The sequence below is a fragment of the Ranitomeya variabilis genome, chromosome 5 (assembly GCF_051348905.1).
Source record: "Ranitomeya variabilis isolate aRanVar5 chromosome 5, aRanVar5.hap1, whole genome shotgun sequence".
In the NCBI taxonomy this organism is placed as follows: domain Eukaryota; kingdom Metazoa; phylum Chordata; class Amphibia; order Anura; family Dendrobatidae; genus Ranitomeya; species Ranitomeya variabilis.
In genome coordinates this window covers 509,848,799-509,920,887 of record NC_135236.1, presented here as the reverse complement: position 1 = coordinate 509,920,887, position 72,089 = coordinate 509,848,799, and the positions used below count along the sequence as shown (strand labels likewise).

General features: G+C 42.3%; 1 protein-coding gene across 1 annotated transcript; it reads left to right on the top strand.

Annotated features, from left to right (window-relative positions):
- Positions 1-30,403: 30,403 nt before the first annotated feature.
- Positions 30,404-62,791, top strand: LOC143773786 (sulfate transporter-like). The gene is made up of 3 exons (XM_077261142.1): positions 30,404-30,457; positions 41,382-41,963; positions 61,110-62,791. Exons 1-3 carry the CDS (start codon positions 30,449-30,451, stop codon positions 62,709-62,711), a joined length of 2,193 nt encoding a protein of 730 aa, XP_077117257.1. The 5' UTR covers positions 30,404-30,448; the 3' UTR covers positions 62,712-62,791.
- Positions 62,792-72,089: the final 9,298 nt, after the last annotated feature.

Below are 72,089 nucleotides of genomic sequence, written 5' to 3'. Positions count from 1 at the left end.
CAGGTGTTCCGCCCGCCTACTGGGGGGCTGCATATATGTGAGCAGTACATGGCGTATGCTAACAGAGGTATTATGTCGAATTTCCCTTTATAAAGGGATGTGTGGGAAAGATTTTTGAATTAGCAGCATATACAGTATATATATATATATATATATATATATATATATATATATGTATGTATATATATATATATATATATATATGTATATATAGCATGTTTCATTACTCATATTATTATTTTGTGCAAAGCTGAAACCTGAAGAAGTGTGTGGAGCATATTAATGCATTGATGTTCCACAATGTCCAAATGCAGACTCAAAAATCAACATCAGGCTCCCAGATACACACTTAAAGAGACCGTGAGAAAGAGCAACAGAATAACAAAAATTATAATAGAATATATAGAGATTGACAGTAGAAGTTTGACCACTGCACAATGTACAAAGGTTTCCAAAAATTACCCAAAGGATCTGTATCATACACGCTGAAAGAGACAAAGATGGGAACCTCACAATAAATTTTGCAGTTATTATAATTGCTAGATATATGGAGTATAAATTTCAACTTTGCACAATGTACAAAGGTTTCCAAAAATTACCCAAAGGGGTCTTTATCATACTTGATGAAAGAGAATGTGATGGGGACTAGGGTTGAGCGAAACGGGTCGATCATTTTCAAAAGTCGCCGACTTTTGGCTAAGTCGGCGTCTCATGAAACCCGATCCGACCCCTGTGCTTGTCGGCCATGCGGTACGCGACTTTCGCGCCAAAGTCGCGTTTCAATGACGCGAAAAGCGCCATTTCTCAGCCAATGAAGGTGAACGCAGAGTGTGGGCAGCGTGATGACATAGATCCTGGTCCCCACCATCTTAGAGAAGGGCATTGCAGTGATTGGCTTGCTGTCTGCGGCGTCACAGGGGCTATAAAGGGGCGTTCCCGCCGACCGCCATCTTACTGCTGCTGATCTGAGCTTAGGGACAGGTTGCTGCCGCTTCATCAGAAGCAGGGAGAGCGTTAGGCAGGGTCCACTAACCACCAAACCGCTTGTGCTGCAGCGATTTCCACTGTCCAACACCACCTTCGGTGTGCAGGGACTGTGGAAGCTATTTTTTTTTTTTTTTCCCCTCAGCGCTGTAGCTCATTGGGCTGCCCTAGAAGGCTCCGTGATAGCTGTATTGCTGTGTGTACGCCACTGTGGAAACCAACTGCTTTTTTCAAAGCACATATCCTCTTGTTCCTTCCTTTCTGCACAGCTATCTTTTCTGTTTTTCCACACTTTTTATTTAATTTGTGCATCAGTCCACTCCTATTGCTGCCTGCCATACCTGGCTTACATTACTGCAGGGAGATAGTAATTGTAGGACAGTTTTTTTTTTTTTTTTTTTTTTTTTTTTTGTGGGAGATTAAGATTGGCATTTCTGCTACAGTGCCATCCCTGTGTGTGCCATCTCTCACTGAGTGGGCCATAGAAAGCCTATTTATTTTTTCCGTGATTTGTGTTCTAAAATCTACCTCAACACAAAAACAGTACATCAATCAGTGGGAGAAAAATATTGGCCTCAGTCAGGGCTTGTGTGCCACTGCTGTGTGTGCTATCTCTCATTCAGTGGGCTATAGCAAGCCTATTTTTTTTTTTTTTTTTTAATATTATTTGGTTTCTAATTCTCCCTGAAAAAAAAAAAAAAAACCTAAAAAAACAGTGGGAGAATAATATTGCCCTTTCAGCTTGTGTGCCAGTCTTGACTCCTGGGTGTGCCACCTCTCTCCCTCTCATTCAGTGGGCCATAGAAAGCCTATTTATTTTTTTTTTTAAATATTATTGGGTTTCTAAAGTCTCCCTGAAAAAACAAAAAATACATAAAAAAACAGTGGGAGAGTAATATTGCCCTTTCAGCTTGTGTGCCAGTCTTGACTCCTGGGTGTGCCACCTCTCTCCCTTTCATTCAGTGGGCCATAGAAAGCCTATTTATTTTTTCCGTGATTTGTGTTCTAAAATCTACCTCAACACAAAAACACTACATCAATCAGTGGGAGAAAAATATTGGCCTCAGTCAGGGCTTGTGTGCCACTGCTGTGTGTGCTATCTCTCATTCAGTGGGCTATAGCAAGCCTATTTTTTTTTTTTTTTTTTTTTTTAATATTATTTGGTTTCTAAAGTCTCCCTGAAAAAAAAAAAAAAACATAAAAAAACAGTGGGAGAGTAATATTGCCCTTTCAGCTTGTGTGCCAGTCTTGACTCCTGGGTGTGCCACCTCTCTCCCTTTCATTCAGTGGGCCATAGAAAGCCTATTTATTTTTTGGTTTTTTTAATATTATTTGGTTTCTAAAGTCTCCCTGAAAATAAAAAAAAAAAATACATAAAAAAACAGTGGGAGAGTAATATTGCCATTTCAGCTTGTGTGCCAGTCTTGACTCCTGGGTGTGCCACCTCTGTCCCTCTCATTCAGTGGGCCATAGAAAGCCTTGTTTTTTTTTTTTTTTTTAAATATTATTTGGTTTCTAAAGTCTCCCTGAAAATAAAAAAAAAATACATAAAAAAACAGTGGGAGAGTAATATTGCCATTTCAGCTTGTGTGCCAGTCTTGACTCCTGGGTGTGCCACCTCTCTCTCTAATTGTGGGCCATAGAAAGCCTTTTTATTTTTTTCCTTCATTTGTGTTTTAAAATCAACCTCAACACAAAAACACTACATCAATCAGTGGGAGAAAAATATTGGCCTCAGTCAGGGCTTGTGTGCCACTCCTGTGCGTGCCATCTCTCATTCAGTGGGCCATAGAAAGCCTTGTTTTTTTGTTTTTTTTTTAAATATTATTTGGTTTCTAAAGTCTCACAGAGAAAAAAAAAAAAATAAATTAGGTGGGAGATTAATATTGACATTAGTGCTTGAGTGACAGTCCTGCGTGTGTGTCATCTCTGTGATTTGGTGTCACAGAAAACAGAGTGTGTAACATTGTGCCTGATTTTCCTTGTGGTCTCACCAACCTGTTAAGGGATATTGAAATCATACTGAAGTTATAGCTCACCGTGTAAGTTGTTTGACAGCAACAAATAAAGTTAGTTTGGTTACGATTTTTAAACAATGAGGAAGTCTGGTGCAAGAGGTCGTCGTGGGCGTTCATTGTCAGCTGGTAATGATGGTAGTGGTAGTGGAGCATCAGGTGGTCGTGGGGATAAAAATATTCCACCTAAGTCTGGAGCTGTGGAGCCAGTTTCGTCGTCAGGCTACACAAGGCCTCGAACGCTCTCTTTTCTGGGAGTAGGAAAACCGCTTTTAAAGGCTGAGCAGCAACAGCAAGTTTTGGCTTACATTGCAGACTCAGCCTCTAGCTCTTTTGCCTCCTCTTCCGAAACTGGTAAATGTAAAAGCAGCGCGTCGCTTGTGGATGTTCACGGTCAGGGACAAGTCGCTTCCTTGTCCTCCTCAGCAAAAACTACAACAAGAGAGAAGGATGCAGCAGGCGACACAACGGGTCACTCCATGGAGCTCTTTACACATACCGTCCCTGGCTTAGAAAGTGAAACATTTAACAGGCCATGCCCATTACAAGTAGATTCTGACATGGAGTGCACTGATGCACAGCCACAGCCAGAGTACTATGCTGCTCCTTTGACTCAGACCACCACATTGCCGTCTCAGGGTACAGATCCACAATCAGACCCTGATGAGACTATGTTGCCCCGCCACGAACGCTATACCACCGACCGACACAGTGACACAGACGAAGTTGCACACGAGCTCGAAGAGGAGGTAATAGATGACCCAGTTATTGACCCCGATTGGCAGCCATTGGGGGAACAGGGTGCAGGCGGCAGTAGTTCAGAAGCGGAGGTGGAGGAGGGGCCGCAGCAGGCATCAACATCGCAACAGGTTCCATCTGCCGGGCCCGTATCTGGCCCAAAACGCGTGTCAAAGCCAAAACCTGTTGGAGGACAGCGTGGCCATCCGGTTAAAGCTCAGTCTGCAATCCCTGAAAAGGGATCCGAGTCTAGGAAGAGTGCAGTCTGGCATTTTTTTAAACAACATCCAACTGATCAGCGCAAAGTCATCTGTCAAAAATGTTCAACTAGCTTAAGCAGAGGTCAGAATCTGAAAAGTCTAAATACTAGTTGCATGCATAGACACTTAACCACCATGCATTTTCAAGCCTGGACTAACTACCAAACGTCCCTTAAGGTTGTAGCACCCTCGGCCAATGAAGCTAGTCAGCAACGCAACATCCCTTCCGTCACTGTAAGGCCACCATTTTCCGCACCACCGGCAGTATCTGTGCAGGTTTCTTTGCCAGCCAAAAGCAGTCAGGGTAAGGGAATCACCAGTTTAGTAGGAGGAAATATTGCATCTAGGGCACCGGCGGAAACAATACCGTCTCCAACCGTCTCTCAGTCTGCCATGTACACCGGCACACCCGAAAGTTCCACGATCTCCTGCTCTCCAGTCCAGCTCACCCTACATGAGACTCTGGTTAGAAAAAGGAAGTACTTATCCTCGCATCCGCGTACACAGGGTTTTAACGCCCACATAGCTAGACTAATCTCGTTAGAGATGATGCCCTACCGTTTAGTTGAAAGCGAAGCTTTTAAAGCCCTGATGGAGTACGCTGAACCACGATACGAGCTACCTAGTCGACACTTTTTTTCCAGAAAAGCCATCCCAGCCCTGCACCAGCATGTTAAACAGCGCATCGTCCATGCACTTAGGCAATCTGTGAGTACAAAGGTGCACCTGACTACAGATGCATGGACCAGTAGGCATGGCCAGGGACGTTATGTGTCCATCACGGCACACTGGGTGAATGTGGTGGATGCAGGGTCCACAGGCGACATCAATTTAGGGACAGTTGTGCCTAGCCCACGGTCTAGGAAACAGTTGGCTGTAGGCGTTCGCACCCCCTCCTCCTCCTCCTCGTCCTCCTGCAGAAGCTACAGCTCTTCCACAGAACGCAGTCGGCCAACCACTCCATCGGCAGATGACACTGTTGCACACCAGTTGTCCCATTATGGGCCAGCTACTGCCAAGCGTCAGCAGGCTGTATTGGCTATGAAGTGTTTGGGCGACAACAGACACACCGCGGAAGTTCTGTCCGAGTTCTTGCAACAAGAAACGCAGTCGTGGCTGGGCACAGTAGATCTTGAGGCAGGCAAGGTAGTGAGTGATAACGGAAGGAATTTCATGGCTGCCATCTCCCTTTCCCAACTGAAACACATTCCTTGCCTGGCTCACACCTTAAACCTGGTGGTGCAGTGCTTATTGAAAACTTATCCTGGGTTCTCCGACCTGCTCCTCAAAGTGCGTGCACTTTGCTCACATATCCGACGTTCGCCTGTACACGCCAGCCGTATGCAGACCTATCAGCGGTCTTTGAACCTTCCCCAGCATCGCCTAATCATAGACGTTGCAACAAGGTGGAACTCAACACTGCACATGCTTCAGAGACTGTGCGAACAGAGGCGTGCTGTTATTTATTTGTGGGAGGATACACGGGCAGGCAGTAGGATGGCAGACATGGAGTTGTCAGGTGTGCAGTGGTCGAAGATACAAGACATGTGTCAAGTCCTTCAGTGTTTTGAGGAATGCACACGGCTGGTTAGTGCAGACAACGCCGTAATAAGCATGAGCATCCCCCTAATGCGTCTGCTGATGCAAAGTTTGACGCACATAAAGGAGCAGGCGTCTGCACCAGAGGAAGAGGGAAGCCTTGATGACAGTCAGCCATTGTCTGGTCAGGGCAGTGTACAGGACGAGGTAGCGGGCGAAGAGGAGGTGGAGGACGAGGAGGATGATGGGGATGAGTATATTTTTAATGCGGAAACTTTCACGGGGGCACAGGAAATTGGTTGCGTGTCACGGCCGGGTTCTGGTTTTTTGAGGGACACAAGTGACGTAGATTTGCCTGCAACTGCCCCTCAACCAATCACAACCGGAGATTTGACAACTGGAACTTTGGCCCACATGGCGGATTATGCCTTACGTATCCTAAAAAGGGACACACGCATTACGAAAATGATGAACGATGACGATTACTGGTTGGCCTGCCTCCTTGATCCACGCTATAAAGGCAAATTGCAAAATATTATGCCACATGAGAACTTGGAACTAATATTAGCAACCAAACAATCAACTCTTGTTGACCGTTTGCTTCAGGCATTCCCAGCACACAGCGCACGTGATCGTTCTCACACAAGCTCCAGGGGGCAGCAGACTAGGAGTGTTAGGGGTGCACACATCAGAAGTGGCGTTGGACAGAGGGGTTTTCTGACCAGGTTGTGGAGTGATTTTGCTATGACCGCAGACAGGACAGGTACTGCTGCATCAATTGAAAGTGACAGGAGACAACATTTGTCCAGTATGGTTACTAACTATTTTTCATCCCTTATCGATGTTCTCCCTCAACCGTCATTCCCATTTGATTACTGGGCCTCCAAATTAGACACCTGGCCAGAATTGGCAGAATATGCATTGCAGGAGCTTGCTTGCCCGGCAGCAAGTGTCCTATCAGAAAGAGTATTCAGTGCTGCAGGTTCAATATTAACCGAAAAAAGGACTCGTCTGGCTACCCAAAATGTTGACGATCTAACATTCATTAAAATGAACCACAACTGGATTTCGAAATCTTTTGCCCCACCTTGCCCGGCCGACACCTAGCTTTCCTATGAAAAGCTCTTGCCTGTGAATTACTTTTCTAATGTCTAATTTGCTGCAGCTGATTGTACAGCATACGACATGTTTACACCTCCCTAAATGGCAAAACTCCCCACACGGGGCCGTGGTATCGCGACTTGGCGCAAGCACCCGTGAGACTGCTGTTTGTCTGAAGAGGTGGGTGTGCTCGCTTTTGGTTGACGGCATTGCTACTGGGTCCCTCATAGTACAATGTAGTGTCTGGCGGTGGTGGTGCGCACCCAACGTCAGACACACCGTTGTAACATGAGGGGCCCTGGGGCGGTCCCGCCGGCCTCAAGAGAGTTCCCCCCTACCCCAGCTCAAAATGTGCTCTACCACGTGCAAAATTATGTCGCACAGCTCCACCAATCTTTAGTCTATTCGCTGACATCATTCAATGTCTGGCACTGACAATACAAATTTGTAGACATCTATGATGCAACTTAAAGTAGTCTGTGTCTGTGTCCTATATTGGCACCATTAAATAGTTACTGCCAAATTACAATGTCAGAAACTCAGTAGATGAGCCCACCCCTGTACCTAAGTATGCCACCTTTTTTTTTTGTTTTGGTTGTTTTGCGAGACATTAACATCTATTTATATTTTGGGAGTACTGGGACAGACACTCCTTGCACTACTCCTCCACTCACCACCAAGCTGCCTGTGTATCCATGTAACCGCTGTAAAACTGCCATGAGCCTATTGTTTGTTATTTTAGGCCTTTGATAGCCTGTCTGCGGTCCCTACTTTAAATACTCCTCCACTGACCACCAAGCTGCCTGCCCGTGTATCCATGTAACCGCTGTGAAACTGCCATGAGCCTATTGTTTGTTATGTTAGGCCTTTGATAGCCTGTCTGCGGTCCCTACTTTAAATACTCCTCCACTGACCAGACCACTGCTGCCCGTGTACCCCTGGAACCAATTATAAAGTGCCTACAGCCAGCCCATTTTCTTATGTTAGGCCTTTGAAGCCTGTCTGCGGTCCCTACTTTAAATACTCCTCCACTGACCAGACCACTGCTGCCCGTGTACCCCTGGAACCAATTATAAAGTGCCTACAGCCAGCCCATTTTCTTATGTTAGGCCTTTGAAGCCTGTCTGCGGTCCCTACTTTAAATACTCCTCCACTCACCACCACCAAGCTGCCTGCCCGTGTATCCATGTAACCGCTGTGAAACTGCCATGAGCCTATTGTTTGTTATTTTAGGCCTTTGATAGCCTGTCTGCGGTCCCTACTTTAAATACTCCTCCACTCACCACCAAGCTGCCTGCCCGTGTATCCATGTAACCGCTGTGAAACTGCCATCATGAGCCTATTGTTTGTTATGTTAGGCCTTTGATAGCCTGTCTGCGGTCCCTACTTTAAATACTCCTCCACTGACCAGACCACTGCTGCCCGTGTACCCCTGGAACCAATTATAAAGTGCCTACAGCCAGCCCATTTTCTTATGTTAGGCCTTTGATAGCCTGTCTGCGGTCCCTACTTTAAATACTCCTCCACTCACCACCAAGCTGCCTGCCCGTGTATCCATGTAACCGCTGTGAAACTGCCATCATGAGCCTATTGTTTGTTATGTTAGGCCTTTGATAGCCTGTCTGCGGTCCCTACTTTAAATACTCCTCCACTGACCAGACCACTGCTGCCCGTGTACCCCTGGAACCAATTATAAAGTGCCTACAGCCAGCCCATTTTCTTATGTTAGGCCTTTGAAGCCTGTCTGCGGTCCCTACTTTAAATACTCCTCCACTGACCAGACCACTGCTGCCCGTGTACCCCTGGAACCAATTATAAAGTGCCTACAGCCAGCCCATTTTCTTATGTTAGGCCTTTGAAGCCTGTCTGCGGTCCCTACTTTAAATACTCCTCCACTCACCACCACCAAGCTGCCTGCCCGTGTATCCATGTAACCGCTGTGAAACTGCCATGAGCCTATTGTTTGTTATTTTAGGCCTTTGATAGCCTGTCTGCGGTCCCTACTTTAAATACTCCTCCACTCACCACCAAGCTGCCTGCCCGTGTATCCATGTAACCGCTGTGAAACTGCCATCATGAGCCTATTGTTTGTTATGTTAGGCCTTTGATAGCCTGTCTGCGGTCCCTACTTTAAATACTCCTCCACTGACCAGACCACTGCTGCCCGTGTACCCCTGGAACCAATTATAAAGTGCCTACAGCCAGCCCATTTTCTTATGTTAGGCCTTTGAAGCCTGTCTGCGGTCCCTACTTTAAATACTCCTCCACTGACCAGACCACTGCTGCCCGTGTACCCCTGGAACCAATTATAAAGTGCCTACAGCCAGCCCATTTTCTTATGTTAGGCCTTTGAAGCCTGTCTGCGGTCCCTACTTTAAATACTCCTCCACTCACCACCACCAAGCTGCCTGCCCGTGTATCCATGTAACCGCTGTGAAACTGCCATGAGCCTATTGTTTGTTATTTTAGGCCTTTGATAGCCTGTCTGCGGTCCCTACTTTAAATACTCCTCCACTGACCAGACCACTGCTGCCCGTGTACCCCTGGAACCAATTATAAAGTGCCTACAGCCAGCCCATTTTCTTATGTTAGGCCTTTGATAGCCTGTCTGCGGTCCCTACTTTAAATACTCCTCCACTCACCACCAAGCTGCCTGCCCGTGTATCCATGTAACCGCTGTGAAACTGCCATCATGAGCCTATTGTTTGTTATGTTAGGCCTTTGATAGCCTGTCTGCGGTCCCTACTTTAAATACTCCTCCACTGACCAGACCACTGCTGCCCGTGTACCCCTGGAACCAATTATAAAGTGCCTACAGCCAGCCCATTTTCTTATGTTAGGCCTTTGAAGCCTGTCTGCGGTCCCTACTTTAAATACTCCTCCACTGACCAGACCACTGCTGCCCGTGTACCCCTGGAACCAATTATAAAGTGCCTACAGCCAGCCCATTTTCTTATGTTAGGCCTTTGAAGCCTGTCTGCGGTCCCTACTTTAAATACTCCTCCACTCACCACCACCAAGCTGCCTGCCCGTGTATCCATGTAACCGCTGTGAAACTGCCATGAGCCTATTGTTTGTTATTTTAGGCCTTTGATAGCCTGTCTGCGGTCCCTACTTTAAATACTCCTCCACTCACCACCAAGCTGCCTGCCCGTGTATCCATGTAACCGCTGTGAAACTGCCATCATAAGCCTATTGTTTGTTATGTTAGGCCTTTGATAGCCTGTCTGCGGTCCCTACTTTAAATACTCCTCCACTGACCAGACCACTGCTGCCCGTGTACCCCTGGAACCAATTATAAAGTGCCTACAGCCAGCCCATTTTCTTATGTTAGGCCTTTGATAGCCTGTCTGCGGTCCCTACTTTAAATACTCCTCCACTCACCACCAAGCTGCCTGCCCGTGTATCCATGTAACCGCTGTGAAACTGCCATCATGAGCCTATTGTTTGTTATGTTAGGCCTTTGATAGCCTGTCTGCGGTCCCTACTTTAAATACTCCTCCACTGACCAGACCACTGCTGCCCGTGTACCCCTGGAACCAATTATAAAGTGCCTACAGCCAGCCCATTTTCTTATGTTAGGCCTTTGAAGCCTGTCTGCGGTCCCTACTTTAAATACTCCTCCACTCACCACCACCAAGCTGCCTGCCCGTGTATCCATGTAACCGCTGTGAAACTGCCATGAGCCTATTGTTTGTTATTTTAGGCCTTTGATAGCCTGTGTGCGGTCCCTACTTTAAATACTCCTCCACTCACCACCAAGCTGCCTGCCCGTGTATCCATGTAACCGCTGTGAAACTGCCATGAGCCTATTGTTTGTTATTTTAGGCCTTTGATAGCCTGTGTGCGGTCCCTACTTTAAATACTCCTCCACTCACCACCAAGCTGCCTGCCCGTGTATCCATGTAACCGCTGTGAAACTGCCATGAGCCTATTGTTTGTTATGTTAGGCCTTTGATAGCCTGTCTGCGGTCCCTACTTTAAATACTCCTCCACTGACCAGACCACTGCTGCCCGTGTACCCCTGGAACCAATTATAAAGTGCCTACAGCCAGCCCATTTTCTTATGTTAGGCCTTTGAAGCCTGTCTGCGGTCCCTACTTTAAATACTCCTCCACTGACCAGACCACTGCTGCCCGTGTACCCCTGGAACCAATTATAAAGTGCCTACAGCCAGCCCATTTTCTTATGTTAGGCCTTTGAAGCCTGTCTGCGGTCCCTACTTTAAATACTCCTCCACTCACCACCACCAAGCTGCCTGCCCGTCTATCCATGTAACCGCTGTAAAACTGCAATGAGCCTATTGTTTGTTATTTTAGGCCTTTGATAGCCTGTCTGCGGCCCCTACTTGCAATACTCCTCCACTGACCACAATGCTGCCTGGAGTGCCTGCCTGTGTATCCATGTAACCGATGTAAAACTGCCATGACTGCCTACTGTTTGTTATTTTAGGCCTTTGATAGCCTGTCTGCAGCCCCTACTTGCAATACTCCTCCACTGACCACACCAATGCTGCCCGTGTACCCCTGGAACCTATTTAAAAGTTCATAGAGCCTAGTTATATATTTTATTTACTATTAATAAGGCCATGATGGACTACGCTGTACCACGCTACAAGCTAACCAGTCGACACTTCTTTTGCGAGAAAAGCCATCCCAACCCTCCACCAGCATGTAGAAGACCGCATTGTCCATGCACTCTGGCAATCTGTGAGTACAAAGGTGCACCTGACAACAGACGCATGGACCTGTAGGCATGGCCACGGAAGATTACGTGTCCATTACGGCGCAATGGGTTAATGTGGTGGATGCATGGTCCACAGGGGACAGCCTACTAAGTCTGTCTGCAGTCCCTAATTCAAATTGTGCTCCACTGTCTAAATCGGAACTGCCACCTTCTGGCTTTCGGCCTATAGTATCAGAAATTAAACTGCATTTGGCCTTCAACTTTGGTTAGGGCCTACTAACGGCTTCTGCCCCTCCCTGGTGTTGCCCTCAACTAAATAAAGCTGAGCTTCAACCTTCTGCTCCAAATTACCATTTTGAAAAATGCAATAGGCTTTTCAGGCCTACTAAAGGAGTCTGTCTGTGTGCCCCTCCCTGGTGTTGTCCTCAACTAAATAAAGCTGAGCTTCAACCTTCCGGCTCTCATTATGTGGTTTTAAAAAAAAAAAAGGTGGTTAGGGCCTACTAACGGCTTCTGCCCCTCCCTGGTGTTGTCCTCAACTAAATAAAGCTGAGCTTCAACCTTCCGGCTCTCATTATGTGGTTTTAAAAAAAAAAAAGGTGGTTAGGGCCTACTAACGGCTTCTGCCCCTCCCTGGTGTTGTCCTCAACTAAATAAAGCTGAGCTTCAACCTTCCGGCTCTCATTATGTGGTTTTAAAAAAAAAAAAGGTGGTTAGGGCCTACTAACGGCTTCTGCCCCTCCCTGGTGTTGTCCTCAACTAAATAAAGCTGAGCTTCAACCTTCCGGCTCTCATTATGTGGTTTTAAAAAAAAAAAAGGTGGTTAGGGCCTACTAACGGCTTCTGCCCCTCCCTGGTGTTGTCCTCAACTAAATAAAGCTGAGCTTCAACCTTCCGGCTCTCATTATGTGGTTTTAAAAAAAAAAATGGTGGTTAGGGCCTACTAACGGCTTCTGCCCCTCCCTGGTGTTGTCCTCAACTAAATAAAGCTGAGCTTCAACCTTCCGGCTCTCATTATGTGGTTTTAAAAAAAAAAAAGGTGGTTAGGGCCTACTAACGGCTTCTGCCCCTCCCTGGTGTTGTCCTCAACTAAATAAAGCTGAGCTTCAACCTTCCGGCTCTCATTATGTGGTTTTAAAAAAAAAAATGGTGGTTAGGGCCTACTAACGGCTTCTGCCCCTCCCTGGTGTTGTCCTCAACTAAATAAAGCTGAGCTTCAACCTTCCGGCTCTCATTATGTGGTTTTAAAAAAAAAAATGGTGGTTAGGGCCTACTAACGGCTTCTGCCCCTCCCTGGTGTTGTCCTCAACTAAATAAAGCTGAGCTTCAACCTTCCGGCTCTCATTATGTGGTTTTAAAAAAAAAAAAGGTGGTTAGGGCCTACTAACGGCTTCTGCCCCTCCCTGGTGTTGTCCTCAACTAAATAAAGCTGAGCTTCAACCTTCCGGCTCTCATTATGTGGTTTTAAAAAAAAAAAAGGTGGTTAGGGCCTACTAACGGCTTCTGCCCCTCCCTGGTGTTGTCCTCAACTAAATAAAGCTGAGCTTCAACCTTCCGGCTCTCATTATGTGGTTTTAAAAAAAAAAAAGGTGGTTAGGGCCTACTAACGGCTTCTGCCCCTCCCTGGTGTTGTCCTCAACTAAATAAAGCTGAGCTTCAACCTTCCGGCTCTCATTATGTGGTTTTAAAAAAAAAAATGGTGGTTAGGGCCTACTAACGGCTTCTGCCCCTCCCTGGTGTTGTCCTCAACTAAATAAAGCTGAGCTTCAACCTTCCGGCTCTCATTATGTGGTTTTAAAAAAAAAAAAGGTGGTTAGGGCCTACTAACGGCTTCTGCCCCTCCCTGGTGTTGTCCTCAACTAAATAAAGCTGAGCTTCAACCTTCCGGCTCTCATTATGTGGTTTTAAAAAAAAAAATGGTGGTTAGGGCCTACTAACGGCTTCTGCCCCTCCCTGGTGTTGTCCTCAACTAAATAAAGCTGAGCTTCAACCTTCCGGCTCTCATTATGTGGTTTTAAAAAAAAAAATGGTGGTTAGGGCCTACTAACGGCTTCTGCCCCTCCCTGGTGTTGTCCTCAACTAAATAAAGCTGAGCTTCAACCTTCCGGCTCTCATTATGTGGTTTTAAAAAAAAAAAAGGTGGTTAGGGCCTACTAACGGCTTCTGCCCCTCCCTGGTGTTGTCCTCAACTAAATAAAGCTGAGCTTCAACCTTCCGGCTCTCATTATGTGGTTTTAAAAAAAAAAAAGGTGGTTAGGGCCTACTAACGGCTTCTGCCCCTCCCTGGTGTTGTCCTCAACTAAATAAAGCTGAGCTTCAACCTTCCGGCTCTCATTATGTGGTTTTAAAAAAAAAAAATGGTGGTTAGGGCCTACTAACGGCTTCTGCCCCTCCCTGGTGTTGTCCTCAACTAAATAAAGCTGAGCTTCAACCTTCCGGCTCTCATTAAGTGGTTTTAAAAAAAAAATGGTGGTTAGGGCCTACTAACGGCTTCTGCCCCTCCCTGGTGTTGCCCTCAACTAAATAAAGCTGAGCTTCAACCTTCTGCTCCAAATTACCATTTTAAAAAATGCAATAGGCTTTTCCGGCCTACTAAAGGTGTCTGCCCCTCCCTGGTGTTGTCCTCAACTGAACAAAGCTGAGCTTCCACATTCTGGCTTTCGCCCTATACTATCAGATATTAAACTGCATTTGGCCTACTAGTGTGGTTAGGCCCTTGAAACAGTGTCTGCTGCTCTTGGGTTTGCTACTCCACTGAACAAAGCAATGCCGCCTGTTTAGTCCTGTTACCAATTTTGAACTGCATGTAGCCTACTTTATTCTTTGGCCCTATATCTGTTTCCTCCTCATCCTGCCCATTGCCCAGCCACTGCTAAATGAGTCTGCTGGTACATTGACCGAGACCACTACATTCCCCTTGTACTCTACACAGCCAGAATCTGTCCCTGCTGAAAGTAAGGTTCCCCTTCCCGCATGTTATACCACCTTACACAGGGACAAAGAGGAAGGTGCAGATGAAAGTGCAGGTTCCTTCATCAGGTGGGGGGGCATACTCGTTGGCGACGTCACTGGCACAGGGCCCCTCAGAGTACGCAAAAGTGTCGCTGCTGGTGGGAGGCGCCCCCGCCATGCAAACACACCGCCGTACTTTGAGGGGCCCTGTGCCAGTGGCAATGCGAACGAGTGGGCCCCCCCCCTGCTTGCTCAGGATCACAGCACTTGCAACTTTTAAATAATTACCTTTCCCTGCAACACCGCCGTGACGTAGTCCGCATTTCCTGGGCCCACGAAAAACTTGAGCCGGCCCTACTCCCCCCACAACTTTTGCCAAATGACCCCCAATTCCCTATGCCCAACTATTATTATAAAGTTAATTAAGATTGACAAGCTTCAGAAACAAGAATGGATGTTTTTGGCATTAAAATGGGCACTGTAGGTGTTTTCCTGGCCTCCACTCACTGCCGACTATGCTTCCCCATTGACTTGCATTGGGTTTCGTGTTTCGGTCGATCCCCGACTTTTAGCGATAATCGGCCGACTGCACTCGACTCGACTCTGGACAAAATCGGGTTTCCCAAAACCCTACTCGATCTTAAAAAAATGAAAGTCGCTCAACCCTAATGGGGACCTCAAAATTAATTTTGCAGTGATTATAATTGCTAGAGATAGGGAGTACAAGTGTCACCATAGCACAATGTATGAAGATTTCCAAAAATTACCCAAGGGGTCTGTATCATACACGCTGAAAGAGATCATGATGAGGACCTCACAATACATTTTTCAGTTGCTGGAGATAGGGAGTAGGACTACAAGTTTCACAATTGTACAATGCACAAAGATTTCCAAAAATTACACAAGGGGTCTGTATCATACACCACGAAAGAAATAATGATGGGGACCTCACAATAAATTTTGCAGCTTGTATAATTGCTAGACATATGGAGTAGAAGTTTCACCAATGCACAATGTACAAAGGTTTCCAAAAATTACCCAAAGGGGTCTTTATCATACATGATGAATACACCGTTATGGGGACCTGACAAAAAGTTTTGCAGAAATAATTGCTATACATATGGGGTACAAGTTTCACCATTGCACAATGTAGAAAGGTTTCCAAAAATGATCCAAGGGGTCTGTATCATACGTGATGAAAGAGAATGTGAAGGGGATCTCGCAATTAATTTTGCAGTTATTATAATTGCTAGAGATAGTGAGTACAAGTTTCACCATTGCACAATGTACAAAGGTTTCTAAAAATTACCCAAGGGGTCTGTATCATACACGCTGAAAGAGATCATGATGGGGACCTCACAATAAATTTTGCAGTTTTTATAATTGCTAGATATAGGGAGTACAAGTTTCACCATTGCAAAATGTACAAAGAGTTCCCAAAATTGGGGCAGCTCCCATCACTGTTTTTTTTCTCGGCCATCTCATGCTGCGATTTGAATCGTATATCAGCCAAGACTCGCCAATGCAAGTCTATGGGTGAGAGAAAAACTCGCACACCACACAGACCATCAGTGTGACTTGCGAGAAATACGCACTGGTGTCTTTTGAAAACCTGGCAATTCATGTTCGGTGTACGGTAAAATCACACTGACAGGCTACAATAGAATAAACAGATATAAGCACATAGTATAGGTGTATGTATATAGTTATATGAAAAAGTTTGGGCACCCGTATTAATCTTAAGCTTAATCTTTTATAAAAATAGTTTTTTTTTGCATCAGCTATTTCAGTTTCATATATCTAATAACTGTTGGACACAGTAATGTTTCTGCCTTGAAATGAGGTTTATTGCAGCAGAAAATGTGCAATCTGCATTCAAACAAAATTTGACAGGTGCATAAAAATGGGCAATTCACCAGAAAAGTGACATTAATATTTAGTAGATCCTCCTTTTGCAAAAACAACAGCCTCTAGTCACCTCCTGTAGCTTTTAATGAGTTCCTGGATCCTGGATGAAGGTATTTTTGACCATTCCTCTTTACAAAACAATTCCAGTTCAGTTAAGTTTGATGGTCGCCGAGCATGGACAGCCCTCTTCAAATGATCCCACAGATGTTCAATGATATTCAGGTCTGGGGACTGGGATGGCCATTCCAGAACAGTGTAATTGTTCCTCTGCATGAATGCCTGAGTAGATTTGGAGCGGTGTTTTGGATCATTGTCTTGCTGAAAGATCCATCCCCTGCGTAACTTCAACTTTGTCACTGATTCATGAACATTATTGTCAAGAATCTGCTGATACTGAGAGGAATCCAATGCGTCCCTCAACTTTAACAAGATTCCCGGTGCCGGCATTGGCCACACAGCCCCAAAGCATAATGGAACCTCCACCAAATTTTACTGTGGGTAGCAAGTGTTTTTCTTGGAATTCTGTGTTTTTTGCCGCCATGCATAACACTTTTTTGTATGACCAAACAACTCAATCTTGGTTTCATCAGTTCGCAGGACCTTCTTCCAAAAAGAAATTGGCTTCTCCAAATGTGCTTTTGCATACCTCAGCCGACTCTGTTTGGTGGCGTGCTTGCAGAAACGGCTTCTTTCGCATCACTCTCCCATACAGCTTCTCCTTGGGCAAAGTGCATTGTATAGTTGACCAATGCACAGTGACACCATCTGCAGCAAGTTGAGGCTGCAGCTCTCTGGAGGTGGTCTGAGGGTTGTCCTTGACTGATCTCACCATTCTTCTTCTCTGCCTTTCTGATGTTTTTCTTGGCCTGCCACTTCTGGCCTTAACAAGAACTGTACCTGTGTTCTTCCATTTCCTTACTATGTTCCTCACAGTGGAAATTGACAGGTGAAATCTCTGAGACAGCTTTTTGTATCCTTCCCCTGAACAACTATGTTGAATAATCTTTGTTTTCAGATCATTTGGCAGTTGTTTTGAGGAGCCCATGATGCCACTCTTCAGAGGAGATTCAAACAGGAGAACAACCTGCAAGTGGCCACTTTAAGTAGCTTTTCTCATGATTGCATACACCTGGCTATGAAGTTCAAAGCTCAATGAGGTTACAAAACAAAAAAAAAAGTGCTTTAGTAAGTCAGTAAAAAGTAGGTAGGAGTATTTTAAACAAGAAAATGATAAGGGTGCCCATACTTATGCACCTGTCAAATTTTGTTTGAATGCAGATTGCACATTTTCTGTTAGTACAATAAACCTCATTTCAAGGCAGAAACATTACTGTGTCCAACAGTTATTAGATATATGAAACTGAAATAGCTGTTGCAAAAAAAACAATTTTTATAAAACATTAAGCTTAAGATTAATACGGGTGCCCAAACTTTTTCATATAACCGTATATACAACATATATATATATATATATATATATATATATATATGTCAGTGACACACACACATATATACATATCGATATATATATCTTTATATTTCACAGAGAGAAAAATGGCAGAATAGCTGTTGATTCATTTGTCGACTTCAGTAAAATCATTGCAGAAACAGACAGGATAGGAGACATGGTTTACATACATATAGTAAACCCATGCAGAACAGTTAGATTTATAGATGTCAGTGACTAATATTGTTAGTAGTATGTGAGTGTAAAATTTGGGACCTGTATGTATTTAATAAAATAATGTTTTCTTTTCAAATAATTTTTATTGTATCTTTTGAAATTTAGTATTAACATGCAAAGATAGTCATATAATCAGCTCTCAAGGGAATAAGGGTAAGGAGAGGGAGGGAGGTAAGGGAAATGGGACTGGGAAAAGGTAAGTACAACTTTGTGGACACGCTGTCCAGACATAACAGAATTTGATAGTTATTAACAATTTTAACAGATTAACATATTTTATCCTCACAGGTATGCGGTAACCACCATCTTTCCTTTTAATGCGATAAGTTGGAGTCTACCTCAACCCACTTCTTCCATTTCCTATCATATTTCTTATAATAATTGTTTGCTATTGCGAAGTTTTCTTCATATGTTTTATGTAGGTTAATTTGGTCTATAATTTTGGTAAAGGCCGGTAAGATCGGATTTTTCCAATGGAAGGCTATAATTTGTTTAACTACGAGACAGATATGAATTATAATAGATCTCACATTTGTGTCCGTGCTTTCCCAGTTCAATGACAACAAGGCCATTGCAGGGGTGACTACAGTGTTGTCTGTTAATAGTTTATTGATTAATTTTATGGCCTGTCTCCATAAGGGTTTCACCCGGGGGCATGTCCAAAACACATGTAGCAAACTTCCGTGTTCTCCACATTCTCTCCAGCACAATGGAGATCCTCCTGACGGTAGATGAGAAAGGCGAGCCAGAGTATAGTACCATCTTGTTATTATTTTATAGTAGGCCTCTTTCAATGTCATGCAGATGTTTGAGGCGTAAGTAAAGTGGATCGCATTTTCCCACTGTTCTGGAGTGAACGTTGTATTCAGATCCCTTTCCCATTTTGTCATGTGAGATAACTTATTAAATTGTGTATCATTGTTAAATTTTAAATTTTTGTTTTACAGAGCTGAAGCTGAGCTAAAATAATGTTTTCATGGAAATAAAGGGCGAGGGCTCCTGCACAATTTTCTGCGCCAGAGAGGGACTGAGTGCCAGGGACTGCCAGTGACTGAGGGCAGATATTAATAGCCTAGAAAGGGACCATGGTTATTGCCCCCTGGCTAAAACATCTGCCCCCAGCCACCTCAGAAAAATTCTGGCACTTAGCCTCTCTCTTCCCACTGCCCTGTAGCGGTGGCATATGGGGTAATAAAGGGTTAATGTCACCTTTGTATTGTAAGGTAATAATAAACCTGGTTTAGTAATGGAGAGATGTCAATAAGACACCTATCCATTACTAATCCGAAAGTTTGCAAAGGGTTAAATAAACACACACACAGGCAGATTAAAGTATTCTAATAAAATGAAAGACACACAGTTTTGCCATCTTTATTGTTATGCTAATCCAAGCGATGCCCTCGATCTCCTGTAATAAATAAAAAATAAGAAACCAACAATATACCCATACCTATCCGGTGTTAAGTCCCACGCCGTAATCCATATCTGGGGGATATTATTATTTATTATTATAGCGCCATTTATTCCATTTACATTTGAGGTGGGGTATACATAATAAAAAAAAAGTACAATTATCTTAAACAATACAAGTCACGACTGGTACAGTAGAAGAGCGAACCCTGCCCGTGAGGGCTCACAATCTACAAGGGATAAGTGAGGATACAATAGGTGAGGGTAGAGCTGGATTGTGCAGCGGTTTGGTCGATCGGTGGTTACTGCAGGTTGTAGGCTTGTCGGAAGAGGTAGGTCTTCAGGTTCTTTTTGAAGGTTTCGATGGTAGGCGAGAGTCTGACATGTTGTGGTAGAGAGTTCCAGAGTAGGGGTGATGCACGAGAGAAATCTTGTATGCGATTGTGGGAAGTGGAGATAAGAGGGGAGTAGAGAAGGAGATCATGTGAGGATCGGAGGTTGCATGCAGGTAAATACCGGGAGAAGAGGTCACAGATATATGGAGACACGTTATGGATGGCTTTGTAAGGCATGGTTAGGGTTTTGTACTGAAGTCTCTGGGCAATTGGGAGCCAGTGAGGGGATTGACAGAGAGGAGAGTCGAGGGAATAGCGGGGGGACAGGTCAGGTGGATTAGTTAGGCAGCAGAGTTTAGAATAGATTGGAGGGGTGCAAGAGTGTTCAAGGGGATGCTACAGAGCAGGAGGTTGCAGTAGTCAAGGCGGGAGATGATGAGGGCAATACGACCATCCCAGCTGTAAACCACTGAGGAATGAATGAGAAGCTGCAGGCGGCAGCATCACTGACGTCAGCGCGGCCTCACAGCCTGACCCACGGTGAACTCTTGAGTGTGGGAAAATGACAGTCCATTTTCCCATGCTGCTGAGTTCATCATAGCTGGGATGGTTGCATTAGCACCGCTCCCGGTTGCAAACTATATATCCCCCAGATATGGATTATGGTGTGTGACTGAACGCCGGACAGGTATGGGTTAGTGTTGAGCGATACCTTCCGATACTCAAAGGTATCGGTATCGGATGGTATCGGCCGATATCCAAAAAATATCGGATATCGCCGATACCGATACCCGATACCAATGCAAGTCAATGGGACACAAGTATCGGAAGGTATCCTGGATGGTTCCCAGGGTCTGAAGGAGAGGAAACTCTCCTTCAGGCCCTGGGATCCATATTCATGTAAAAAATAAAGAATTAAAATAAAAAATATGGATATACTCACCCCTCCGGCGGCCCCTGGACCTTACCGATGTAACCGGCAGCCTCCGTTCCTAAGAATGAGGAGTTTAGGACCCTCAATGACGTCGCGGCTTGTGATTGGTCGCGTGACCGCTCATGTGACCGCTCACGCGACCAATCACAAGCCGCGACATCATTGCAGGTCCTAAACTCCTCATTCTTAGGAACGGAGGCTGCCGGTTACATCGGTAAGGTCCAGGGGGCGCCGGAGGGGTGAGTATATCCATATTTTTTATTTTAATTCTTTATTTTTTACATGAATATGGATCCCAGGGCTTGAAGGAGAGTCTCCTCTCCTCCAGACCCTGGGAACCATACACTGGGAACTTCCGATTCCGATTTCCGATATCACAAAAATATCGGAACTCGGTATCGGAATTCATATACCGCAAATATCGGCCGATACCCGATACTTGCGGTATCGGAATGCTCAACACTAGTATGGGTATATTTTTGGTAGGATTGTCCCGATCAGTGTCACCTTGTCAAGGTGGGATGTCTTTTATGCTATTTTTGATCAAAAACAGTATTACTAAGAACTCCGTGTTATTTAAATGCACTTTTGCTTTTTACTTATTTAGTTACAGCAGGGTTTTTGCTCATTTTGTTGCTTGTAGGTTTTGTAATATACCAGACCTGTCTGTCGTTCTGTCCCATGCCGTAATCCAAGTCTGGGGAATTAATAGTTTTCAACCTGGATGATACCAAGATGTGACCGTCCAGGCTGAGAACCACTGGTGAATGAGCTGCTGGGAATGCAGCCTCAGTGACTAGCGGTGACATTATCAAGGTTACCTCCGGTCACTGATGCTTTGTTCCCAGAAGGCATGAACTGCTGGGACCTCAGCACCATGGGAAAAAGTCAGTGATGAGGTCGCGGAAGTTCAAGCTCAGTGACTTCACAGCAGATCATTGCGAGAATTTCTCACCGTGATGTGCTGTGAAGAATCTATAGAATAGATATATACACATAGAATACATATATATATATATATATATATATATACAGTATGTATATATATATATATATATATATATATATATATATATATATATCACATAGCTAGATAGAATAAAAGATTAATAAAGGAGTCTATGTCCAAGAAAAAGAAAAAAGTAATACCCGCACTGCTGCCTTTTGCGATCATCTATCAGCGTGCCCTATGCTGCTGTTCCAGTACCAATACCAACTACTCCACATTCGGGCGCTTCGGGTGCATAACCAAAAAGTGCATCAAATCCAGAAAGAAAAAGGAAAAAATGGTTTGCACTCACCAAGCCCGATAAAAAAAATTAGTCTTTATTAGGACATGTGCGATATGGACAGGGAGATCATGTTGACCACAGGATGACAGCTGTTTCGTGCACACCGCGCTTCCACATTTCCCGATGATCTGTGGAAGCACGGTGTGCGTGAAACAGCTGTCATCCTGTGGTCAACATGATCTCCCTGTCCATATCGCACATGTCCTAATAAAGACTAATTTGTTTCATCAGGCTTGGTGAGTGCAAACCGTTATATTCTTTTTCTTTCTGAATAAAGGAGTCTATGTCTGTCAATTAAAGGACTTTTTTCTGGGTGCCTGTGTTTTCATACAATGTGAATATGGGGTAAGTAATTGGGGCGTTTTATTGATGCCTGTCCATTACTAACCTTGGGGCTTAATGTCAACTGACAATACAAAGGTAACATCAACCACCAAATTATCACCCCACTTGCCAAGGCTAAGTGCCAGAATTGGCGCATCTTGTGGATGCACCTTTTCTGGGGCAGCTAAGAGCTGATGTTTTTAGACTGAGGGGGCCAGTATCCATGGCCCCTTCCCAGGCTATTATTATCAGTCCACAGCTGTCTGCATAGCCTTTGCTGGTTATTAATTATAGGGGGACCCTACTTAATTTTTTTAGGATCCCCCATTTTAATAGCCAGTAAAGGCTAAACATACAGTTGTGAGCTGATATTAATAGCCTAGGAAGCTCCATGGGTATTACCTCTTTCCCAGGCTATAAACATCAACCCCCCACTGCTAGTTACGAAAATCATGCGGAAGCTATTTTTTTCAGAAAAATAATCTTTTATTAACACCTTTCTGACATTGGACGTATTATCCCGTCAAGGTGGGGTGGGCCCTTATGACCATCGACGGGATAGTACGTCCAGCGCGATCGGCGGCGCTCACGGGGGGCGATGTGATCACGTTGCTCCGAGGGTCTCCTACCTACTTCCTCGCTGCAGGTCCCAGATCCAAGATGGCCGCGGCATCCGGGTCCTGCAGGGAGGGAGGTGGCTTACCGAGCGCCTGCTCAGAGCAGGCGCTTGGTAAGCCTCCAGTGCTGTAAGTCAGATCGGTGATCTGACAGAGTGCTATGCAAACTGTCAGATCATCGATCTGTGATGTCCCCCCCTGGGACACAGTAAAAAAGTAAAAAAAAAAATTTTCCACATGTGTAAAAAAAAATAAATTCCTAAATAAAGGAAAAAATATATATATATTTTTCCCATAAATACATTTCTTTATCTAAATAAAAAAACAAACAAACAATAAAAGTACACATATTTAGTATTGCAGCGTCCGTAACGACCCCACCTATAAAACTACATCACTAGTTAACCCCTTCAGTGAACACCGTAGGGGAAAAAAAAAACGAAGCAAAAAATAACGCTTTATTATCATACCGCCGAACAAAAAGTGGAATAACACGCGATCAAAAAGACGGATATAAATAACCATGATACCGCTGAAAACGTCATCTTGTCCCGCAAAAAATGAGCTGCCATACAGCATCATCTAAAAATAAAAAAGGTATAGTCCTCAGAATAAACCGATGCCAAAATAATTATTTATTCTATAAAATAGTTTTTATCGTATAAAAGCGCCAAATCATAAAAAAAGATATAAATGAGATATTGCTGTAATATTACTGACCCGAAGAAAAAAACTGCTTGATCCATTTTACAAACGTGGAACGGTATAAGCTCCTCCTCCAAAAGAAATTCATGAATAGCTGGTTTTTGGTCATTCTGCCTCACAAAAATCAGAATAAAATGCGATCAAAAACTGTCACGTGTCCGAAAATGTTACCAATAAAAACATAAACTCGTCCCGCAAAAAACAAGACCTCACATGACTCTGTGGACCAAAATATGGAAAATTTATAGGTCTCAAAATGTGGAGACGCAAAAACTTTTTTGCTATAAAAAGCGTCTTTTAGTGTGTGACAGCTTCCAATCATAAAAATCTGCTATAAAAAATGCTATAAGAGTATATCAAACCCCCCTTCATCATGCCCTTAGTTAGGTAAAAATAATAAAATTAAAAAAATGTATTTATTTCCAATTTCCCATTAGGGTTAGGGCTAGGGTTAGGGTTAGGGCTAGGGTTAGGGTTAGGGCTAGGGTTAGGGCTAGGGTTAGGGCTAGGGTTGGAGCTAAAGTTAGGGTTAGGGTTGGGGTTAGGGCTAAAGTTAGGGTTAGGGTTTGGATTACATTTACAGTTGGGATTAGGGTTGGGATTAGAGTTAGGGGTGTGTCAGGGTTAGGGGTGTGGTTAGGGTTACCATTGGGATTAGGGTTAGAGATGTGTTTGAGTTAGGGTTTCAGTTAGAATTGGGGGTTTCCACTGTTTAGGCACATCAGGGGCTCTCCAAACGCGACATGGCGTCCGTTCTCAATTTCAGCCAATTCTGCATTGAAAAAGTAAAACAGTGCTCCTTCCCTTCCGAGCTTTCCCGTGCGCCCAAACAGGGGTTTACCCCAACATATGGGGCATCAGCGTACTCAGAACAAATTGGACAACAACTTTTGGGGTCCAAGTTCTCTTGTTACCCTTGGGAAAATATAAATTTGGGGGGCTAAAAATAATTTTTGTGGAAAAAAAAATATTTTTTATTTTCACGTCTCTGCGTTATAAACTGTAGTGAAACACTTGGGGATTCAAAGTTCTCACAACACATCTAGATAAGTTCCTTGGGAGGTCTAGCTTCCAATACGGGGTCACTTGTGGGGTTTCTACTGTTTGGGTACATCAGGGGCTCTGCAAATGCAGCGTGATGACTGCAGACCAAACCATCTAAGTCTGCATTCCAAATGGCGCTCCTTCCCTTCCGAGCTCTGCCTTGCACCCAAACAGTGGTTCCCTCCCACATAATGGGTATCAGCATACTCAGGAAAAATTGGAAAACATCAGGGGCTCTGCAAATGCAGCATGATGCCTGCAGACCAAACTGTTATGACCCCAATGGCAGAGGGTCTCAGGAATAATGCTAAGTCAGAAAATACAGAAAACCAGCTCATAGGGCAGTGGTAACTGGGCTGACCATATAACTAATCCTAGCACCACAAATACCAGCAGCCGGGGAACGTTCCTACGTTGATCCTAGACGTCTCGCGCCAGCCGGAGAGCTAACTACCCCTAGAAGGGAAAAGAAAGACCTTTCTTGCCTCCAGAGGAAATACCCCAAAAAGTTGGATAGAAGCCCCCCACAAATAATAACGGTGAGGTAAGAGGAAAAGACAAACATAAGAATGAGCTAGGAATTTAGCAAAGAGAGGCCCACTAGCTAATAGCAGAATATAGAAAGATAACTTATATGGTCAGCAAAAAATCCTATCAAAAATATCCACACTGGAAATTCAAGAACCCCCGAACCGTCTAACGGCCCGGGGGGAGAACACCAGCCCCCTAGAGCTTCCAGCAAGGTCAGGAATCACATTTAGTACAAGCTGGACAAAAATGATAGCAAACAAATAACCCAAAAAACAAAGAAGCAAGACTTAGCTTAATTTAGCACGAACCAGGACCAGCAAACAGGAGCAAACAGAATGTGTCTGATAACACCGATGCCAGGCACTGGACTAAGGTTCCAGGAGGTTATATAGCAACACCCCTGAAGTAACGACCCAGCTGGGTGCAAACAGAGGGAAGGAAATCCCAGAGTCATATCACTAGTAACCACTAGAGGGAGCCAAAAAAGTCTAATTCACAACACCAAACCATCTAAGTCTACATTCCAAATGGCGCTCCTTCCCTTCCGAGCTCTGCCTTACACCCAAACAGTGGTTCCCTCCGACATAATGGGTATCAGCATACTCAGGAAAAATTGGAAAACATCTTTTGGGGTCCAATTTCTCCTGTTACCCTTGAAAAAATACAAAACTGGGGGCTAAAATATAATTTTTGTGTGAAAAAAAATATTTTTTATTTTCACGGCTCTGCGTTATAAACTGTAGTGAAACACTTGGGGGTTCAAAGTTCTCTCAACACATTTAGATAAGTTCCTTGGGAGGTCTAGTTTCCAATATGGGGTCACTTGTGGGGGGTTTCTACTGTTTGGGTACATCAGGGGCTCTGCAAATGCAGCGTGATGCCTGCAGACCAATCCATCTAAGTCTGCATTCCAAATGGCGCTCCTTCCCTCCCGAGCTCTGCCATGTGCCCAAACAGTGGTCCCCCCCCACATATGGGGTATCAGCGTACTCAGGACAAATTGGACAACAACTTTTGGGGTCCAATTTATCCTGTTACCATTGTTAAAATACAAATTGGGGGCTAAAAAATCATTTTTGTGAAAAAAAAAAGAATTTTTATTTTCACGGCTCTGCGTTATAAACTGTAGTGAAACACTTGGGGGATCAAAGCTCTCAAAACACATCTAGATAAGTTCCTTAGGGGGTCTACTTTCCAAAATGGTGTCACTTGTGGGAAGGTTTAATGTTTAGGCACATCAGGGGCTCTCCAAACGCGACATGGCGTCCCATCTTAATTCCAGTCAATTTTGCATTGAAAAGTCAAATGGCGCTCCTTCCCCTCCGAGCTCTGCCATGCGCCCAAACAGTCGTTTACCCCCAAATATGGGGTATCAGCGTACTCAGGACAAATTGCACAACAACTTTTGTCATCTAATTTCTTCTTTTACCCTTGGGAAAATAAAAAATTGGGGGCAAAAAGATAAGTTTTGTGAAAAAATATGATTTTTTATTTTTATAGCTCTGCATAATAAACTTCTGTGAAGCACTTGTTGGGTCAAAGTGCTCACCACACATCTAGATAAGTTCCTTAGGGGGTCTACTTTCCAAAATGGTGTCACTTTTGGGGGGTTTCAATGTTTAGGCACATCAGGGGCTCTCCAAATGTAACATGGCATTCCATCTCTATTCCAGTCAATTTTGCATTGAAAAGTCAAATGGCGCTCCTTCCCTTCCAAGCTCTGCGGTGCGCCCAAACAGTGGTTTACCCCCACATATCGGGTATCAGCGTACTCATCTCAAATTGTCCAACAACTTTTGGGGTCCATTTTCTCCTGTTACCCTTGGTAAAATAAAACAAATTGGAGCTGAAATAAATTTTGTGTAAAAAAAATGTAAATGTTAATTTTTATTTAAATATTCCAAAAATTCCTGTGAAACACCTGAAGGGTTAATAAATTTCTTGAATGTGGTTTTGAGCACCTTGAGGGGTGCAGTTTTTAGAATGGTGTCACACTTGGGTATTTTCTATCATATAGACCCCTCAAAATGACTTCAAATGAGATGTGGTCCCTAAAAAAAATGGTGTTGTAAAAATGAGAAATTGCTGGTCAACTTTTAACCCTTATAACTCCCTAACAAAAATAATTTTGGTTCCAAAATTGTGCTAATGTAAAGTAGACATGTGGGAAATGTTACCTATTAAGTATTTTGTGTGACATATCTCTGTGATTTAAGGGCATAAAAATTCAAATTTGAAAAATTGCGAAATTTTCAAAATTTTCGCCAAATTTCCATTTTTTTCACAAATAAACGCAAGTTATATCGAAGAAATTTTACCACTATCATGAAGTACAATATGTCATGAGAAAACAATGTCAGAATCGCCAAGATCTGTTGAAGCGTTCCAGAGTTATAACCTCATAAAGGGACAGTGGTCAGAATTGTAAAAATTGGCCCGGTCATTAACGTGCAAACCACCCTTGGGGGTGAAGGGGTTAATTTAATACATGTACAGTAAGCTGCACACACACTGTACTAAATGTATTTGTCACAGACATCTGTATCTCTACCTATTTTATATGTATTTCCTGTATATAATCCATCTCTTCTATCCTGTTGGCTCCTGCAGTGATTTTACTGTTATATGTACAGTATTATCTATATCTATATATATAATTGTCTAAGGGTTTTTCCGTCTGTCTGTCTGTCTGTCTGTCTTTCTGTCTGTCTGTCTTTCTGTCTGTCTGTCTGTCCTGGAAATCCCGCGTCTCTGATTGGTTGAGGCCGTCAGGCCTCGACCAATCAGCGACGGGCACAGTATCGACGTAGATGTCATAATGGTTGCCATGGCGACGATGATGTCATAAAGGTTGCCTCGACCAATCAGCGACGGGCACAGTCTGCTGCTAATTCTGGAATCATCATTGTCCATATACTACGGGGACATGCATATTCTAGAATACCCGATGCGTTAGAATCGGGCCACAGTCTAGTATATATATAATTGTCTAAGGGTTTTTCCGTCTGTCTGTCTGTCTGTCTGTCTGTCCTGGAAATCCCGCATCTCTGATTGGTCGAGGCCTGGCAGCAGCGACGGGCACAATATCGAGGTAGATGTCATAATGGTTGCCATGGCGACGATGATGTCATAAAGGTTGCCTCGACCAATCAGCGACGGGCACAGTCTGCCGCTAATTCTGGAATCATCATTGTCCATATACTATGGGGACATGCATATTCTAGAATACCCGATGCGTTAGAATCGGGCCACAGTCTAGTATATATATAATTGTCTAAGGGTTTTTCCGTCTGTCTGTCTGTCTGTCTGTCTGTCCTGGAAATCCCGCGTCTCTGATTGGTCGAGGCCTGGCAGCAGCGACGGGCACAGTATCGAGGTAGATGTCATAATGGTTGCCATGGCGACGATGATGTCATAAAGGTTGCCTCGACCAATCAGCGACGGGCACAGTCTGCCGCTAATTCTGGAATCATCATTGTCCATATACTACGGGGACATGCATATTCTAGAATACCCGATGCATTAGAATCGGGCCAAAGTCTAGTATATATATAATTGTCTAAGGGTTTTTCCGTCTGTCTGTCTGTCTGTCTGTCTGTCCTGGAAATCCCGCGTCTCTGATTGGTCGAGGCCTGGCAGCAGCGACGGGCACAGTATCGACGTAGATGTCATAATGGTTGCCATGGCAACGATGATGTCATAAAGGTTGCCTCGACCAATCAGCGACGGGCACAGTCTGCCGCGAATTCTGGAATCATCATTGTCCATATACAATGGGGACATGCATATTCTAGAATACCCGATGCGTTAGAATCGGGCCACAGTCTAGTATATATATATGTGTGTGTGTGTGTGTCACTGACATCTATATAGCTGTGTATTCTATGTGTATATATTTATTCTAACTATTCTATTCTAACCTGTCACTATGTTATTTTACTGAACACGGCACATGAATTGCTGGCATTTATTCTATCTTTTACCAAATGTTACTGACTTTTTCCGATTATAAGAAAAATGCTCGTGTTACCGATCATGAATCCGAATGTACCTGTATTGCATTCCAAACATATTCGCTCATCTCTAATGTTGAGCACAGTGATGCTCCATTGAGTAGCGAGTAGTGACTGGCATGCTCGCTTATCTCTGCTGTGAATAAGGTCTGTGCAGGACTGGGTTCCAAACATGGACACACAGCTAGTGGGAAGCTTTTTTAAATACAATACCCAGTTCAAAGAAGGGAGGCCAGGGCCACACCATTACCTGCACTAAATTCATAAACCTAAAACTAAACTGAAAAAAGTAACTGGAGTACAAGTTATTATGTATGCAAAATAGGGTCAGGTTCACACTGGTCATTTAACAGACAAAACCCAAGACAGAAACAAAATTAACAAATTCCCTGCTGTAAGTAAATAAGTAACAGCAATAGTACATATAAATAACATAGGGTACTTATTAAACACAGTTTTTAATTAAAGAAAAAGCATAAAAGCCATCCCACCAACGACAAGGTGTACCCAAATTTGAGATGGTCCTAACCACTATTATTAAAACCTTACCATGCATCGTAACAACGTCCTGTGTGAATAAGGGCTGAGCAGGACTGGGGCCACGTTTTCTTTTTTATCAAAAATGGTGTTTACTAAGGACCCAATGTTATTCATATGCATTATTGCTTTTTCTTATTTACTTACAGCAGGGTATTTGGTTTCTGTCTTGGATTTTATATGCTCAGAAGGAGTGTCGGCTGACGCTCCTTTTCCTCTTTTCTGTAGCTGAGTATAGGTAGGGGTCACCCCATGGACCCACTGCATACACCCCTTTCCAACCTGCATCATACATGTACGGCAGATATTGTGACGAGGTTAAATCCTTCATAAAAACCTTTGAGGTTAAAAATTAGATTACCTGAGATAACCGGTTTTTATGCTTTTGTTTAATATAAATTTTAATAACATATAAATAAATGTTTCAGAATTTAATGACCCATCTGATGCAGTGTGATGATGCAGTACGTATGCAAGCTTAATTGCAATTACAGAGGGATAGTAATTATGCTGTTTAAATACAACACAACATGTGAAAATCAGTATTATGCCACCTGTAATCGAATAATAAAAATTTCTTGGCATAGGTTATGTTAATGCCTTGCAGCATAACACACCTAAAAATCCACCTTTTGTTTTTACTTTTTATTTCACAAGTTGTTTTGGAAAATTACAGAGAACTCCATATTTGTTTTCACTGAAGTAATAATTTCCCATCCACCATATCATCCAGGATATATATATCTATCTATCTTTCGCTGTAAAGTTATTTAAATGAGACCAATGACTGTGTAAGCAGATCAGCTGAGAACAACCAAATTTTAGCAAGTTGACCAACGATGGCTCAGGTTTGACATTTTGTTGGCACATAATTAGATTTTTTTGAAGAATAATGTTTTTCTTTCTGTTGATGTTTTTATAATACTACAAGCACACCATTATATCAATAGTTTTCTGTTGAGATTTATTTATGGCCTTAAATGCAAAAGCTTTTCATTTTAATTGAGAACATGGTTTGGTGGCATGTCTCGTGATATAAAGTAGCTTATGAGAAATGGCAATATCAATTATTTAATTTACTTATCTGAAATGTCTGCTCTACACACACCAACACTGATGTGCTTGTTCTAGGTAATGAATATTATCAATTTTTTATTTGTACTTTTAATAACAGTATAATTTATGGACTTGAATATATTGGTTATAATTGGGTTAAGAAGTAGTACTCAATGTCAAGCAGTAACAGCAAAAGCAACAAAAACTTTGTATGCTTTTAATGAGGGATAAAAACGACTCAGGATACAAATGTAATATTACTCAACTACAAAGACCACATTGCAAATATGAGATTTACTTTTAAAAAGGATATAGGAGAGCTAAAGATGGTTTAATAAGTTACGGACCAAGACAGTTTTGGCCATCAAAGCCAACTTCCAATTTTGAATTCTGAAATGTGTCACTTTATGTGGTAATAACTTTGAAAGGCTTCAAAGTAACCAAGTAACTTGGAGGTTTTTTTATGAGACAAATTGTATTATATCTCAGTGTTAAATTTGGGTCAATATCACTTGTGTTTATTTTTATGAAAACAGCTGAAAATGTAACAATAATTTGAAAAACAATCAAAAATATCAAAAAATATCAACTCACAAACTTTGAATGTTTATGCTATGAATCGATGTGGTCATACCATTAAAAAAGCTAACACCCTATATTTATCATACTTTACGTCAACATCATTTTTCAAATGTCAATATGTTTAGTTAATATAGTAGAAGGGCAAAAGAATTGGTAGCAATTTAACATTTTTTCAAGAAAATTTACAAAATCTATATTTTTTGCTGACCTATTGAGAATTGAAGTGACTTTGAGGGGCCTATTTATGGTGAAAACCATGAAAGTGATCACATCAATTAATGCAAAGTGGAAAAAAATGTAAAAATACATTTTTTTTTATAAGTTTAGGCTCAGGTAAATAAAATGTTACATTAGTATCACTAAAAAGCTATATTATCTGCAAATGTTATATTTTTAAAAGGGGTAGTAGATGAAAATGGACCCAGCAAATTGTTACTCATTTTGTTACACAAGGATACCTAAAATGTGTGAGAAGCTACTATTTGGTCCCACAACAAAATTTTGAAGTAAGGAGCACAACTTGACTTTTAGAATGCAGATTTTGCTGTAATAGTTTATTTGCAGAGCTCAAAGAGAACCCATTTTGCAAATTTCACAATTTTGTGAATTTAACTACAAGTACAGTGACTAATTTGTTCTCACAAGTGTTTTCCACAAAAAAGTGTGGAGCATAAAATGCAGTGTGAACATTCAAAATATGCCACTTTAGTTCCCAATATATTGTGTCCAGCTTAGGCTACGTTCACATTTGCGTTCGGCGCTGCAGCGTCGCCGCATGCGTCATGCACCCCTATATTTAACATGGGGGCGCATGGACATGCGTTGCATTTGCGTTTTGTGACACATGCGTCGCTGTGGTGCATGCGTCAGAGCACAGAGGACGCAGCAAGTTGCAGTTTTTTCTGCGCCCAAAACCATGCAAAAGTGGACACGTGTCACAAAACGCTGCGTTGTGCATGCGTTCACATTTGCATTGTGCGTTGCGTCGCCGACGCTGCGGCGCACAACGCAAATGTGAACGTAGCCTTATGCTTTTGGAGGCATGCACCTCGTAAATTCTAAAATGGGTTCCTACTACGCCTTTGCCATACACATGGGCGCTAGCTAAAGTTTATTTAGACACATTATGCGTTTCTGAATTATGGCATTTGATTGAATTTAGGAACACAGATTTTGCTGGGTTGGTTTTTGGGGTAAGCCATGTCACTTTTCCAAAGCCTATGAGCTAGCAGAACCCTCTTATTTTTACATTTACAAGCTCTTGCTTTTTTTGGGATGAGTTGATGTTTGTAGTGGTACAATTTTGCAGTACTTGACACTTATTGGTCGCTTTTTATTCAGATTTTTCAGATGACGAATAAATAAAAGCCAGCAAATCAGGAATTGCTTTTTATTTTTCACACAGTTCACCGTGCGGTACAAGTGATAAGACAGCTTTGTTCTTTAGGTCGATATGAATGATGACATGATATATGTATATAGCTTATTTATGTTTTACAACTTTTACACACTTTCTTTATGAAAAATATTTTGCTTTAATATTGCCTTATACTGGCGCCCATAACTATTTTTTATATTTCTGCCAACAGAGCTATATGAGGGCTTCTTTTTTCCTTGCAAGATTTAGTTTTTATTTTTTTTTATACCACTTAATTTTAAATACAACTTTTTGGTATCTTTTTATTCTATTTTTTCTGTTTCAGTATGGTTTTTATACTTATTTATTTTTTTGCAAAGTTAACCATACAAGATAAAGTGATAGTTTTATAGTTTCCAGATGAGGCTTATATTTACTGTATTTTATTAATTTCTATTTTTACAAAAAAACCTCTGTTTTTAGTGGTGAAAATTTTTTCCACGATTCTCTTTTTACATTTACTGTGTTTTATTTTTTCAAATTTTATTGAAATCTTTACTTTTTTTTTCTAATTGGTTCATCTGTTGGACTTCAATATGTTATACTCGTGTTGCTGCTCTTCTACACTGCAGTACATATATACAGTATATATATGATGTTACACTGTGTTGGGGTTGAGTTCCCACCTCTGCACAGGGGGAATCTCAGGTCATCTCCGCTGCGGTCTCCGATTCTTCTTCTGCCGCAGTGGAGCCTGCTCAGCGGAGATGTCGGTCCCAGCATCTTGCGCAGTCTCACTCTGTGCAAATAGTTACTGCTGTTTTTCCAGCTTCTGCCACTGAAGCCAGTGCTGGGCAGCGACGAGCAGATACTTTTGGGACTAAGTCCTGCTTTTCCTCTTCTGAGCATGCCCAGGGCAAGATCTCCCATTGGAGATCGAGGGTCACATGCTCAGATAAACTGCAGCAGATCCCATTGGTCATCCAGGAAGGTCCTGAAGGTGCTCAACTTCTGTGGCAGCCTCCCATTGGTCCTTCTGGGAAGGTCCTGTACATGCTGCAGCTATAAAAGGTTTGCATGACCGCACGGCCATGCGCTAGTGTACATTTGTATACATGTGTGTGTTGATGAGTGCAAGTCGTTCTTAAATATCCCATCCCTATTGTATGACTGTTCGCGTATGGTGTATGGCTGCTATCTAGCGCCCGGCTGAACTGTCAGCACTTATACACACAACAGCGTCTACTGCTGTGACCGCCAGTAAGGCGCCACGCACCATTAGAGCGCTTTCTTAGATCAAGCCTGGGTGGTTGGTGGCGTCCGCCAGTACAGCACAGCTCGCACTCTTGTGCTCAAAATATTGCAGTTTATTTCTTACACCCAGTAGCGGTGTCGAGCACAAGTAGTCTAGACGGACTCAAATCCCGAGTCTTGGGACTGAGTTCGGTGACTCCTTGCTTGCGCTCTTTGTGCGGTACCGCAGCCCCGTGACTTAACAGAGTTCGCTTCCACTGCCATATAGCGCTGCCATTTGCTAGCGGCAGGTTCTCTCCTGCACGGTGGACCCTGGATTGCGAATGCACCTGATAACAGAACACTAGCGCCAGGGTCTGACTAGTAAATGGCGGACGATCAGCGTCTACAGCGGTACATCCAGCAGCTGGAGGGTAGGTTGGCAGCTCTAGAGCGTACAACCTCAGCTGTGGATGTCACTGCAGTCGCTGTTCAGGCTGCAAGTGTAGCTGCAGCCAGTCTGTCCGCTGCCACCCCTGCTCTGACTATTTCCTGTCTCCCACTTCCAGACAAGTTTGCTGGTGACAGTAAGCTATGTCGGGGATTCGTGAGTCAGTGCTCCATACATCTTGAGCTCATGTCTGCACGTTTTCCTACGGAATGGGCGAAAGTGGGATTTATTTTCTCTCTTTTGTCGGGCAGGGCATTGGAGTGGACAACGCCGCTTTGGGAGCGTGATGATCATGTGGTGAAGAGTGCTCCTCTCTTATTGGACGCTCTGAGGCAGGTCTTTTTGGGACCCCGTGTCACCCACGATACCACGCCCCAATTGTTGGCAGTAACTCAGGGTTCGTCCATGGTCAGCCAGTTTGCCGTCCAATTCCAGACTCTAGCCTCTGAGCTAGAATGGCCAGATAAAGTTCTTATTCCAGTGTTCTGGAAAGGACTGGAAGACCATGTGATGGACGCCTTGGCCACCAGGGAGATTCCCGCCTCACTGGAGGAGCTCATTTCTATATCTACCCACATCGACCTCTGTTTTAACGAGCGGAGGTTAGAGCGGACCCAGTGTAGGCAGAGGTTTCGGCTGGCTCCCACCTTTGCCAGACCTCTAGAATCTCCTGTTCTGGCATCTGACTCCCATGAGGCCATGGAGGTTTCTCGAGGGGAACCTAAGTCTCAGACTGCTCGAGTACCCGTGGTTTGTAGAAATTGCCAACAACAAGGACATTATGCCAATAAATGTCCACGGCGGTCGGGTAAACGATCGCGTCTAGTAACCATTGGAGGGGGTTCACTAGACACAGCAGCGTTTTCCTCCAAGCTGTCCTTCAAAGGGTCAATCATGTTAGGCTCATCCTCTCTAACTATCGAGCTTTGTGTGGATTCTGGGGCAGAGGGAAATTTCATGTCCTCTGCTTTTGCTCTGCGCCACGCAATACCTCTGGTGATGCTCGCAAAGCCAGTAACTGTTAGAGTAGTGAATGGGTCGACACTCCCTTTACAGATCACACACCAGACTGTCCCTTTCACATTGTCCATGTCCCCTTCCCACCAGGAGATTATTTCCCTTCTTGTCCTTCCCGAGGGAATGGATGAGATTCTGCTGGGAATACCCTGGCTCTGTTTCCACTCCCCACATATTGAGTGGACCTCTGGGATGATATTGGGTTGGAGTGAGTCTTGTAAGGGCAGATGTGTGAGAGAGTGCGTACAGGTTTCCACTACCGAGATACCCACAGATCTTTCATCCCTTCCCAAGTGCTATTGGTGCTATGCAGACGTCTTCTCCAAAAAGGCTACAGAGACCCTTCCGCCTCATCGCCCCTATGACTGTCCTATTGATCTCATGCCTGGAGCTGAACCTCCTCAGGGATGGGTCTATCCTCTCTCTCTCCCTGAGATGGAGACTATGTCTCAATACATCCAGGAGAATTTGGCAAGAGGGTTCATTAGGAAGTCAGTGTCACCTGCAGGGGTGGGGTTCTTCTTCGTGCAGAAAAAGAATGGGGAATTATGTCCATGCATCGATTACAGGGGTCTTAACGCCATCACTATTAAAAATAAGTACCCGTTGCCCCTGATTTCTGAGCTCTTTGACAGGCTAAGGGGAGCAAGGGCATTCACCAAATTAGATCTGCGGGGCGCTTATAACCTGATTTGCATCCCTGAGGGGGACGAATGGAAGATGGCTTTTAATACCAGGGATGGGCACAATGAGTATCTGGTGATGCCCTTCGGGATCTGTAATGCCCCAGCCGTTTTCCAAGACTTTGTCAACGATATCTTCCCGGATATGCTCTCCACCTCGGTCATAGTCTATCTGGATGATATTCTCATCTTCTCTCCAGATATTGACTCCCACCGGAGAGATGTTGGCCGGGTCTTTGACCTCTTACGGGCTAATTCCCTCTATGCAAAGTTGGAGAAGTGTATGTTTGAGCAGGAGTCTTTACCTTTCCTGGGCTATTTCATCTCCGTCCAGGGACTGGCTATGGATCCTGCCAAACTACAGGCTGTGATGGACTGGCAAGAACCCCATTCTCTTAAAGTGGTGCAGCGCTTTATGTGGTTCATTAATTACTATCGCCAGTTCATTCCCCACTTCTCAACTTTGGTAGCCCTCACCAAGAAGGGAGCAAATCCCAAATTGTGGTCTGAGGAGGTCTCCAAGGCTTTCACTTCTATTAAGTCTCATTTTGCTAGCACTCCCATCCTACATCGTCCCGATGTTGATAAGCCATTCATAATGGAGGTGGATGCCTCATCCGTTGGTGCTGGATCAGTCCTCTTCCAAAAGGATGCTCAAGGTCAGAAGCATCATTGCTTCTTCTTCTTCTTCTTCTCCAAGACTTTCACACCAGTGGAGAGGAATTATTCCATTGGGGATAGGGAGTTGCTAGCAATGAAGTTGGCCTTCTCGGAGTGGAGACATCTTTTGGAGGGAGCTTGCTTTCCCTTCCAAGTCTTCACAGACAACAAAAATTTGGTTTATTTATGTACAGCTCAGCGGCTGAATTCTCGTCAGGCCAGATGGTCCTTGTTCTTCTCCCGGTTCCACTTCATTCTCCATTATCTCGCTGGGGAGAAGAACATTCGTGCTGATGCCCTCACTCCGTTGTGTCATCTGAGGAGGAGGAAGGGGAGCCTCGGCTTATTGTCCCTTCTAAGAGCCTGAGAACCGTAGCTCCAGTTTTGCTAGAGTCTGTGCCTCCAGGCAAGACTTTTGTACCCATTAATTTGCGACTGGAGGTTCTCTCTTGGGCTCATTCGTCCAGAGCGGGTGGACACTTTGGGCAAAGAGGACATCTGAGCTGCTGGCGAGAATGTACTGGTGGCCACATAAGGTCCGTGACGTCAGAGACCATATTCCGGCGTGTGTCTTTCTCGCCAAAAATAAGTCTCCTCGACAATGGCCACCTGGGTTATTGTATCCCCTGCTGGTGGCAGTCAGGCCCTGGGAGATGGTCAAGATGGACTTTGAGGTGGGTTTGCCCAAGTCTCGTGGCTGTACCATAATTTGGGTTATCACCAATCATTTCTCTAAAATAGTACACTTGGTGCCGCTTCCATGGCTACCTTCTGCACGGGCCTTGGCAGCGTTGTTTATAAAACACATATTCTGCCTACACGGTATGCTGGACAAAATTGTCAATGACCGGGGTCCCCAGTTTGCGTCTTGGTTTTGGAGAGAGCTTTGTCATCTTCTCAGCAGTGAGTTAAATTTCTCTTCTGCATATCATCCCGAGACAAATGGGTTGGTAGAGAGGGCCAACCAGACCTTGGTCACATATCTGCGACATTTTGTTTCAGCCAGGCAGGATGACTGGGCATTTTTGCTATCATGGGCAGAGTTTGCGCTGAACAACGTTGTAGCCTACTTCACTGGACAGACTCCATTCCTCCTTAACTATGGTCAGCATCCGCGGGTACCTGTGCCCATGCCCGTGTCTTCTGCCGACTCCAGGGTGGCACACTGGGCTGTGGAGGCACGGGACATTTGGGACCGCACTCAGGATGCCATTCGGGCCTCCAAGGAGAGAATGAGGATGTCTTCCGATGCACATCGGCGCCCTGCTCCAACCTTTGCTCCTGTCGATTTAGTGTGGCTCTCCGCCCGTAACATCAGGCTGCGAGTTGAGTCCACTAAGTTTGCACCTCGCTACTTGGGTCCTTTCAAGGTCCTCGAACAGGTTAACCCTGTGGTCTACCATTTAGCCCTTCCGCCACGCCTGGGTACCACCGACACCTTTCATGTGTCCCTTTTGAAGCCCGTATACATGTCACGGTTTTCCGAGTCATCTGCCGGGACATCGGGTTCGTCTACGGACGATTACGAGGTGAATGCTATTTTGGGGTGCAAGGTGGTATGTGGCAAAAAATTTTATTTGGTGGACTGGAAGGGTTGTGGTCCTGAGGACAGGTCCTGGGAGCCTGCTGAGCACATTCGGGCTCCACAGCTAATTGCTGCCTTCGAGCGTAGCGAGGTCCAAGAGGGGTCCCTGGGGGGGTAATGTTAGGGGTTGAGTTCCCGCCTCTGCACAGGGGGAATCTCGGGTCATCTCCTCTGCAGTCTCCCATTCTTCTCCTGCCGCAGTGGAGTCTGCTCAGCGGAGATGTCGGTCCCAGCGTCTTCCTCAGTCTCACTCTGCACAAAGGGTTACTGCTGCTTTTCCAGCTTCTGCCATTGAAGCCAGTGCTGGGCAGCGGGGAGCAGACGCTTTTGGGACTAAGTCCTGCTTTTCCTCTTCTGAGCATGCCCAGGGCAAGATCTCCCATTGGAGATCGAGGGTCACATGCTCAGATACTGCAGCAGATCCCATTGGTCCTCCAGGAAGGTCCTGAAGGTGCTCAACTTCTGTGGCAGCCTCCCATTGGTCCTTCTGGGAAGGTCCTGTACATGCTGCAGCTATAAAAGGTTTGCGTGACTGCACGGCCATGCGCTAGTGTACATTTGTATACGTGTGTGTGTTGATGAGTGCAAGTCGTTCTTAACCCTCCGTCAGGGGCAATATGTTTCATAACGAGTTTAGGGGCATTGCGCCTGTCCAGCACAGGCTAGAAAATTGGCTAATTTCAATGCTCTAAAAGTGATCAGTTACCTTAATAGGAATGTAATAAATGACAATACACATAATCAGGTGGAAACAAAATGTTTAATAACCAGAAAAGTAATATGTTTCTATGTCTTGAGCATCCTCCTCACTCTCTCCATCTTGATCTGTATCAGACACATCTGGACATTCTTCCACATCATCTTCTGAATCAATGTCACTTTCTTCCCCTAAATCTTCTAGCTGTAAAGGGTCTGTATCATAATCAAGCAGTATATTTTGCACTTGCTCAACATGAAGGGCATTGGACAAGTCAAATATTCTCCTCACCATTTCAGAAGAAAAGGTGAAGCAAGAGAGAAAATATGTGTTAGGGTGCAATGTGCCTGAGAAGCACACTCTTATTTCTAACAAAACCTTCTATGACAAATCCACAAATTTAGCACTAGCTATTCATAAAAGAAGCTAAAAAAACAATTGGGATGAATAAAAACAGCAAATTCTAACCGTCAAAGGTGTGACGCATTCAGGGGCAATGAGCCTGAGAAGCCAAAACACCGATATCTGATCTCCTGCAGCTCTGCAGCACAAGAGGCTTTTCAGGTTTCATACAGCCTTTAAAGTTAGGAAGGTACTGGGAGGAGGGTGTTTCCCAGACAAACCACTGAAAATAGAGAAATGAAACTAAGTGAGCTGCGCCTGTCAGATCAGTTGCCCCTGACGGAGGGTTAAATATCCCATCCCTATTGTATGACTATTCCCGTATGGTGTATGGCTGCTATCTAGCGCCCGGCTGAACTGTCAGCACTTACACACATAACAGCATCTACTGCAGTGACCGCCAGTAAGGCGCCACGCGCCATTAGTGCGCTTTTTTAGCACAAGCCTGGGTGGTTGGTGGCGTCCGCCAGTACGGCACAGCTCGCACTCTTGTACTCAAAATATTGCAGTTTATTTCTTACACCCAATAGCGGTGTCGAGCACAAGTAGTCTAGACGGACTCAAATCCCAAGTCTTGGGACTGAGTTCGGTGACTCCTTGCTTGCGCTCTTTGTGCGGTACCATGGCCCTGTGGCTTAACAGAGTTCGCTTCCACCGCCATATAGCGCTGCCATTTGCTAGCAGCAGGTTCTCTCCTGCACGGTGGACCCCAGACTGCGAACACACCTGATAACATCTTTCTATTTACTCGGTGCGTTCCCCCAGTCCTAACACACTGACACTTGATCTAGCAGACCACCATAGCTGGCAAACCGCAAGGGCATCACTTGGCCTCAGGTTTCCATTGCAACCAACAATGCCTTGAGTGGACTTACTGTACATGGTTAAAGGCGAGTCCCTCCCCTTTGTTAGCCATGTAGATGTTGCTGTCTCTATTGAGGGTGTCAGGCTGTTTAGATAGAGGACTCTGACCTTAGTAACACAATTGAGAGGTTTGGAGCCAGGAAAGCTTGCGGAACCAGACTCTTTCATTGTGATTGATCAGTCTGTACAGCAGCATATCTCTGGTTTCCAAGACAACAGTTTTCATTTAACTTTCACTGTGACATTTTAAGTAAATCACATACATGTACAAAACAGAATGCACAAAGGCACACATCCCCCATTCCTGTGAGCTACATTCGTAAATAAATTATGAGGGTCTTAAACTTGATATACATGTATGCTTAACTTATTTAACTTATGTTTAATTAACTATAAAAGGATGTCATATTCCTTAATAATTTAAAATGTTTTATTAAAAAGAATCTCTTATATGTAAATGAGCAGTTCCACAATAAGGGCCAGACACTGATCTGTATGAGAATCTGCCTCCAGCTATTATTTTTAGTAAAAGGGAGAGTTACCAATGCGAGACATGTAACTAACACAGAACGGTAGATGAAAGGGGTGTTACCAGTGTGATATATAGGCTGCTCTCTCCTTTCCTGATCTCATTGCAGAGCTGTGTGTGATTATACCTGACACATCTGCACATTCCTCTCAGCTTCCATCTCACAGGCAGCCAGTGTTGCAATACAGCAGAGCTGTGACAGCTGCAGCTAATGTATTTGTAAGATGATAAAACTCAGTTCTATTGTTCTGTGTTAGTTACATATCTCACATTGGTAACACTCCCTTTTACTAAAAATAATATCTGGAGGCAGATTCTCATACAGATCAGAGCCCAGTCCATAGCCTGGAACAGCTCATTTACATTTAAGAAAAACATTAATTACTACAAAACATACATATCCAGTTCCAAACATGTTATGGAGCTGTGCCCTAGGTCTGTCAATTTTGCACATGTTTACAAAGACTTTTAACTGTTCCTTTAATATGCATTAAAAAGGTGCATGTCTTTTAAATATTTTGGTGCTTTGTGTAAAACAGTCAGAAAATAATTGTCAAGGAATTGGTGACTTATTGTCAATTTGAATGCATCATTATTATTACTAATTATTACTATAGACGGTCATAACACTGATTAAATATGTTTTTTTATTCTAGTGTATGGATTCTGATTATCCTATCAAGAATGAGTTCCCAGACCAGATGTCACTTACTTATAAATCAGTGGAACTTGAAGAGCAAATCAAGCCAGCTCTCGATCTTAAAGTAGTCATTTGGGAAAAAACCAAACAATGCTATAGAAATAGCCCAGGAAAATTAGGCAGATTTCTCTTTGAACTATTCCCTGTGCTTACCTGGCTTCCTCGCTATAAAGTTAAGGAATATTTGCCAGGTGACATTGTGTCTGGCATCATAGTTGGCATTGTGACCATTCCTCAGGCCATAGCATATTCACTATTGGCAAGCCAAGATCCAATTTATGGCCTATACACTAATTTTTTTTGCTGTATCATCTATTTTCTTATGGCTACATCTCGCCATAATTGTGTTGGTACATTTGGGGTATTGTGTCTGATGGTAGGCCAGTCTGTGAACAAGCAGCTCCGAGCTGCAGGTTTTCCAGAGGAGGGGGACATCATATTAAATTCAACGATTGCCGATAATGGAACAGTTTGTGGTCGAGGCTGTTATGCAATTACAGTGGCCACAGCCTTAACTTTCATGGCTGGAGTTTACCAGGTAAGTTGGAGATTCCCTATATGCCATACTTTCTTATCTTCAAATTTTAGCTGAGTAGACAACAAAATATTGATTCTAAATAATGAGAAAATTGAGTCCAAAGATACCAACAAATACAAAATTTTATTAAAGAACAAAACCATGTGCAAATAATTGCAAACAAGTACTACATGGGTTTCTTAATAAAGAATCAGTGAAAAAATCCATGGTTGTAATAACCGGCTGAAGAAAAGGTCAGGAAATGTATAGAGGAAATTGCAAACAGAGATGATAAAAAGGAGTGTATACAATTGCAGATATTGAATTTACCATATGATGAGTGCATGTGCTTGAAAAATATGTGTAACAAGCATGAGATGAATAAGTTCCATACAAGTCACAGCACCATCAATGCCCCTTGAGGAAGCGACACAATTAAAGCGCGAAACGCGCATTGGCGTACGTGGCCGAAGTCTAGGCGAGACTATCTATACAGATGGGTAATTATTTCCTGATTTATTGATGTTATGTTAATGCAGGAATGGTAGGCACACAGAGTTGTGCAGTAACTAATACATTGATGGTGCTGTGACTTGTATGGAACTTATGCATAAAACTTATATATGTTTGCATCTATCTAATATATAAAGCTGAATGTGTGTGTGTATGTGTGTCTGTATGTCCAGGATTGGCATCTGCACCTGTCGCAGTTACAGCCACAAAATTTTGCACAGTCACACGTCTGGACCCCGAGAGCATCATAGGCTATGTTGTGAGGTGAAATTTTAACCCCACGCGTTCCAATTCACCAAACAATTTTGCCCCTATCTGCATAATGGGGAAAAAGTGAAAGGAAAAGTGTTGAAGGCAAATTGACAGCTGCCAGATGTGAACAAGGGGGACTTAAAGAATGAGAGCGATGGTGCCAAAGAGTATATACCGTACAGTTGCTCACCACACATGAGGATATGAACACAAACAAAGTGCGCCACACACTACCACGTGCTTGAACACGTATACCACCCTTAGCACACATTTCACCACACATACACCAACCTCGCCACATAAAAGTTAAAACACAAAAGTCGACACTCAAAACTCGCCACGCGCAAAATTCGCCACATGCAAAAACTCACTTCATGGAAAACTCGCCACACGCAAAACTTGCACACGTGGAAAAATTGCCACATGCACAAAAGTTGCAACACATACAAAAGTTGCCTCAAACAAAGCTTGCACATACTCAAAACACACCACACATAAAACTCGCCACGCGCAAAACTCACCCCATGCAAAACTCACCACACGCAAAACTTGCTGCACACAACTTCCTACACTAACCTGTCACATGCAACTCGACACACAAAAAGTTGCTACATGCATATCGCCACACAAAACTCATCTCACAAAACTTGCTACATGCATGTCGCCACACGCAACTCAACACACTCAACTTGACACATGAAACTTGCCCTAAAACACACACAAGTCTGGTGTTATCCTTCAAAAATAAAAATCTGATCCACCAGGGGGCGCATCACCGCGACTGAAGGAAATGTAGGTCAATGACCTACATTTCCTTCATTCTCCGGGGAATTACAAGCACGAGCACACCGCTGCATTAGCAGGGCTCCTGCTTGTAAATTATTTTAACCCCTTCAGATGGATTACTTCGTGGGACGAGACGGGTCAGCAGAAGGTATGTATCTTGTGCGTTTATTATTTTGCCAAGCGAGGGTTTCCTAATGGATTGAGAGAGCAATAAAATATTAAAACAACCGCTGTGTTTATTTCATTAAAATACTTTGTAATCATGTGTGTGTGTGTTTTATTAACCATTTCGTACTATTGGATTAATAATGGATAGGTGTCATAATTGACGCCTCTCCATTATTAATCTGGCTTAATGTCACCTTACAATAGCAAGGTGGCATTAACCCTTCATTACCCCATATCCCACCACTACAGGGAGTGGGAAGAGAGTGGCCAAGTGCCAGAATAGGCGCATCTTCCAGATGTGCCTTTTCTGGGGTGGCTGGGGGCAGATGTTTTTAGCCACGGGGGGGCCAATAACCATGGACCCTCTCCTGGCTATTAATATCTGCCGTCAGTCACTGGCTTTACCATTCTGTCGGAGAAAATTGCGCGGGAGCCCACGCCAATTTTTTCCGCCATTTAACCCTTTATTTTAGCAGCTACAGCACTGAAATTTTGCACATACACACTACTAACATTAGTAGTGTGGAATATGCAAAAAAAAAAGGGGATATGAGATGGTTTACTGTATGTAAACCATGTCTCATATCCTGTCGGGTTTGTGCAGGAGAAATGAAAAGCCGGCAATTTAATTACCGGCTTTTCACAGATATCGCGCTGAATGAAATATAAATACAGAATATATATATATATATGTGCCTCAATGACATATATATATATACATACTGTATATATGTTTTCCCGAACATTTGAGCACATAAATCCATTAGATGTCGGTTTTGCAAGCCTGCGAGAAAATCTCGCAGTACGGATGCCATACGGATTACATACGGAGGATGCCATGCGCAAAATACGCTGATACACCCTGACTACGGATCAATATTTTGGGAACATTTCCCCGTATTACGGCCGTAAAAAACGGACCGTATTGTCTTACGCCGAGTGTGACGCCGGCCTTGTGTGAAAGCTCATTTTACAGGTGTCCGGGCAAGACATACAGCTAATGGTCAGTCAAGGTCAGTCAATCAACACAGCTTAGTAGGTGTTTGTAACACACTGACCCAGTTATATAATTATATCCTATTAGATGGGCCAGGGCACATTATGTATGTGACCATATTACAACACCCGCAAGTATGAAGCGGTGTGTTTTATATGATTATAAAAACCAAAGACACGATATTGTAAAAGTTTAAAAAGATTTTATTGTAAAATAAATACATCTCAAAGACATTTTAATATTATAAAAATTCTTACAGAGTATAAAAGCAAAAACATTAAATAGTACAATGATCATACATCAACTCACTTCTTACAAAATAAATAAATAGTATCACAAGTACAATTAGCATTACACTTCTTACAAAATAAATAATATAGTGTTACAAGCCAAGTACAGCATTTATCCAGTACATTCTTTACATCGTGAGCCACATGGTTTGTAGCATCGGTAGACAACTTTTTTTAGGTAGCAGAGTTCCGCGTGTGGTACCTAATGACGGGGAATGTAAAGATTGAATTGTACGTGGCGTTGTGGCTAGCTTCTGTGGTGTAGATACAGCGTGTTTCTCCCTGCTGGAAATTTTTAATTCATCTAAAAGCTTCCTAGTAGTGGGGTTACCAACAACTGTAGACGGTATATTTAGCTCGGCCATAGCCTGCATAAATGAATCCCAACCCAGCGGTAAATTTCTGCCGGTCAGAGCATGACTCTGCATTGTACTACGTACCAAATCCAGTAAGTTAGACCCTGGTATTACGGATCCTTTGAAAATAAATTCAGCTTTATTATTCCAGGCTGTAACATTTTTATTCTGCAGTAACCTGTTTAGTAAAAATTCAGCATTCTTTTTATATCTTTGGTTTATATGGCTGACAATTTCAGCGACCTCATGATTTTTATCAGAGTCGGTATTTGCCAATTGTTGCTGATCAGGATCAGGAGTGCTAACGAGATTTAAAGCCGTTACTTCTTTTGAGCTGTGCCTTGTATGTACCAAGTAGTGCTGTAGCACAGAGCTATACATTTTAATTTTCACATCATCGGGAATGTCGCGACATTGTAAAATGTCGCTAATTTCACCATCAAGGCGTCGAATAACACTGTCGCGTATGTTATCTGTAGTACCGGGTCTTAGTTTGTCTAGCTCCTGTTTGGGGACTAGATACATTTTCTCTTTATGCTCCATTATCTTCCTGCGAGCAGACTTGTTATTATAGGGATTGCAAAAGCTAAAAGAGGGCCGATAAACCCGCCGGCCTGCTTTAGTAGCGGCTTCTTTTTCTTTATGGGCTGAGATCTGTCGCTCAGGGTTCTTATAGCTTTACGCCACTTCTTTAATATGCCTTTTTGACGCTCTTTCAGCGGAATCCTGCCTTTTAAGATGTTTAAAGCAATCTCGCCTATGGCTGTAATTAGATCACTGCTTGCATTGCGCAAAATAGACTTTCGGACAGTGGGGGTTGCTTTCACCAGAGTTTTTAAGAGAGCCCAGTTACGCCGGAGTCTCTCAGACATCTTTACATCACAACGCACACAGCGTAGAATGTCTGATACCTGGGTAAAATTCACTTTTTAGAAGTGCTTTTCTTTTGAACATAGACAGCAGGCAACACTGGTGGAAACAATCCGGTCCTTAAGCGAAGATCCTCAGGGGTATTGGCTCTCAAATCTACAAGCAAATACCCATAAGGCTCTCGCGTGGCATCCTCAAAAGCTTCTAGGAAAAAACGTGTTTTTCCGGGGTACATCTGACGAGCTAGAGTTAAAATTTGTAATTTATCTCGGGGGTTATTAAAAAGCACCATGTACTTTGTGTTTAAATTTATCATGCGGCTTTTCTTACCCTGACAAAATATGTTTTTTACCAGGTAGAAAATGCTGAGATTTCTGTGGTGCACATACTTGGTAAAGGCTTTTTCTATCTCACAATTTTCACTAGCACTCTCCATGAGATCATCAACAATAGCCAAATTCACCTTCTCCGGCGGGAATAATTCGTCATCTACGAATGTATTCGGCAGACCCTCCACAAATCTGGCGTGGGGAAAAGAGAGAGAGATTTCATCATATAGTTTCTGCCAACACGAATAAAACCAAACAATATTATCAGGTTTCTGAGAAAAATTAGTTTCAATATTATACAGCAGTTGTTTTACAAAATAGCTCTTTCCAGAATTAGACGGCCCTGCTAGAATGCATGAGAATGGGTGTTGCAGGCGTGTATCCATCACAATACTCGACTAATACCCAAAAAGTAAGGTAGTGAAATCGTCAATTAGTCGCCGCTTTGTGTAAACGCACTTTTGTGTTTTACGTAATGGCCTCATCTCAATATCCCAGTACTTTTTATTTCTCACAATGGATGGCTGCTGTACGACAATACGTTTCTGTGTATCTGTGTCAGAATTGCGCGGGTAGTCCAGAACTAGATCTTTTAGACTGTAGAGTTTTACCGGTGTTGAGTTTGTACCCATAAGTTTTGGGGCCCGCGGATACAAATTCTGTTATGTGTGTACCATCGGGTATTTCACTGGTCAGTTCCCTCAGGTAATCGCCTAAGGGCGGCTACCACTCACCATCTCTCTGTACAAAAATAACTGAATCTGTGTCGTGATAAAGGCACCTCTCCTGCAGCCTGTCCAACAGCGAATAGAGCTCTAGCCGGCCATACGCTGTTGTAAAACACGCTATAAAAATGTTTGTGTTTTTGTTGAGTGTGTGGTGCCCTTTTGCGTATTTCCAGTTAATGGTTGTGGTGTCATCATCAAGGAAATGTAACATCGAGATGTCATAGTAAGGCAGGAACAAATACTTAAAAAGCTCATCTGGGTCCCTAACAATGCTGGTACATGATAGTTTAGATCTCTGAGCAAACTTTCCCCATAAAGAATTTAAGAAAAGCTTGGAGATCTGTCTCTTAGCAGGATTGACAGCTATATTTTCAGGCCGTAATTGGACACCTTCTTTTTCAAGAAAGGAGTCAATGTACTGCCTTTTCTTGTCGTCATCAGTGCACCAGCTAGGGTAACCAGAGGCTTCCTGCTTATCCCTAAGATGTAATTTAATGTAGGGAGCAAACAGTTCATCAGTGGTTTTAGGAAAATGCCATATTTCATAGATGTGCGCGATCCGATACCCTTTTTCTATCGCCATCTCGAGCTCTATAGTGCACCAGGTGCCTGTCAAGGCACATTCTTCATCACTATGAGCACAAACACCTGCCTGGGAATTTACAGCGCAAGTGTAGCAAAGGGGAAACATTAATTTTTTGTTGAGTTTTACCGGTAGAACTGGAAAAAATAAATCTCTCGGTGGGTAGACCTTGACTTTAGCAATGCCAAAGTATTTTTTAATGAATCCAAAATTGTCATAGATGATGTCTGGATGGCCTACAGGGTATGTTTTAGTTTTGTTTACAAAGGGGTACAGGCTGGTGAAATCGTAGTAATGTAAAGTCTCCCCTTCTTCCAGATGGTGATAGAGCTTGATGGCGTTAGTTCATCCGCCATAAAGCGCGTCACAGGGGTCTAAAGGAACGGGGAATTCCATCTGGTGGAGAAATGTTTGAAGGTTAGAATCATTTTCAACCATTTCATTCCACCCATGCTCCCACATCACTCTTACTGTGTACCCGCAGCACTGTAAGTAAGGCTTTTTAGCTAAACAGGTGTAATATAACTGGCCGTAGGATGTGTTTGTGACCTTATTCGTGTCATTTTCATTATAGCACACGGGACAACCGTGGTAAAAACAACCCTGAAATTCAAAGGCTATGTGTTGGCCGTTAACATAGGCATAACCATCTAGAAAATATTTCCCGACCTGTTTTTCACCGCCTCTCAAAGCGTGCTGTATGTCGATGTTCTCGGAGTGGGCTACATACATGAGCCACTGTATAGCGGGTGACGAGTAGCGCTTTTTTGCCTTGTGATAATTATCACCTATATGGTCTTTTTTGGAAGAAATTTAAATCGGTACATTGCCATACACACCGAGGCCAGGGTGAGGAGCTGAAAAGGATCAACACATCTGCTCACTACAATCGTTTGCTTTTGACGCTTACAGTATTTTTTGACATTTTTCTGTGTCATTTGCATAATACGCTCTCTATAGATCTCGCAGGAGCGTCTCAAAATTTCAACATCCTGTTTGCAATAAGATTTTAGCTCAGCCTTGAAGTCAAAAGTTGTATTTACCTGTGTCTCATACCACTCCAGGAACTCTACCTTCTCACCAGGTGACATGTACCCCACCCCATAATATTTTACAGCAGGTATGGGGCCGACATAGCTCTGGTTTTCTCTGGTATTGAAAAAGTGTGGAAAATGTCCTTTGCCACCTGAAAAACCCATGGCCTGTGGTAATTTACTGAGTTTCATGGGGATAAAATTCTAAAGTCTATGAACCTTATAGACAAATCGGGTAGCGCCACACACAAGAGACGGCCACCTTGGGTTATCAATTGTACCTGTAGTTTTTCAGAAAATCAGTTCCTTAACAATAAAGTATGAGTCGTATCTTCCACCATTGTGGGCAATAAATGTGTAATCTGAAAATTTACCGCTTGTAAAGAACTGTACAAAGTCATGTGTACAGGTATCCCCTTCAAACTCCCAGGAGGGGTGACCATACAGCGTTGTAGCATAAATGTAATTCGGGATGTGTGTGCCTGTCTCCTGCATACATTCAAAATCGTAAAAGATATAACAATCTGACTCATCCTGTGCTACATACCGCCGCATGTAACAAAGATGAGCATCAAATTTATTTATACGGCTGCGACATACAGGACAGCGCAAACCATTACATCTATGCTCAGTCTCGCTATTTCTGAAAACAAAACGGTTGCATGAATCACAAAATGTTTTAAGCCTGCAGAAGGCTAAGTCGTCTACACCCAATTGTGTGTGATAATCTAAGCACGCGCTCGAGCGACAATAAACTCGGCAAACAGGACATCTGGGCTGCTGGTCAGTGCTGCCTTCTGCACAACCCTCTCTCTGACAGGCCCTACAAAAATGCTGGCAGGAATGATTGTTCTTGTGATGAAACACTGAATTGCAGAGCTCACAAAAGTAATCAGCGCCGATAAAACCCTTCATATTTTTGATACCGTAGTAGTAATTATCATGGAACAATATGAATAGGGTTTTACCATTAGCTGTATTGCCACTCTGAAAGTAACGCCAATCATCATGACTATAGTACAGCACTTTAATGGTGACCCCCAAATATTTTTCAAATGCCGGAATGTCGCTAAAACTCACTAATTGATCATCAGGGATGCCCAGGGCTGTGTGTATGTTTTTAGAACGGCTCAGTAAAACATCATCAGCGGCATACGTGTCGTCCATCAGTGCGCACACACTAGCAGCCAAACACAGATTTGTCGTGTAATTGTTAAAATCATACAGCCATCGCATCTTTTGTTTAATGAACCGACTGCTCGCTACAGATTTCAAGCGCCTTTTTACACCACCGCGTCGGTTTTTAATGATGGTGACAACTAGCTTTAGCGAATTGGATGATATGCATTCAGCGTTACTTTGAAGTGTGTTAGCAACAGCATTTAAAAAAGATTCAGAATTAAAATCTCCCCTGGTTTGTTTTGTAGTGAAAATAGGGTCTAAAGTATCGCCACATACAAGATTAACTGTACAAAGTCGCCAGGTTCAATGTCCCTGATGATTCTATCCAGTAATGACTGAATGCCGTCATGAACAATATTCACGCCCTCTTCAAATGATCGTACACGCTCCAAATTTACAAATCTAAAATGATTTGTATGTATATGACCATTGAAATTGCGGAGGGACCTTTGATGATGATGAATGTGTTGCAAAAACACTGTATGATCGCTGCTCCGCACATTACCATCAACGGCAGCGTCAACGTCTGAGGCTTGTGAATTTTGTGTAGATGCATGCATGGCATCTGCAGAGTTGTCTCGGCTATGTGAATGCTGGTCTGACTCTTGTGACGATAACTGGGGAGGCTGTAGAGCTATTGCAGGACACGTGCCACCAAGACGCATCCTAGCGCATAGCGAGCGTTTAGTGCTGACCAACAATTTCAGAGCCCTCTTTATAACTCTAGCCCTATTGTAGCTGGATAGTGTTGGTTTAGGTGGATTATGCATGCCGTGGCCGACCATATTCAGTCATAATGGGATAGCTGCAGATGTTGTCTCGCCATCCAACTGCAGATTCCGGAGTGCATATAGTTCGGCCTTATTAGGATGTGTTGGGTCTAGTGTTGAAAATAATTTTTCAAAAGTATCACAAAAAAACATTATGTTGGGGCCCCAGAGTTTGTAGCGTAAGTAGTGGCTGAACTGTTCCTGAAACAGTCATTTCAGCGATGCCCCAACCGACGGATTCATGCCGCAGATTTGTAGATGCCGCTTGAATCCTTGGCTTTTTACACACCTTAACAGTCACTGGTAAAGACCTCTTTAACCGTTTCTTAACATTAACAGAGTTAGATACACAGGCATGAGATGTGCCAACCAAATTAGAGGGACCTGAGGGATCGGCACCAGAGGGATTAGTAGGTACAGTTAGATATGCCGCTGGCGGCTGCATAGTGTGTGCCATACGTATAATGATCGGTTCTACGACTGATTGCTTACCATCAGCGAGCTGATCAATCGTGCGATCAAGCGCTGCACCAGTCAGTGGGGCTGTGGCACCCACGGCGCCGGATGTGCTTGCTGGCTCTGTAATATGCTTTGTTTTTCGCTTATGTTTTCGGGGTGCCTCTACCACTTCTGGATATAGTAGCACCGGGTCATTCACACGGCTGGTCAATGGCTGGACAGTACTTGAATGGGGTATTTCACACTGGTCCGCAGCCACAGGGTTTCCCAGGCCATGCACCACACAGATCGGTGATACCGGGGCGGTTCTAACAGGTCCATTAGATGACTGTATTGGCATCCACACTGGTGCTGCGCCATTCTCGGAGATCTGTAGTGGCTGTAGAGGTGCTGGTGGCGATTTTCTCACGACTTCGCGTTTAGCTGCGGGAAAGATTATACATGTGTCAGATATGTGCGTGACCGCTGCATGGCGCGGCGCTTAGCTGCTGGAAAGATTATACATGTGTCAGATATGTGGCAGATATGTGTCAGATATGTGTGGGACCTGGATCTCATTGGAGAAGCACGTGTATCATTGATTGTACAGAGAGTGTGCATGTATATCAAAATATACACTTACGGACTAGCGATGTGGGGTGGACAATTGCCGTGGCAGCTTCTGGAGCTTCTGTGAGGTTCTCCATTAGCAGCGGTATATTCTCTTTTACAATTCTCCTAGGCTTCACTTTACAGGCTATAAATAAAGATATAGGACTTAGTAGAGGCGAGGGGAATTTTCTCAGAGCGGTTGTGCAAAAACACATTTTCATACGATTGCTACCTTTTCCTTTCTTGCTCGCAGGCCCTCGCGTTTTTTGGGGGGTTCTAGAAACAGGGCTGTTTCTCGGTGTGGAGGTCTGGTACAACAGGTCTTCAGCGGACAGCTGATTGTGTTCCGAGGTAATTGGTTCTGGAATCAGGTCGATATATGTAAAGAATTAATATATATTTACACGTCTCAATACTTAAAAGATATTCAGGTCGACATCTGTAAAGAATTAATATATATTTACACGTCTAAATACTTAAAAGATATTCAGGTCGACATCTGTAAAGAATTAATATATATTTACACGACTAAATACTTAAAAGATATATACACACACACACAGACACACAACGCACCTATGGTGTCTTGCGCCAAATCCCAAACAGCTGCGTCACCTTCATTAGTGTTACTATAGTCAGCTCCAGGTGTATCACACTCCAGAGCAGGCACGCTGAAGGCATTTAAAAAAATCATCAGGGATGGTCCTCATAAGTTCATCTTAAACAAGAAAGAATAAAACAATATAAAATAATATACAAAACAGCCCTTACTTAGAATGGTACACTAACAGTTGTATTTATATAAAGCTTGAAACATACCTAATAGCGAATCCTCAACTAGGTCGGAAAAAGCCGAAACATTTTGGGATTCCATCTAAAATAAATTATCTGTGTAAATTTTTGTGCTAGCTATATTAATTTCACACCACAGACAAACACATTTTATATACCATAACAACTAAATTTGCGCCTACTGCATAAATACGGTAATACGTAGGTAATACGGATAAGTCCTGCTATATTAATTTTACAACAGAAATATGGTTTATACAGTAAAACTATATCATACAGCGCAACTAAATTTGCGCCTACTGCATAAATATGTTTATACTAAGCAAAACATAGGTAATACGGATAAGTCTTTCTATATTAATTTTGCACCATAAATACGGGTTATACCGTAAAACTATATTATACAGTGCAACTAAATTTGTGCATACTGTATAAATATGTCTGTTATGCAAAACATATGTAATAAGTAAGCGGTGAATACGCTAGTTAGGATGTATTAACAGCTATTAACAACTGTATTACACAAATTATGTCATAATAAATATACGGTTAAATTATTAAAACATATAATCCCGCTAACCGCCAATATAATACTAACTTATTAAAACAAATAACAACTTTAATTATGGTTTTAGCTAAACATAGTTAAATATAATTAAGCATTTGCGAATAATAAGGCAAAATAGAATAATGCGGCGCTCTGTATATACTTACATTTAGAATAGCTCGGCTGTTGGTTTGGTCTGGCTTCTGGTGGATGCCTGATGTACTGCAGTGGCACAGACAGTTGTATTTATCCTGACTGTCAGAAAACAAGCCTTCTGTTAACACCCAGAAACACACCCAGTTACGCCCCTCCATACGCCTTCTGTTAACACCCAGAACACACCCATACAGACAATTATTGCCTGTATTAGCTCAATCATGATATAGCCGGATTAAAACTTGAAATTTTATACAGTTGAATTTCTGAAAGAAGCAGGCTGTTGATTATCGAGACACAATCATTTTATTCAATCATGGCGTCTAATTCATATCATGAAATATTAGAAAAACAATATTTTACACCTAAGGAGCCCGGATCATTCTGTGGAATTGACAAATTATTTAGAGAGACGAGAGACCGCGGAATAAAGAAATCTGATGTCACTGACTGGTTGAATAAACAAGATGCCTACACTCTACACAAACCTGTTAGAAAACGCTTTTTGACAAATAAAATTTACGTTTCAGACATTGATGCGCAGTGGCAAGCGGATCTCGTAAGTTTAATTGACTATTCAAGGGAAAATGATAATGTCAAATACATCCTGACGGTGATTGATACTCTATCGAGATACGCATGGTGCGTGGCCTTATCAAACAAGACCGGGGAGAGTGTAGCCAGATCGTTCAAATTAATATTTCAAAATGATAAGCGCATACCGAAGAAATTGCAGACGGATCGCGGCAAAGAATTTATAAATTCGTCACTCAAGCAACTATGTAATATGCATAATATTCACCACTTTTTTACCAACAATGATGTGAAGGCTGGTATGGTAGAGCGATTTAATCGCACATTAAAAACTGGTATGTGGCGCTATCTTACGAAGCATAATACCTTTAGGTACATTGATGTTTTACCGGATTTGGTGCATAGCTAAAACCATACTTATCACTCAGCCATACGCTGTAGCCCGGCTGAAGTGAGTTCGCAAAACGCGCTGCAAATCTGGCGCAATATTTACAGTTCTACTATTACTAATAAGCCGATTAAACCGTCTTTAAAGGTTGGAGATCATGTCAGAATATCCCGCTATAAGGGAACGTTCTGTAAGGGGTATGAAAAACATACAGCGAAGAGATTTTTTTAATTACCGGTGTCTCCAATAAATTTCATAAACCTCTTTATAAAATTAGTGATTTAGCCGCCGACCCTGTAGAGGGGTCATTTTATAAGGAAGAGCTGCAAAAAATACCTATGGATGAGAATCATGTCTACAGAGTAGAAAAGATTTTGAGAAAAAAACGTGTCAGCGCTGTGAGTCACTGCTTTGTCAAATGGCTGGGGTACCCCGAAAAATTCAATAGTTGGATCCCGGCTTCGGAGTTGACAGAAATATAGCCATGGAAGCGGGCTCATTTTTCGTGACTTTGCCCAGCAATTCCTCAATTAAAATCTACCCCGATAACACCATATTGAGTTACAATACCAAGTTAGTGAGGGCCGTTCAACTTTCAGATGCTTATGAAGTGGCGTTAACAGAAATACAGTACCCCCATACGTGGAACACGTTTGAGGCTTTTGAAGGGAACTTCTACGCGGCTAAACACAACGATCCGTTAGAACATTATCACATAAAATCAGGGTTTTACTCGAACATTCATAAGCTGGTTGGCGCGGTCAATGCCCGAATAGAAGCGCTGAATTTATCCACGCTGGCCTACAGAATACAGTATGATGAGCTACGCCGAGAGGTGATCCTGCCCGACCCGGCCCCTATACAGTTTGCTCTGGGTACTAAGCTAAAATTTCTTTTCGGCCTACAGACCGTCGATGACTCCCCCGTTGCTTTAATGCTGTGGAATCGCTGCTTTTACCCCGATTCAAAGGCTGGTTTTTATTCGCTTTTTGTATACACTGATATAATTCAGCATCAGCTTGTAGGGGACAGTTACGTTCAACTGTTACGAACTGTAGAAGTTAGCGGCGATGATAATGATATTGTCACGGTGCGCTACTCGCACCCCGATTACATACCGCTGTGCAAACAATACTTTGACTCCATAAATATTACAGTCATGTCGGACCAGGGGACGACGGTTAAATTCAGATACAGAAAGTGTATAGTGCGATTACATTTCAGACCGCAACAGTATTGACACAATATTATGGTGTCTCAAAGGGCGTATGGAGATCCTGCTGTTTATGCCCGCTACTATACTGCCCAGTCGGGGCACGGGTTGAGGGGTTCCGCGGGAGCGAGTACATGTATGGCTCCGGCCTGGCCGGGATATTTAAAGGCTTATTTCACCGCGCTGTGCCGCTTTTCAGAAAAGGCCTAGAATTAGTAAAACCACACATAAAGACGGTGGTCCGGAACATCGCGACGGACGCCATCATGACCGCCTCAACGGCCCTTATGAATCGGAAAAATACACAACCACAGCAAGACGGATCTGGGATAATTTATGTCGCTAAAAAAGCACAAAAAAGAAAGAGGCGTGCTTGCCCGCCTTTACTGCCGATGCTCATGAATAAAACTACCACCAAGAGACGCACCCGTCAGAAACGAGTAAGACGCTCTGTGGACGACATCTTCTAACCAGTTATCATGGCTTTCCTGCATGACGCTTCTGTAGAGTGCGCAAAATCTGAACTGGACCTAAGCTGTGTTGATTGACTGACCATTAGCAGACACTTCTGTTTGTGTTTACGTAAGAAATAGTTCTTGGCCCTGACTTTCACATAACATCCTGCAGTCTGTTTTGCTGCGCTGATTGACGGGCCATTAGCTGTATGTCTTGACCGGACACCTGTAAAATGAGCCTTCACATAACAACCAGAATTGCAGACAGAAACAAAATTGCAGACAGAAACAAACACCTAAGCTGTGTTGATTGACTGGCCGTTAGCTGTGTGTCTCGCTCTGTTTGTGTGGCTGAAACACTGCTTCTAAAATACATCTTACAGAATAATCTCACACCAGCTACAGCTACATATAATGCGAAAATCTAATATAAAAACAATACTGTGATAATAACCACAGCAGCAAATTAACAATATCAAACTGTATCAAAAGGGAAAGCCAGACACTCAGGGACAGCAGCCAGACAGGGAGGGGAGGGGGTTACACACTTTGATACACTTTGATAGGGGCGGGTCCACCTGTCAAATTGAGTTTGATGAGTAATATGTAAGATACACTACTTTTGCGTTTTAATAATTACATTTCTATCTATTTGTTTTGTGTTTTTTGTGTGCAGAATAAATTTTCGTTAACATATTCTATTTTGCTAACAGCAGTTATTAACCCGGGTAAAGCCGGGTAGTACAGCTAGTATATATAGATAGATAGATAGATAGATAGATAGATAGATAGATAGATAGATAGATAGATAGATATTTGCAGCAGATGAGATAAGTATTGAACACATCATCAATTTTCTAAGCAAATATATTTCTAAAGGTGCTGTTGACAAATAATTCTCATCAGATGGCCGTAACAACCCATCCAATCCACACAGGCAAAAAAATCTAATCATAGATGGCTATAAATTATGTGTAATAATGAGAACTGAGAAAAAATGTTAAAACTCTTATTGAAATGTACTTAATACTTCATACAAAAGCCTTTTTTGGCTATGACATCTTCAATACACCTCTTGTATGGAGAAACTAGTCACATGTACAGCTCAGGTTTGATTTTGTCCTATTCTTCCACACAAACACTTTTCAAATCCTAAAAGGTTCTGTGGGCTCCTTCCATGAACTCTGAGCTTTAGTTCCTTCCATAAATTTTCTATTGGATTCAGGTCAAGTGATTGGCTGGACTTTCTAACAGCTTTATTTTTCTGAGACCAATTGACAGTTTATTTGGCTGTGTGTTTGGGCTCAGTGTCTTGCTGAAATGTCCACCTTTGTTTCATATTCATCATTCTAGTAGACAGCAGAAGATTTTTCTCAACTATGTATTGGTACATTTGACCATTCACCGTTCTTTCAATTATATGATGTTTGCCAGTGCTATATGCTGAAACCAGCCCCAAATCATGACTTTCCCACCTCCAAACCTCACTGTTGGTATGGTGTTTTTGAGGGAATATACAGTGCCTTTTGGCTTTAAAACATTGTGTGCATTATGGTATCTAAAGAATTCAATTTTGGTCTCAGAGTTATGCAGTAACCATAGCTTATTTAAGTGATGTTGAGAAAACTTTAAACATGATTGGAGTCTTGTGTGGTGAGCGTGCAAACAAGCCATGGAAGTTGAGAGCATTACTTGTTATCCAGGTCTTTCTGTAGCTCTCCACAGGTGGTCCTTGGCTCTTGGACAACTCTTCTGATAATTATTTTCATTCCTATGTCTGAAATACTATGGGGAGCTCCTGGACGTGGGCAGTGTATGGTGAAATTATGTTCTTTACACTTCAGGATTTTGGCCCCAACAGTGCTCAATGGAACCTTCAGTAGTTTAGAAATTCTTCTGTAACCAATTCCATCAGTAAGCTTTGCAACAATAATGTTGCAAAGATCTTGAAATGACTCACTGGTTTTACCCATCATGAGATGTTTCGTGTGTTGCACTTTGGTAATAAGACACCTTTATATAGGCTATCAGTTGAACCTGTTAATATTATTTTTCACTAAGAGGCAGGATTGCTTTCTACTTACTGATAGATTTCAGCTTGTGTCAGTACTTTCCATGAGTTTTCGTAGCTCTGTTTCTTCAAGTGTTCAATACTTTTTCCCTGTGCCATTTCTCATTATTATACATAGCTTAATGTATAGACATCTATGGTTTGTTTTCTTTGCCTGTGTGGATTGGATGGGTTGTTACTGACATCTGGTGAGAATTTCACATCAATGGAACCTTTACAAATATATTTATTTAGAAAATTGGTAACGTGTTCAATACTTATTTCACTCTTATATATATATATATATATATATATATATATATATATATATATATACAGTGAAAAGCAAAAGGGTAACAATATTTTGAACTTTTATTCTTCAGGCTCCATATCTCGCCATCCACTACTGCTTTAATCATGAAACTACCGCATTGTGGATATCTCATACAGAAATTTGACTTGTAACTGTTTAGCATATGATTATTTATGCAGATTCTTGTCATATCACTGCATTGTTTCTGTTTTGCTTCTGGTGGTGGAAAAATTATTTTTCTTCATAAATCCTAAAAAATACAACCTGTTCTCCCATTCCTTAATAGCTCAGTGTATTATCAGGTTAATTGGCTCGAATTGAGGTACAGCCATGAAAGCGATTTCCCAAGAAAAGAGAAACAGCATCATCCAGCTCATGGATAGCGGTCTCTTGGTCAAGAAAATTGCTAAACTACATCATGTGAGTTCCATGACAGTTTGAAGAATATGAGCGAAGTCTGTCTATCCATTTAGAAGTCAAAAGGTGGACATCCAGGCAATATATTGGAGTCAACAAGTCGGCTCATCCCAAGGTCTATCAATTCTACAAACACGGCAGTGGAGGTGGTTCCTGTGCTTCATAACAGTGAGACCACAGACAACGATGCAGTCACCATTCAATGCACATTACACAAGTCTGGAATTGTGACCCGAAAAAAGGTGAAGAAGCCTCAACTTCAAATTCGTCATAAGAAGCGTTGGTTCCAGTTTGCAAACAAGTATAAAAAGTGGACATTTAAAGTTTTGAAACGGGTAATTTGGAGCAATGATATGAAAGTCAATAGAGTAGGCTCTGATTGGTGCAAATGGGACTAAAAGAAACAAGGAAAAAAGGGGCTAACGGATAGAGAAATTGAAGGAAATGTCAAGTGTGGTGGAGGAAGCTTTATGATATGGGGTTGTTTCAAAGCAAAAGGCATTGGATACTGGACCAGGATCGATGGTGATCTCAATGCTGAGCTATATATGACTATCCTACAAGATGAGTTACTTCATTCACTCAAGTACTATGGGTATCAAAACATAGTGTTCCAAAAGGACAACAACACGAAGCATATGTCGATATTGGTGAAGTAATGGTTCAATAACCATGAAGTAGAGATTAGACTGAAGTCCCCAGACTTCAACCCAATCAAACACTTGTGGGTAGAATTTAAGAAAAAAACTGTATACTTACCCAAGTGAGTTGACCAGTATGCACCAACTTTGGCAACCTGTAGAAGAGACATGAGATCAAATGTTGGTCGACACATGTTAAATCTGATCGAGAGCATGACCAGAAGAATGTGGATTTACAAAATAACTCATAGGTTGTGGACATTGCAGGACTTCCTATCTTCTTACAGTGATGTCACACACTACTCCAGAGTTCTCCTGCTCACTTACCAGAGAAACCACCGGCTGGAGTGCCCTGGTCACACAGACTTGGTAGACTTACCAGGAGACTCACAGCACCACGTCCATTTTAATTGCATCTGGAATTCTGGATACAAGATCACTACAGTGGATACCAGTACACACAGGAGCACTAAGAGATCCAAGGATAACCCCCATCTTTCTGTGAACTACTCCATGGAGACTATATCCACAAACTGCAGGTCTTTGTTTTCTTTTTTTTGTTACTCCTTTTTATGTTTCACATCCATGTTTGTTAGCTGAAATGCCAGGTCTGTGGTGGTAAGGTAACTATTTGTAGCATTATAAGCTGTCACATGTTAATAGAAATAGATTGGTGAACTATAATAAGGGCGCTATATATCAGCAAAGTGACTCAACATCTTACTGCATAGCACCCATTTCTAATTGCTTCTGGATCTTTTTATTACTCCATTTTATGCTTCACATGCTGAAATGCTAGGTCTCCGGTGGTTACTATTTGTAGCATAATAAACTGACACTTTTTTAATAGGAAGAGATTAGTGAATTATTCATACTCTATAGGTAAGATCTATAGCTCAAACACTAAATTTGCGGTGTTAGCTGGAACACCACAAATTGTTATTTCTGCTATTTATGGCGAGGTATTGAACATAAATAACTGTGTGTAAATTGAATTACCATGATTTTTAAGGGATTATCTGATCATTACTTTACATATGCAATTCCTATTGATATACTGTATTTATCACTGCAAGAATTTTTTTCCCCTTCCCGCCATGTCTGTCCACTAGCTGTTTAGTGCTACACAGTACCCAGAGATTTTATTTAAAAAACAATGCAACACGAAGCCTAAAAAAATTACACATCCCTGGAATTAGGGTTTAGCCCCACATCATAATGCTCTCAGGGTAGCAAAAACCTAGTGACAAATTCCCTGTAACGGTAAGGGCTTTATTACTACAACACCTTCCCAATGAGGTTCAGTAAGATAGAAAGCAATAAAGAAAATTATATAAAATTCAGATTGGATTAGGTACTCACTGACAGCTCTGTAAACATCAAATATCTGAAGAAGCCCTATACACAATGAAAAAGAGTTGCAGTTTTGCATAAGCTATCAGAAAAAGAACTGTTTTTGCATCTTAGTGCAACAGCATTAGTATTCTACACCTACAATTAGGGGGTGTCATGGTGGCTCAGCGGTTAGCACTGTTGCTTTGCAGCACTGGAGTCCTGGGTTCAAATCGCAACATTTGCAATTCATTTGTTCTCCCTGTATTTGTGTGTTTTTATTCCTTGGTGTAAAAATTAACAGCACTTATATAAGCAGTTAAAATATGTGTTCATAATAATGTTTATTATTTTTTAGAGAAAACTAACATATACTAATGATTATTTTTTTTCTGAAGCCTTGATTTCTTTTTTTTTCCAGATACTCATGGGGCTCTTTCATCTAGGTTTTATCACCATGTATTTATCTGAGCCTTTACTGAGCGGCTTTGTTACTGGGTCATCACTTACCATCGTAACCTCTCAGATGAAATATCTTTTAGGCTTGAAGATTCCTCGTCGTGACGGCATAGGGTCCTTTATTATGACTTGGATTGATGTTTTCTCAAACTTACAAAACACTAATATTTGTGACTTGTTAACCAGTGCTGTTGCGATAGCTGTTATGCTACCAATCAAATTTATCAATGACAAATTTAAGAGTAAATTGAAAGTTCCACTTCCAGTAGAGCTATTTGTTATTATCGTGGCCACTTTGGTTTCCTATTATTTCAATTTCAATGAAAAGTATAAATCTTCAATTTGTGGAACAATCCCTACCGGATTCATGGCCCCAAAAGCTCCAGATTGGGAATTAATTCCAAGAATTGCAACTGATGCAGTTCCCATTGCTATAATTGGGTTTGCAATGACAGTATCCCTGGCTGAAATTTTTGCTAAAAAATATGGATATACCATCAGTACTAACCAGGAGATGATAGCTATTGGTATGTGCAATGTGATCCCATCTTTCTTTCATTCTTTTGCAAGCTGTGCCGCTTTAGCCAAATCTCTACTTAAGGAGTCTACTGGCGCCAACACACAACTCAATGGTATTGTGACATCAATAGTATTGTTACTTGTACTTTTAGCCATTGCTCCGCTCTTCTATTCCCTACAAAACTGTATTTTAGCAGTTATCACAATTATTAGCCTTAAGGGTGCTATTATGAAATTTGGAGACACACCAAAAATGTGGAGGATTAGTAGAATAGACACCGTGGTCTGGTGGGTCAGCATGTTGGCTTCTGCCTTGATAACAACTGAAATTGGACTGTTGGTTGGTGTCTGCTTCTCTATGCTCTGTGTGATTTTTCGTACACAGAGGCCAAGGGCTACTCTTTTGGGCCAAGTCAGTGGGACCGAGATTTATGAAGATCAGTTTAAATACAAAGAACTTGACAATGTGCCAAATATTAAAATATATCGCTTTGATGGTTCTCTGTACTATGCTAACAAGGATTATTTTAAATCAACTTTGTATAGAAAAACTGGTGTTAACCCATCGATAGTGTTGGCATTGCAAAGAAAGTACAAAAAAGAAGAGGGTGATGCCAATGCACAAACAAAACGCATATTTTTTTCAAAGCTAAATGCAATTAAAACAGTATGTAAACCTCAGAAATCTACTGATAAATCCAACCCCACCATCAATATGCATTCTCTGATAATTGACTGTGGTGCCATGCAATTCGTAGATAGTGTAGGCCTCAGTGTGCTCAAAGAGGTCCGCAATGACTATGAGGAGATAGGCGTGTGGGTGTTTCTTGCCAACTGTAATCCATCAGTCCGCCAATTACTGCACAGGGGTACATTTTTTAGTGGCGCAAATAACAGGGCTGGTGTCAAGGCATTTCACAGTGTCCATGATGCAGTCACATTCGCTGAGAGGAAATTCCAAAAGAAAACAAGGATAACTGAAAAAGATCATGCAGGTTTCTTCCCAACTTCTATTGAAGAATGCAATGAAGGCACCAAACTGTAAAATAGTTTTTGTACAATGAGATTTTAATTAGAAATGCTTATATCATTACAAATATTAAAGTATTTGCTAATTACAATTACTGCAGGGAAAACAAATAAAAATAAAAAATAATTTTCTGACGCGTTATGAGATCACTCTTATGTTTCTACAGTATATAAAAATACATACACAACTACTTCTCTTATAAACCAGGTCAGAGCTGTCAGACGCCCCACAATCCGAATTTTATTCAAAGCCTGCTTTGCAATTTGTTGACAAAATTATGAGAATATTTCTAAATCTCACCCCCTATTATACCTGGGAATGCTGCTAATTTCCTAGAATTGCTAATTTCTTTAAAAAATTAGCACAATCCTGCCCTTGTGTAGCCAAGTTAATGGGAGAGTTCTTAAAAATCAAAGGATATTTGGCAGCAATTAACACATCATAGATGCTCATTAAGGCAAAAATTAGTTAGGTGCCTAATAGGGCAGCATGGTGGCTCAGTGGTTAGCACTGCAGCCTTACAGCGCTGGGATCCTGGGTTCACATCCCACCAAGGACAACATCTGCAAGGAGTTTGTATGTTCTCTCCGTGTTTGCGTGGGTTTCCTCAGGATACTCTGGTTTCCTCCCACATTCCAAAGACATACTGATGGGAATGTAGATTGTGAGCCCCTTTGGGGGCAGTGATGATAATTAGTGATGAGCGAGTGTACTCGTTGCTCGGGTTTTCCCGAATATTTGCTAGTGTTCGGAAATTAAGTTTTCATCGCCTCAGCTGAATGATTTACAGATATTAGCCAGGCTGAGTACATGTGGGGGTTGCCTGGTTGCTAGGGAATCCTCACATGTAATCAAGCTGTCTAGTAGCTGTAAATCATTCAGCTTCCGCGATGAAAACTTAATCTCCGAACACTAACAAATACTCAGAGGTCACCCGAGCGTGCCCTGGAAAACTTGAGCAATGAGTGCACTCGCTCATCACTAATGATAATGTATGTAAAGCACTAGTCTATATACATAATAAATAATAAAAATGTAATCACTGGTGTGTGCATCTCTGAGCTACAGATCTTATGTCACAACATTTGGTGAATTTATTGGGCAGGCTTCACTAGGTCACATCCTGCCCATGCTTCACCTACTTTGGTGCAGCAGGCCAAAGTTTGTGTAAAAATGCAATGCGTTCCCACATAATCATATGCAGAAAATAGAATAAAATAATGTTTCAATATCTGGCTTTAGCTAGGATAAAATATACCATGGATACAGAAAGTATTCAGACCCCTTTAATTGTTTCACTCTTTGTTTCATTGCAGCCATTTGGTAAATTCAAAAAAGTTCATTTTTTTTCTCATTAATGTACACTCTGCACCCCATCTTGACTGAAAAAAACAGAAATGTAGACATTTTTGCAAATTTATTAAAAAGAAAAACTGAAATATCACATGGTCATAAGTATTCAGACCCTTTGCTCAGACACTCATATTTAACCCCTTCGCGACATGCGCCGTACTAGTACTGCGCTGCCGGCACTGCATTTGTGCCAGCAGCAGTACTAGTACGGTGCACCGATCACCGCGGTCTCACGCTGAGCGCCGCGGTGATCGGGTGTGGGTGTCAGCTGTATATGACAGCTGACACCCTGCAGCAATACCCACGATTGGCGCTAGCGCCGATCGCGGGCATTTAACCCCTCTGATGCCGCTGTCAGTAGTGACAGCGGCATAGAGGGGGATCGCGCATGGACGGGGGCTCCCTGCGCTCTCCCACTGGAGCAACGCGATGAGATCGCATTGCTCCGGTGATCCGGAAGGAGTCCCCGGATCCAAGATGGCCGCGGGACTCCTTCCGGGTCATGAAATTACCTGGTTAGCCGGCGCCTGCTGAGAGCTGCTGAGAGCAGGCGCTGGAAAGCCACCTAAACTTGCCTGTCAGATCGTTGATCTGACAGAGTGCTATGCACACTGTCAGATCAACGATCTGATCTAATACAGTGATGTCCCACCCTGGGACAATAGTAGAAAGTAAAAAAATATATATATATAATATATATAAAAAAAAAAAAAATCCCCAAATAAAGGAAAAAAAAAACATTTCCCAGTAAATCCATTTATTTATGTAAATTAAAAAAAACAATAAAAGTACACATATTTGGTATTGCCGCGTCCGTAACGACCCGCTCTATAAAACTATCCCACTAGTTAACCGTTTCAGTGAACACCGCAAAAAAAAAAAAAAAAAAACAAGGCATAAAACAACGCTTTATTATCATACAGGTGAACAAAAAGTGGAATAACACGCGATCAAAAAGACGGATACAAATAACCATGGTACCGCTGAAAACGTCATCTTGTCCCGCAAAAAAAAAGATGCCATACAGCATCATCAGCAGAAAAATAAAAAAGTTATAGCTCTCAGAATAAAGCGATGCAAAAACAATTATTTTTTTATATAAAATAGTTTTTATTGTGTAAAAGTGCCAAACATAAAAAAAAAGTAATAGTAATCATACTGACCTGAAGAATAAAGCTGCTTTATCAATTTTACCAAACGTGGAACGCTATAAACGCCCCCCCTAAAAGAATTTCAGGAATTGCTGGTTTTTGTTCATTCCGCCTCCCAAAAATCGGAATAAAAAGCGATCAAAAAATGTCAAAAAATGTACAATGGTACCAATAAAAACGTCATCTCGTCCCGCAAAAAATAAGATCTCACATGACTCTGTGGGCAAAAATATGGATAAATTATAGCTCTCAAAATGTGGTGATGCAAAAACTATTTTTTAAATAATAAAAAGCAACTTTTAGTGTGTGACGGCTGCCAATCATAAAAATCCGCCCAAAAAATGCTATAAAAGAAAATCAAACCCCCCTTCATCACCCCCTTAGTTAGGGAAAAATAACATTTTAAAAAATGTATTTATTTCCATTTTCCCATTAGGGTTAGGGTTAGGGTTAGGGCTAGGGTTAGGGCTAGGGTTAGGGTTGGGGTTAGGGCTAGGGTTCAGTTAGAATTGGGGGTTTCCACTGTTTAGGCACATCAGGGGCTCTCCAAACGCAACATGGCATCCGATCTCAATTCCAGCCAATTCTGCTTTGAACAAGTAAAACAGTGCTCCTTCCCTTCCGAGCTCTGCCGTGCACCCAAACAGTGGTTCCCCCCCATATACGGGGTATCAGCGTACTTAGCACAAATTGGACAACAACTTTTGTGGTCCAATTTCTCCTGTTACCCTTGGGAAAATAAAAATGTGGGGCTAAAATATCATTTTCGTGGAAAAAAAAATATTTTTTATTTTCACGGCTCTGCGTTATAAACTGTAGTGAAACACTTGTTGGTTCAAAGTTCTCACAACACATCTAGATAAGTTGCTTGGGAGGGCTAGTTTCCAATATGGGGTCACTTGTGGGGGGTTTCTACTGTTTAGGTACATCAGGGACTCTGCAAATGCAACATGACACCTGCAGACCAATCCATCTAAGTCTGCATTTCAAATGGCGCTCCTTCCCTTCCGAGCTCTGCCGTGCGCCCTAACAGTGGTTTCCCCCCATGTATGGGGTATCAGCATACTCAGGATAAATTGTGGTCACCACACATCTAGATAAGTTCCTTAGGGGGTCTTCTTTCCAAAATGGGGTCACTTGTGTGGGGTTTGTACTGTTTAGGCATGTCAGGGGCTCTCCAAACGCAACATGGGTTCCGATCTCAATTCCAGCCAATTTTGCATTAAAAAGTCATACGGCACTCCTTCCCTTCCGAGCTCTGCCATGCGCTCAAACAGTGGTTTATCCCCATATATGAAGTATCAGCGTACTCAGGACAAATTGCACAACAACCTTTGGGGTCCAATTTATCCTGATACCCTTGGGAAAAGAAAAAATTGGGGGCGAAAAGATCATTTTTTGTGAAAATTAATATGAATTTTTTTTTACGGCTCTACATTATAAACTTCTGTGAAGCACTTGGAGGTTCAAAGTGCTCACCACACATCTAGATAAGTTCCTTAGGGGGTCTACTTTCCAAAATGGTGTCACTTGTGGGGGTTTCCACTGTTTAGGCACGTCAGGGGCTCTCCAATCGCGACATGTGTTCCGATCTCAATTCCAGTCAATTTTGCATTGAAAAGTCAAATGGCGCTCCTTCCCTTCCGAGCTCTGCCATGTGCCCAAACATTGGTTTACCCCAACATGTGGGGTATCGGCGTACTCAGGACAAATTGTACAACGACTTTTGTGGTCCAATTTCTCCTGTTATCCTTTGTAAGATAAAACAAATTGGATCTGAAGTAAAAATTTTGTGAAAAAAAAGTGAAATGTTCAATTTTTTTTAAACATTCCAAAAATTCCTGTGAAGCACCTGAAGGGTTAATAAAATTTTTGAATGTGGTTTTGAGTACCTTGAGGGGTGCAGTTTTTAGAATGTTGTCACTTTGGGGTATTTTCTGTCATATAGACCCCTCAAAGTCACTTCAAGTGTGAGGTGGTCCGTAATAAAAATGGTTTTGCAAATTTTGTTGCAAAAATGAGAAATCGCTGGTCAACTTTTAACCCTTATAACTCCCTAACAAAAAAAAATTGTGTTTCCAAAATTGTGCTGATGTGAAGCAGACATGTGGGAAATGTTGTTTTTAACTATATTATGTGATATAACTCTCTAATTTAAGGGCATAAAAACGAAAAATTAGAAAATTGCCAAATTTTCATAATTTTTGACAAATTTCTGTTTTTTTTCACAAATAAATGCAAGTCATATCGAAGAAGTTTTACCACTATCATAAAGTACAATATATCACGAGAAAACTGTCAGAATCACCAGGATCCATTGAAGCGTTTCAGAGTTATGACCTCATAAAGTGACAGTGGGCAGAATTGTAAAAATTGGCCCTGTCACTTAGGTGAAAACAGGCTTCGGGGTGAAGGGGTTAAGTCACATGCTGTCCATTTCCTTGTACCCACTGTATAGGTGAAACATTACCTTAAAGGCTCGGGCATTGCAAAAATGCAACTAATAATTGCCAATGTTGTCACATTAGATTGTTGGTTGCAGGTTGAAAGTCACATCTTAATGTAAACAATGCACACCAATGCACGCCAGACGTTGACGCTTGCCAAAAGTTGACAGATGAGGTTTAATGTGCTTTCAATATCTAATGAAACAATTGTAATAATGTACAAAAATGCAAATAAAACAAGAATGCAATTAGTTTGAAATCTCTTAGCCATATTTTATTCACAGCAGAACTTATAATAAATATCTGAAGTGAAAATTTAGACATTTTCCCATTTCAAATGAAAATAATAACTCATGCAGAAATGGATAGCATTAACATATTTTACCATTGTCTACCATTGTGTAACATCCCATCTTTTTTTACAACATTCTGCAAATGTCTGGAAAGTGAGATTAATAATTGCTAGAGTTTTGGAAGATTTAGCTGCTCAAAATTCTTGGGTCTTTTCATAGTTCTCTAAATGTTGTTTATTGATGAAAGGTCTGGACTGCAGGGAGCCACAGTTCATTATCCAAACTCTTTTTCTGTGAACCAAAGCTGTTGTGATGGATACAGTATGTAATTTAGCATTGCCTTGCTGACATTTACAAGGCCTTCTCTGAAATTAGACATTGTCTGTATGGAAACAAATGTGTTCTAAACCTCTATATAATAATGAGCATTGATAGTGCCTTTCAATATGTGTAGCTGCCCATGCCATAAGCACTAATGCAAACCCATACCATTAGAGACACAGTGTTTTCATCTGTATTCTGATAACAAGCTGGATGGTCCCTCTCTTCTTGAGTCTATAGGACACATTCATTTTTCTACAAAGAATTCCACATTTTCTTTCTTATGACCACAGAATAGCATTCAATTTTGCATCATTACATTTCTAAATGAGCTTTGGCCTAGAAAAGATTACAACATTTCTGGATTGTATATTTGATATATGACTTCTTCTTTGTATGAAAGAGCCTTAACTTGCATTTGATTTCAGTATGAATTGTGTTGACAGACAATCAGTTTTAGAAGTACTTGTAAGCCTATATAGTGATTTTCCCTTTCATGCGTGGTTTTAATGCAGCGTTCCACAAGTACACGTAGATCACGGGAATCCAATATCAACCATTGGCTTTGTGTTTTGTGCACATGAACTTCTCCAAAATTTAAAAATGTTTTGATGATGCTGTAGTGTAGCTGGTTGGATATTATAAGTGTTAAATTTTAGGTTAAATAACATTTTTCTAAAATAATTCCACAAATTCTAGAAACAGTTGTTCACAAATTGTGAACTTCTGACCATCTTTGCTACTGAGAGACTCTGTCTCTTTAACATGCTCTTTTTATACATAGCAGTGTGACTCAATTTAAATTTAACCCTCCCAACTTATCCCTATTATATTGAAATGTGTTGCTGCATTCAATTTGTAAATGAATTTATTTTTTTCAAATGAAATGAAAAAATGTCTACCTTGCAACTTCTGACATGTGTTCTATGTTCTGCTGTGAAATACATAATGCTATAAGAGATTTCCAAATCTTTGCATTCTTGATTTATTTACATTTTACACATCCCAACTTTTATTGGAACTGGAGTTGTAAATTACAATCATATTATTTGTATCTACACTTCAGTTTTAGCTTATTTAGCCTCTAATTCTACATATATATTGATATATTTTATGTGCTTGTATATATATACAGTATACTGCAAAAACAAGCAATGGACAGATGAATTTGGTGCAAACAAAAAAAGAAGCAGGACACAAAAAATTACAAAAAAATGGTCACAAATACAAGAATAAATCAAGCCCTTTGTATGAAGGAAATGAGTGAATCTTAGATGTATGTTTACTATCTAATGCTGCTATGTACATAATGCTATTTACCTATTGTTGCAGTGTGCATAATTGTGAATAAGGGAAAGCATAGTAAATAGTGATGAGGGAGTATACTCGTTGCTCGGGTGATCTCCGAGCCTTTGTTAGTGCTCAGAGATTTAGTTTTCATCACCTCAGTTGCACGATTTACGGCTGCTAGACAGGCTGAATACATGTGAGGAATGCCTGCTTGTTAGGGAATCCACACATGTATTCAGGCTGGCTAGAAGTCGTAAATCATGCAGCTGAGGTGATAAAAACTAAATCTCCGAGCACTAACAAATGCCTGGTGATCACCCGAGTGTGCTTCGGAAAACCCAAGCAACAAGTATACTCACTCATCACTAGTAGTAAACTGTTGGGGCCACTAGATGGGGTGCATTAGGAGAACATAGTATAGGCCTAGTAAATAGTTAATGTAGGAGGGGCCCACTGGGATAAGAGTAGTGAGCTTCCTGTTTGAAGTCAGTTGAGTCAGACAGGCTAAGGAGCCCAGGCAGGTCAGCTGGGCCTGGGATCTCCCAGCTAAGCAGTGGGCCACGTTACGTTATGTGTGAAGCTCAGTCGTCCAGGCAGCAGGACAGCAGAAGTGAGAGCAGCAGAAACAGCAGAAGTGAGAGCAGAGGCGATAGCAGAAGTCACCACAAAACAGAAATGCAGGTAGCACCAAGATGTGGCAGCTTTCTACGTGGGCAGATGCCCTTACGTCTGCGAAATGGACAGGGAAACTCCTAAATGTAGTGAAGCTGGACAGGGAGGATGCTGCAGTACCAGAGAAGATGGTACGTCACGGGAGCATATCGGGGGACGAAAAGAAAAGCACAGGGAAAGCAAAGGATATATACTGTGTGGAACCTAATGTTGATGCTGTAAATGAACTGGACGTGCTGAGATTGAACCCAAGTAAATTTGTTTGATTGAAGTTTGAACTGGACTCTGTCTCTATTTGGGTGCAATCATAAGGAGTGAGCCTGCAATGGACCAGAGGTGACCCTGATGGTATGGAGAATGGAGAGACAGGTATGCTGACAAAGGGACATTGTTTTCATGTGGCGGGAGGTCAGGATGTGGATAAGCAGATACTGTCAGCCACGACTACAGCCCTGGCCCTTCCTCACAGCACTAGGTCATGCAAGTCCATGCGTGCGCTTAAAACATCGGACTGCACTCTGGTGACATCTGAGTTCAGTCCAATTTCCGCACATCTAATGAGAGAATTGGAGCACACTATGATCACACTCTGATCAAATTCTGTTGAGAGTTAAATCAGAGTATAATTTGCATAATCAGCCCATAGATAATAATAAAGACTTTCATTTAAAAACTTAATTTTGTGTTTACTTGTGTTATCTTTGTCTAATATTTAAATTTGTTTGTTGATCTAAAACATTCAAATGTGACAAACATGCAAAAGAATAGGAAAACAGGAAGGGGGGAAACACTTTTTCACACTGTACATAGATAATTCTTAGAGTTCAGATAATATAGAGGATGTTACATGCAGTCCTATGTTACAACTGAGACACACATCCAGATAATTCTCTAAGTATAGACAATATTGTAGATATTACCTACAGTTAAATACAATACCACAGATAGCAAAGTGATCGCTTTCAGAAGACAAATAATATAGTAGATGTTACTCCAGTACTAAGGCCACCGATAACACAGTAATAACTCTCTGAGTGCAGATAATGTCCTAGATCAGGGCCGGACTGGCCATCGGGCAATTCTGGCAAATGCCAGAAGGGCCTGCTTGGCCGTGGGCTGCCTTGTTTGCTACATTGTTATCAGAATCTGCCTCCTCAAGACACCAATACTGTTATCAGTGGTGACAGACCAACTCACTGGCTCTGTCACTTACCCCAGGAGGCTGAGGGCGTCCTCTTTGACTGTAACCTGCCGGAGGCCAGCACCAACAGATGATGTAAGCGGTGCAATGACATCATTGCATCGTCCAGTCAGCATCCACTGCTAGAATGGATAAAAGAATAGTTAGATGCTGATGAGGTGAGCACGCTATATAGGTTGCTGTGAGTTGGAATATCATAGAATATAAGGAGCTCTGGGGAGGAACACCATACTGTATGAGGAACTGTGAGGTGGACCATCAAACTTTATAGGGGCAGTGATGTAGACCACCATACTATATAGAGGCCTATGAGATGAAACATCATCATAATTTATTGGGAGATTGTTGGGGTTGTGATGTGGACAAGTATACTATATAGGTGTCTGTGGGAGGGCCGTCATACAGTACTGGGGATATGTGGGATCTTCATAGTGTATGGGGTATCTATCATACCGTGTGGGTTGCCTGTGGGGGGATTAGCTTCAGGTAGTTGTGGTAGACATCATACTGTGTGGGGTGGCTGTGGTGTACATTATACTGTCTGGAGTTCTATGGGGCACCTTATACTATGTTTGGGGCAGTGGTGACCATAATACTGTATGGGATGGTTATGGGGGACATCATACTATATGGGGGCTGTGGGAATCTCATACTGTATGGACGTC

Bases quoted from the DNA above. Each gene is read 5' to 3' on its own strand.
- LOC143773786 (XM_077261142.1), top strand. The intron at 41,964-61,109 runs GTAAGTTGGAGA...TTTTTTTTCCAG, and splicing joins TCATGGCTGGAGTTTACCAG to ATACTCATGGGGCTCTTTCA.